At 37.5% G+C, this 72,089-nt stretch overlaps 1 protein-coding gene across 1 annotated transcript; it reads right to left on the bottom strand.

The window, feature by feature from the left end:
* Nucleotides 1–22,197: 22,197 nt before the first annotated feature.
* LOC149263910 (pentatricopeptide repeat-containing protein At1g71210, mitochondrial-like) lies at nt 22,198–44,931 on the bottom strand. The gene is made up of 2 exons (XM_089426834.1): nt 41,582–44,931; nt 22,198–22,274 (listed from the first exon to the last, which is right to left on the bottom strand). The coding sequence occupies exon 1, from the start codon at nt 44,701–44,703 to the stop codon at nt 42,004–42,006; it is 2,700 nt and encodes an 899-aa protein (XP_089282960.1). The 5' UTR covers nt 44,704–44,931; the 3' UTR covers nt 22,198–22,274; nt 41,582–42,003.
* Between the last annotated feature and the right edge of the window lie 27,158 nt (nt 44,932–72,089).

Here is a 72,089-nt window from a genome sequence, read left to right as displayed (position 1 = left end):
TGTGACAAGTTCCACATGTTATTGTTCAAGGGCATTTTAGGTGGACCAATGGGAGGTTGACACATGGCAAGCCAGAGGCCACCACGTGCAAAGGTTGGGTTAAATGTTATTTCGGAGGCCAGCAGAGTTGAACCCACGCCCTGGCCCGCACAAGCCCCACACCTTACCACTATGCTGCCACCATTGGACCTAACAACTATGGGCTTGAGTTTTTATTTAAACACATGTACCGACGAGTTTCGAGGTAAGGGGCCAGCCCCTGTTCCATGAGTGCCATACGAACCAGTGCTAAATAGGAGAGTGCTAGCAGTATTTGGCAGAGGTTTTAGCAAGTCTGACAAATCCGGCACTGCTCCAAATTTGGCGGGGTTAACTGGAGTTTCTTCAGATTTGGTGGAGTTTTCCTAGGGAAAACTGAAGAGGCCATAAATTTTGCAATTTTGGCTCAAAAAGAGTCATTCCTAGATGATTTGGATGCTCTGAACATAATGGAACAGGTTTCATAGGCAAAAAGGAACTTTTTGTATGTGATTTTGCTACGTTTAAGTTTAAGGAAGCCTAGGGCCACAGAGAGGAGGTCAAGCCTAGATTCGTTGAAGTCCAATTGCAGAGCTTGGATAGTCATTTTTGGAGTTTTTGGGTCTTCTGAATCCAATGGAGTAGGTTGAAAATCCATTGGAGCACTGCAGGTGCATGTAATTAGATAATTGGTCATTAAGCCAAAGAGGTCCTAACCATTGAAGCAGGTCCAAGGAGATGTAGCCGAGGAGGGGTGAACTCCTTTATCAGCTTTATGTTATGAGTTGTTGTGTTTTAATTCTCTATTTTTACTTGTTGTATATGTGTTTTAAATAGCTAATTAACCTCATAAAATACACTCAACACTTGACACATAATTCCTCACATTTTGGTTAATTTGAGACAATCCTAAACACATTTCCTTTTATTTGATGAGGGATATTGCATAGCATTAACAAGTTTTCCCAACATTTATATCAAGTTGGTATCAGAGAAAGTTAGCTCATTTTAACCCTAAGATGGTTTGCCAAGTTTAGCTAGAAAATTAGCTATTGGTTTTGTATTTGTGCAAGGAGAATTTAACTGTGTGCAAGTTTATGTGTGTAAGTTGAAGAAGGGAGATGGTCTGAGATGCTTCTTTGTTGAAAAACTTTTTGAAGCTTTGTGAATTTTTTTTATGCATTACAAGTGTGATGGCATCTTCAACAAGTGATGTTTCGAATCCATCTTCATTAGCAAGACTCTTTAATTTAGAGATGTTGCAAGAGCTTATCATCATGAGAGATATGGTGCAAGAGATGAATGAAGATAGGGAGGAGAAAACTATACTTCAAGAGGATTTGATGGCCATGAAGGAGGAGAAGCAAGATCTTCTTGAAAATATGCATGAGATGGAGATTCAAATCCATGATGCTAAGGAAACCCTAGCCAAGTGTGTGCATGAAAATGAGCTATGAAATTCAAGTTTATCTTCAATTTCCTCTAAAAATGAATGTTTTAGTGCTTTTGAAATACGCACTAGAGGAATAGGGTCCAAATTATTGATGAAGATGGGTTATGAAGATAAAGGGTTAGGAAAACATGCACAAGGCATAGTTGAGCCAATTTTTGTTGAGGAAAGGCCTAGGTATTTGGGTCTTGGTTATGGACAACATGATGGAGAATTCTCCAAAGCCAAGGAGGCATATGAAGGTGTTCCAAGAAGGACTTTCATTACATGTTCATTACCTCAAGCTTGTTAAGTTTGTGTTCATGAGGAATGCAAAAGTTTTATACCCACTTTGCAAGAAGATGCTCATAAGCATGCAACTAGTGGAAATGGAAAACATGAGAATGTTGAAAGCTCTAAGGTCATTGAAACCATTGTTGGTATTCTGAAGAGAGCCACTACCTCATCAAATTAACCTCTTCAATAAGGAGACAAAGGTGAATGTGCAAGGTATAAATCTTCCTTTAATCAAGTTTCTTTTGATTATGATAAACATGGTAAATATTCACATAAGATTTGGAGAAAATTTACATGTTCCTTTTGTGGTTTAAATAACCATACTATTTCGAGGTGTTGGAATAGGATAGCCAAACACAGGAAACTTTCAAAACAAAAGAGACTGGAAGCAAAAGGTCCATTAGATAATGGAAACCATGTTGAAAAGAAGATGCAATTATTTTGCACTCATTGCCATAAGCAAGGTCATATTGTAGGCAAGTGTTGGACTTTGCATCCAACACGTCATCCAAGACATTTGAAGAAGGTGGAGAGAGATTTTGGAAAGAATGGAAAAGAGGATTCCATAATTGATGTGGGTCAGGATGATACACATGATGAAGTGCCGCTGAAAGAAGTGTCATTGAAATGGTTTGGAAAGAGATGGTTATATTTCTTAACCAATTAAGGCCTTGCATTTCTTTTGGTAATTGATGCAAATCTTGCCTTATTGATGCATTTCCTTGTTATTTGGATGCATTTCTTTTCTTTTGAAAGTATGTTTCATATTGCATGAAGAAATATGTTGGAAAAGTAGAGTTATGTTGACTCACTTAGATGCAGCAAAGATGGCAATTTGCAACTACAAATTTGCATGCATGTTGCATTCTCGAACTTGCATGTTTAATGTTGACTCACTTTATTGCAGCAAATTTGGTCATTTCAGCTCTTTAAGTACTCATACATACCAATGGGATTCTTGTACTTGTGATTGTACTTGTGAGAGAGTTGAGAATTTCTATCAATGCATGAGAGTTTGTGTGTGTGAACAGTGGAATTTTTAATAGTTTCATTGTGCTTGAACATGCATGAGTGATTGACTTGTGTTGGTTGATTTCTTTCTTAACATGTATGTTGTCAACTTGAGAATGTTGATCATTTGCACATGAATGAGTGTCGCGCTTGTGTGGTCAATTGATTGTTACATGTATTTATATCGATTTGGAAGAGTTGATTTTGTCTCCAAAGATGAAAGGGAGTTGTGATGAATTGTTTCATAAGAATGTGGAATTCTTGTTGTAAATCGTCAAGTTGTTGAACATGCTTTTGCTTGACTTGAAAGTCAGTTGTTTGAAGAAGCATGTTTTTTCAACTTGTGTTTAGTCGATGTTTTATACACCAATATGTAAAAGTACATGGCGATGTTCACATGATGTGACATTTGTTGCTCTGAAGAAGCAAAAGGAAGAGGTCATCAAGTTATATTCTTGCATGAGTGTTTTTCAAGGTTAATGATGTTTCTTGTGATAAGGTGTCACCGGATTTTGGAAGGTCCACGCGAGCAAGAGGCTCATGATTAGCCTTCATTCTCAAATCATGAAATGAGCAGCATGTTAATATTGGAGGATGATGGAATCAAAAAGCGAAAGTGGACAAAAATGACAAAAAAAAATTGCAGCCATTGTAGACCATTTAATGTGTTGACACCAAGAAGCGAAAGAGATGGCGAATGCATTCTTCCAGATGTGGAATTTGGAACTGTGGAGGTAAAAGAATGGTCATTTATTTTCTTGTTATTACTGATATTGGAACTCATTGTTGTAGTTCACTTAGATGGGCTTAACTTGGAAAAGTGGTTTCCAAGGAGAATCTTGCATCGAATGCATGTCTTGCAAAGGAGGAACATGATTCTCAGTGGGAAGGCCATCAATCAACTTTCCAAGCACCGAGGGATTGATTTGGTACAGCAGGTTTTTTAATCAACAAACAGCCAACAAGTTTTGTATTGGGTCAGCAGCAAAAGGAGAACATTGGTTGAAGTGCCAAGCCATTTGCAAGGCAAGGCATGTCAATGAACCCAAGTGGTTTTCATGGAGATTTCTCCAAGTAGAATCAATTGATAGAACTTGGGAATGAGAAGAGTATTCAGCTCTCATTAGATAACCAGCTTTTGTGGGTACAAAAGCCTAAGTGATCAGAATCTGGATTAGGGGCAAAACATTTCTAAAAAATAAAAGTGCTCAGAATTGCTCAAAAACTGAATGATGGTGTCTGTCTCGGTGATACGATCCCAATGCAACTTGTTTCAATTAAAATGGAGCTCGTATGAGAAAGATAGAGAATTTTATCCACTTTGTCAAATATGCAAAATTTTGGGTACATGGCTGACTAGGTATCCATACATCCCAATCAGAAAAGAGAATATTCCAATGAATATTTCTTGGAATATTCCCAAAATATTTTGATAGGTGGCTCAATCGGATTGTGACAAGTGTTGGCATGTTATTGATCAAGGGCATTTTAGGTGGACCAATGAGAGGTTGACACGCGGCAAGCCCAGAGGCCGCCACGTGCCCTCTCAAAGGTTGGGTAAAATGTTATTTGGGAGACCAATGGGGTTGAACCCATGACCTCAACCACACAAGCCCCACGTCTTACCACTATGTCGCCACCATTTGACTTAACAACTATGGGCTCGAGTTTTTATTTAAACACATGCGCCGACGGGTTTGGAGGTAAGGGGTCAGCCCCAGTTCCATGAGCACCATACGACCCAGCGTTGAACAGGAGGGTGTTATCAGTAGTTGGCGGCGGTTTTAGCAGGTCCAACAAATCCGGCAGTGCTCCAAATATGGCGGGGTTAACTAGAGTTTCTCCAGATTTGGTGGAGTTTTCTTAGGGAAAACTAAAGAGGCCATAACTTTTGCAATTTTCGACCAATTTTGGCTCAAAAAGAGTCATTTCTAGATGATTTGGATGCTCTAAACACAATGGAACATTTTGAAAAGGTAGAAAAGCACTTTTGTATGTGATTTTTCTACGTTTAATTTTAAGGAAGCATAGGGCCACCAGGAGAGGAGGTCAAGCCTAGATTAGCTTAAGTCCAATTGCAGAGCTTGGATAGTCATTTTTGGGGTTTTTGGGCCTTCTGAATCTAATGGAGTAGGTTGCAAAGCCATTGGATCACTTCAAATGCATGTAATCAGAGAATTGACCATTAATCCAAAGAGGGCCTGGTCATTGAAGCAGGTCCAAGGATATGTAGCCCAAGAGGGGTGAACTCCTTTATCAGCTTTGTGTTATGAGTTGATATGTTTTACTTATTTGTATTTTACTTGTTATATAAGTGTTTTAAATAGCTAATTAACCTCATAAATTTCTCCTAAAAGGCACTCAACACTTGACACATAATTCCTCACATTTTGGTTAATTTGAGATGATCTTAAACACATTTGTTTTTATTTTATGAGGGAGCTTGCATAGCATTAACAATTTTTCCCAACATTCAGATCACCAATCCAATATTGTTAAATTTTGTTCTTTTCTTAGGACAATCACTTAAATTTTCATGTTAGCTCATTTGTAATTCCAATTTAGTTCCATTAGAAATCACATGATCCATTATCACATTGATAATAACTGAAGAAAGAACGTAGGCAATAAATGCAGAAGACAAGCCAAGACAAGAGAACACAAGATTGGCTCAAGCTAGGGAAAAACCCCAAGAAGGGGAAAACCCTTGATCAATATTCTTATTAAATATATCAAATTTCCAACAGAGCGATATATGAGAACAATAATCTAAATTCAAGGAAAACTAGCCAATTGATCTAACAACATAGCCTTTAAACAAATCGATGGTGCACACAAGACTGCAATCCTAATAGAGGGTTAGGGTTGTTGGTGAATAATTGATGACCCTTCTAACTAAATCAGAATACCTCCTCTTAACTGCAAATTTTCTTGACAAGAAGGATGTTACCCTTTTCTAGTCATTAGGGTCAAATATGTGGCTCATCTTGTAGCATCTGACTTTCAAAATGTTGCGGCCTTTCTTTGAATCAACATGCAGCAAAATACTAGATTAAGATATTTTGAATACCGTCTTGGGCCATACAACAATTCACTGAGATGCTCCACAAAGAATTCTCATCACTTATGTAAAGGTTACACTCTCATTCTAGATAGTGGTGTACTCCTTGTGCCTGTGGTTTAGAGAGGAGATCCAACACCAAACCTCGCGTCCCTTCAACAAGATACTCCAACCTTGTTGTAGCTACAACAACCTCCATGGCCCAGAAAAAAAGGTAAATAATAGTAAAAGTAACACCAAATGTCCCACACTTTCCTTAGATGTCTCGGCCCTATTCCTTCAAGAGATCTGCATCAAAACGTCAAGACAATCCTTCCCCAAACGCTTCTTTTTGCCTCAGTCGAGCGACATTCCAGAGGTAGATATGATTTTCTCTTGTTATATTCAAATGAGGATGGAGGGTGACTATATATATACAAATATATATGACTATTTTCCCTTATGGAGGTGAAGTCGAACTTGACACTTTGGAAGCAAATTCAAATTTCAATTTTTCAAAATTTTCTCGCCTTGATAAGGTTATGCCTTATATAATTTCTTTTGAATGAATAAGTACTTTTTCTTATCCAAATTTGGTGATCCTTAGGTTGATTTTGATCCTCTCGAGAAGAGGAATTTAATGCAAGGATTATCTTCATTGGATAAAATTTCCAAAGTGGAATTTGGCCCTATGTTCCAATTTTAACAAATATCTAATCAAATATGAGAATGTCAAATATTGTCAAAGCACCAGTCTATAATTTTTGGCCCTACTCAAATTCAAAGTCAGTGAAACCCTAACCAATCCAAATTAAATGGTCAAGCCAAGCCCAAATAGTTCATTCAACCAGTCAAATAATGTGGCCTCTTTTTCTCAGTCAAACAATCCAAGAAATTTTCCCACGAATTCTAGTCAAAGTCAAAGTCAACCAGAAAAAACCCTAGCCTCATACCTGTGTATCTAGTCAAAGTGTTCAGAAAAATTTGGTCTTCCTCTCCTGAATTCGACCTTCCAAAATAGATCCAAAAACCAAGTCAAAGAAAGTCAATTCTCCCAAAGTCAACACTAATCAAAGGTGTCAAAAATATAAAGTCAACGTAGTCAACATAAATGTCTTCTCTATCCTTCGCACATATGAACTCAGACCCTGCAATTTCAGACCAAATGAAGAAGGATAAATGTATGTGATGATGCCTCCAAGTGATGCCAAGTGAGGTGTATTTAGATGTGATCTAAGTGGACAAACGTTTCCTTTAGGGTGACTTGTACCTCTTGGGGTGAGATGGACCAACATTAAAAATAATATTTCCCCGTGTTCAAATTTAATTTTTCCAAGGGAAAGTTAGGTCTCCTTAGGGTTTGTTGGGCTTTCCAAATGGGGAAATTTCCCCCTCGGCTGCCAATTTTCAACATTCCCCCTCAACTAGGGGGGAATTTCTGACCGCATCATATGTCTCATCTCATCATGCTCATATTTGCTCATCTTGATCCAAAGAAGAAGAATCATCATAGGAAAGATCAATTTACTCTAGGTTAAATATCTTCCAACCCTATATCGAGGAAAATATAGGAGATATGATTTTCCATAAATGACAAGATCTTCCAACCCTATGCCACCTAACTTGATCTTAGTGATCAAGTGGTTTGAACCCCATGAATCCCAGGCTTAGGGAGATCAATTTACCATACGTGTCCACCATATGTAAAGATATTACAACCTAAGTATCCTCACTCATTGACCAAATGAGTGGAAATCCAAACAATCTCGGCTTGTGGGTAGGATGCATACTTGGTTATGTACTCTGTCAAGTCTCGGACCTGACTAGGGGAGACGAAAATCATCAAAATGATCAGGATTTTCCAATCCTATAGCTCCAAAGGAGTACCCCACACCCCCAAGATCTCCTAGAGCTCAGTGTTCATGATCAATTATGACCCCTTCTTGGAAGGGTCACCTCCACCAGTGCAAGCCACTCTCTAAAGACCAAGAACTTCTCTTTCGAAAAATGCTTAGTAAGAATGTCGACCATCTGTTCATCAATTGAAATATGATGGAGTCTTATAACTTGTCTTTACACCATATCTAGGATATAGTGATATATGATCTCAATGTGCTTGGACCTGTCGTGGAACACAAGATTCTCTGAAAGCCAAATCCCACTCTTGTTGTCGCAATACATCATAGTCGTATCCAGTACCTGCTCAAACAACTCTCTAAAGAGCTTCCTCAACCATATTGCCTCACAGTTATACATGCTAGCTACAATGTACTCAAATTCATTCGTACTAATGGAAATAGACTTTTAATTACTTCTCACCCAATATATCATGGAAGACCCCAGGCTAAAACAACACCCATATGTGTTCTTCCTATTAACAAAAATTTTGGCCCAATCAACATCATTATATCCATGAAGTCTCATGTCTCCAACAGTATATCTCAATCCAAGATTGATAATCCAATCCAGGTATCTCAACACATGCTTAGCAGCAACCCAGTGTGCATGCAGTAGCTCCACCATAAATTGACTCAAAGTGTTGACAACAAAACATATGTCTAGTTTAGTGTTCACTAATAATATTAGTGCCCCAATCAACTATCAATATTCAAAGGGATTTGCCAATTTAGGTCTAGTAGCTTGACCATATAGCTTCTTAAAATTGATCTCCATTGGTGTGGCCATGGAATTGCATTCCACCATACGAAATCTCTCTAACAGCTTGACAACATATTTTCCTTGAGAAAGGAAAATTTCACCAGGTCTCTACCACACCTCTAATCCCAGGAAGTAGCACGTCAAACCAATATATTTCATCTCAAACTCAAAGGCCAACTACCTCTTACACTGGAGAATAAGATGCTCTCCACCTGTCAAGAATAAATCATCAACATATAATACCAAAATTAGGGGCATACCTTGGACGAATTTGAAGTAGAGATTCGAATCAACATTGGTTCTTGTAAATCTAAGCTTCATCAGATATCAATGCGGGCATACCAAGCCCTGGGGGCTTGCTTCAATCCATAAAGCACAGTCTGTAGCCTACACACGTGTCTTGCTATCATGTACTTCAAATCCCTGTGGTTTCTCCAAGTATACTTCTTCCTTTAGTATGCCATGCATAAATGTGGTCTTCACATCCATTTGGTGAAGTGTCCATCCCTGGCTAGCAGCAAGAGAAATGATAGATCAGATATCGTACAATAGGCGCAAAGATCACATCATAGGCATATCCCTCTTTCTGGGAGAATCCTCTAGCCACGAACCTCGCCTTGTACTTTTCAACACTTCCATCGTAACGAAACTTAATTTTTTATATCCATTTTGAAGTCACGACAGATTTCCCTTCGAGTCTCAGAACCACTTCTCACACATTGTTCTTCATGATAGACTCGTATTCTTCGGCCATAACATCCTTCCATACCTACTCTTTCATTGCTTCTTCAAAAGTGTATGGTTCAACATGTATAATGTTGCTCATAGCTATAATGTATCCCTAGTATCGACATGCCTTCTTTCTTTCCCTAAAAGTTCCTCTTGCGGCAGCGTGTCTCTCAGCATCCTGTAAAGTCTCATGAAGCCATAGTTGTCTCTTCCTAGCAGGAGGATCACACGGAGGTGGATCCAAGGGTCCATGGGTTCCATGGGATCATTAGCAAGATCAGGCTTTAGCTCAGGCATAAGAGACTCTTCTTGTTCATCCATGGTATCATCCCTTCTTCCAACATTGGCGGGGGATGAGTGTCCCTTTCTTTCCTAAGGGAAACATCTTCATCAAATGTTACATCCATGATGAACTCAATATTCCTTTGACCATGTACATATATTCTATAAGCTTTAGAATTTTCACAATAACCTACAAAAGTACATTTCTTTCCTGAAGCTTTCAACTTGGTCTTTTTCTCCTTCAGCACATGAAAGTAGACGGGGCAACCAAAGATCCTCAAATTTCAAACTTCGGGTTGTACACCTATGAAAGTTTCTTCAAGAGTCTTATCATCTAAGGCTTTATGAGAGGTCTTGTTTTGAACATAGAGTGACATTGTTAGCAGCTTCTCCCCATATAAAGTTTAGTAAATTTTGATCATGCAACATAGCTCGAGTTGCTTCCATGATAGTCTTATTCTTCCTTTCAAATACACCATTTTGCTTGGGATTGTAAGGTGCAATGGTCTCCTTCTTGATTCCAACTTTCTTGCAAGAGAATGAATTCAATTGAAGTAAATTCTCCTCCAATATCAGACCTGAAGATTTTTATCCTCTTCCCTATTTGATTTTCCACTAGTGCCTTGAAGTCCCCGAACATGTCAAATGCCTAATATTTGTGCTTTAAGAAGAAAATCCATGTCTTTCGGGAGAAGTCATCCACAAAGAATATATAGTACAAGTAGTCACCAAGAGAAGTCATTGTCTAGGTCCACATAGATCAAAATGTATGAGTTGAAGTATCCCATTGGTCCTGCTTCTACTTGAATCGGAATGGTCATTCACCTTCTTTCCACTTACACATCCCTGAAAAACTCCATCATGATTTACCCAGACCTCATGCATTCCAAATACCATATTTCTCACCTTAGGCAAGGCATAATAGTGAAGGTGAGTGAATCTGCAGTGCCACAACTCACATTGATGAGAAGCATCATGAACCAGGGCTCGCATAGGACTCCCACAAACTTTATATAGGCCTTCATTTTTAGTCCCAAGTGTGAAGGAATCTCTCATGCTAGTTCTCCTTGGCCAAGCAAGGGTGTTCCCATTAATGAATGCAACCTTGAAACCCTTGTCTTCCATGGAAAAAATTGAGACAAGGTTCTTCTTCAATCCCGACACATATAAGACATCATTTAGATGTATGATTTGACCATAGTTCAAATGAAAAGAAACAGATACAAACCCCTTCATAGAATAGGTAGAATTGTCCCCAAGTATTATCTTGAAATCAGACTCCCTCTCAACCAAGTTTGAGAAGACTTCCCTATAGTCAGTGAAATCTAGAAGCCCCACTATCTACCAACCAGCTATCAAAAAAGAATATGGAGGAGAGGGACTAGAAAGATCAAAAATACGAAAGTATTCAGATTGAATTTCAGTTGCATTATTATCATACCTTGAATTCCTTGGTATCTTAGGAGGTCAATGAGTCTCTTCTTGGGCAAGGGCTCCTCCTCTCTTTTTTCTTTGATTATTCCTTTGAGCATTTTTTTCTTCTAGACACTCTCAGGCATAGTAACCATGTTTGTGACAATTGTAGCATTGGATGTTGGACAAGTCCTTCTTGAATCCTTTGTTGTTGTTCTTGAATCCTTGATTGTTGTTCTTGGAGCCTTGACCTTGGTTTCCTAAGTTCCAATATGAGGGCTTTCCTTTCTCTTTCTTATTCTTGGCTTGAGCAGCAAATGCAGTGGGTTCTCCTTCTTCATGCTTTTGAATTATTCCTCTAGAGATCATCATGGTCTCCACTTGAGTACACTTGCCCAATAGCTCATCAAATGAGGGAAACTTGTCATTGTTGCTAATGAATGTAATCAATGTTTCCCAAATAATAGGAAGACCTCCAAGGGCGATCAACACCAGCTATTTATCAATTATAATCTCTCCGACAGTCAAAATTTGATCCTTGAGTTGGAATATCCTCATGAAGTATGCTTGAATGATCTCTCCCTTGTTCATTTTGATGTCCTTGAGTTGATTATTCAAAGAAATAATTTGGCTCAAGTTGTTGAATTCATACATCCCAACCAGCTTATCATACATTTCCTTGGACTTCTTTAACTTCGAAGCATAAGTGATCAAATGATCTCTCAAAGAATAAACAATAATTTTCTTAGCTTTGATCCCACCTTTCTTGTACTTGGACTTGACAACAGCATAATCACTCTCTAGAGGCTTAGGTACCTTGCCTTCAACATATTCCATGACATCATTCTCGTCCAAAGTCAAATCCAACCTAGCCGTCCATAGAGAAAATTTTGATGATTCGTTCATGTTCTCCTCAATCTTGATGTATGAGGTAGACATCTTGACCAAGTCAAATAGACTTCAACAGTGGCTAAGATCTATTCAAAGGGGTGATTTCTCTTGTCTCCTTGGGCTTGTCTTCACCTTAGCTTTGATTCCATGTTTATTTTTCAATGTTTTACGTTGTAACAATCACTAAGACAATTTCTCCTTTCAGTAGCAATCACTTTTTCCAGTTAGTTTCAATCACCCAATAACAATAAGCAATTGTAGATAGAACAGTAAACAATATGCACAATAAAAGACAACCAAGATCAAATGAGACACAGAGATTTAGGTCAAAGACCAGGGGAAAAACCCCACAAGGGGGAAAAACCAACCAGATTCTTATTCTATTAGATGTTCATCAAATGTTAAACATAGATACATAGTCCAAGTACATCAACAACCAGTCAAAGGTCAAAGATTTGAATTTAAAGTCAACCATCCAATATCCAATCAAATATGAGAGAGAAATTCAATTCTGGTCAAAGCACCAGTTTGTAATTTTCGGCCCTATTCAAAGTCAAAGTCAATAGCATCAACACAACCCTAACCAATCCAAAGTCAATGGTCAAATTTGCTTCAAATATTTTGGTCAACTAGTCAAAGAATGTGATGCCTTTTGCTTAGTCAAACTCGGTCAAAACAGTGCAAGAAATCTACCCACATATTCTAGTCAAAGTAAAAGCCAACCTGCAGAAACCCTAGCCTCATTCTTGTGGTTAACACTGGTCAAAGTGTCCAGAAAAAATTGATCTTCCTCTCCTTGAATTTGGCCTTCCAAAATAGATCCAAAAATCAAGTCAAACCAAGTCAATTCTCCCAAAGTCAACATTGGTCAAAGGTGCCAAAAACTGAAAGTCAACGTCGTCAACAGAATTGTCTTCTCTCTCCTTCATATATGTGAAATCAGACCTTGCAATTTCAAACCAAATTGAACCAAATGAAGAAGGATGAATGTGTGTGATGATGCCTCCAAGTGATGCCAAGTGAGGTGTATTTATATGTGGTCTAGGTGGACGAATTTCTCCTTTAGGTCGACTTGTACTTTTTGAGGTGACATGGACCAACATTAAAAATAATATTTTCCCATGTGCAAATTTAATTTTTCCAAGGGCAAGTGGGGTCTCCTTAGGGTTTATTGGGCTTCCCAAATGGGGAAATTACTCCCTGAGCTGCCAATTTTCAACATTTCGAGCAAGGCACATAATATCTCCAATGCATTGAGTTGTCTTCTTTCCAAAAAAAAATCTCGTGTTTTGTATCTTTCTCCACCAAAGTGTCAAACGTGAGTGACTTCATTTGGTCACAAGCTTGCAGAGATTCAAAGTAGTGATAATATGTAGCGAGAGGGCTTTGATGAAGGTTATGAGAGGAATGTCTATTTTCACTCCAATGGCGTGGATGTCATGTCGACGGTTTTGATCTTAGAAGCTAACACCATGGGATCATCATCCTTCAACTCTCGGTTGAATGGCTTCACTAGCAATTGTATGAGTTCCAATTATGAACATGAGTCATACAAATCCTTCAATTTCTTTAAAGAAGCATGAGAGTCTTTAATAGAAATAATATGGCAACTCACCTCTTCACTTATCGTCACAACAATCAAGGCATATGCTTTATTATTTATGCTATTCTATATGGAAACTCTTGATTTGTTGTAAGTATGGTAAGTCCACTGTCATCCACTCCTCCACAAATGTCACCCCTTAAATCATCAAAAAATAGTGTTTGAATTTTCTAAACCATTATGAGTAATTTTCTTTTGCCAATTACCACCACGGTAACAATGGAGATGAGAGAATGTTTTTTCCAGTGGAGCTCAAATTCATTGGATAACTTGGAATCTACAAGAGAATCGTTGGGAGTTATACCTGAGTTGCCATTACCATTATCAAAGATGAGAGGAGATATTTCAATTTAGGTAGGTGCTATCATTCTTGAAGATGAGGAGAGATATTTTGATTATGATACCTGGTGTTGGGTTATCTCCCACTATCAAACCAATAGGTCTTAGATATACAATAGCCAAGGGTTAGTTCATCTCCATATGATGAATTGTTTCTCTTACTAAATAGAGATTGATGGCTATGTTGCTTCGGAGGTCAATCCATATACCTCACATTTGCTCCCAGAAATAGTAGAAAACCCTAGCAATTTCAAATTCAACCCTTAGGAAGCTTGAAGATTGGTTGCATGTCATCTTTATAGGCACTTCCAATATCTAAGGGTGAAATTTTGAGTCCAAAATTTAAAAAACGGCCAAATTATAGGCCTGTAGATAACTTCTAAGAAAATGGGAGTTTGACCTTTGGGAGGAAAAAGAAATTGAGAAACAAGCCACAGATGAAGACTTGAATGAAGAAAACAAAATAAGCAATGAAAAATTGTATGGAAATAATTGTATGGGAGACTGAACACCTAAGACAAAAACTCAAATATGTTGGAAGACATGGATTAAATATTTCAGAAAATTATAAAAACGGGCCAGATCTACTTGTAGCAAGAGAAGTAACAAAGAGGCAAATATGACACCGAAGTATAAAGGGGTGTTTCTACACATAAGAGAGGGAATGAAATGCTCAACGGTCAGTGTCAAGGAGAAAATCATGGGGTTAAAAGATAGCCTACTCTAATACCACTAATAGGCATAGGGAATAACTCCATGGTTGAATGATTTTCATTAACTCCTATCATGCATATATACAAGAGGAAGTGAAATTTTCTTTATCTTCCAATAGATCTGATTTTATTCACATATGACTCGTTATATTTCTCCTGACTTAATATTTAGAAAAACATTTATGTTATACCTCAAACCCTCAAGATTAGATATCTAACACCTTAAGTCTCCATTGATAAGTGCCTGATTAGGGTATTGATTCTAACAATGTCTTCCTAGCTCTAGCAAATATTTTCCTATGTCACATTGTCCACCATGTTTATCATTCAACTACAATTGTTTCTCATCTTACAAACAATGCTCTCTCATGTCTACTTCCATATAAAAAGCCATTATACAACATTCATGTTTTGCAACCTACTCGCTTGGCAATGAGCGCAGAGGACATTCCACAAACACAAGATAAAAATAAACAAACAATTTATGCAAAGGGCATTCCACAAACTCCTTGATTTTCCTTTTTATAAAATGCGGAAGCATTTATTTCCCAAGGAAAATGAAAATACATAAAACATGTATGCAGCCCAAAACCTTTCTTGAAATGCAAACACTTCAGAGCATTATATATCTTGTATGCCTCGAAGCAGTTGGGTAAATCAAGTCATTTTGAAATCCAAGTGACTTGTTATGCACACTTAGAACAAATGTTAAACCTGTCTCTGAGACCACTCAAAAACTTACCCCAAAAAAAAGATAAAATGGAAGCAAGCCCCTTTAGCAACATTTCTTTATTTTGAGAATAAAATTATGGTATTTTCTATTGTCAAACTCCCCTTAGGTAAAAACAACTATTATCAATGTCTTATATATGTTGAATGTTATTTCCTATTAACTCAAGGAGGCCCTTGCAAATTAAACAATGTTCCATGGGGACGCGTCCCTAGGGTGGGGAGCACGCCCCCTCACTCGCCCACGCTCCTAGTACGAGGAAACGTATCCCCACTTCCCCCTTTTGGGGAAATGTTGGGAGGAATGTTTCTACAATGAGGGAACATGTTTCCCTTGTAAGGGGGGTGGGGGAATGCAAGAGGGATATAGAGGGGCACCGGTTTTGTACATTGTTGCCAAGGACCCTTTGAACACAATTTTTTTTCAAAAAGACAATGATTTATGATAGGGGAAACCTAGTATTTGACTATAGTGCCCTGCTAATGTTATGAAATCCATGGTAATGTTAAATTTTTTAAGTAAAAGCATCATTTTACTTAAATTTTTAACATTACCATGAAATGACCCTGGTTTGAGAGTGGTTCTGACCTCATTGGATTTCATATGGAGAAAGTAGAATTTTAGATCTCACTTAAAATTCAGCAAATTTAATAGTTTTCTAGGATTTCAGGATTGGGGGGAATGCAATGCTCCAATGGATTTTGTCATGTACGAGGGTATGGAGCTAGTATTTGATCAAGAGCACCAAGCCCTCTATGTACCTTGATTTTAGTAGCATTGGTTGTTGAACTTGTTTATCATGAGCCAACTAAAAAAAGTACCCATCACTCAAACAAAATCTTGACTTGGCATGCTATGTTTTTTCTATCTTGTTTTAATGTTTGATATTGATGACAAGGATCTCAATATAGGCAATGATTTTGATGATATGCAAGTATTTGTTGTAGCATGATTTTTTTTTATGCTAGAGGCCATGTGGAGCTTCTTTGTTGATGTATTTCTAGGTTAGAGATGGATTGCACTCAATGCTATTTTCTTTATGTGCACCCTTACATACTATATAAATGAGAATTTTTGCTTATCTGTGTATAAATAGTTTGGATTCATATGGATGCACATGAATATATATGTTTTTCTTTAAAATTTGAATATTTTATGTGTTTTTGGTCGACCAGTTTTTTGGTTTGTTTTTTTTACCAGTTTCGGTCTAAATCTGACCAATTCCCAGTCTAGGGGGTCTACCAGTTCGATGACTGGTCTGGTTCTAATAACATTGTTTTAGACTTCAACATAATGTCGGGAGTCTACCATGACTGGTCTGGTTATAATAACATTGTTTTAAACTTCAACATAATATCAGTCATATGATGAATTTACTTTTAGATGTATATTACATAATTTCAATTGTCAAATAATGAATTTAATTTAGATGTACAATGCATAATGTCAAATGACAATTTAGATGGAACATTGCATAATGTCAAATGGTCGATTGAATTTATTTTTAGATGTACATTGCAGAAATGATAATTCATAACAGTCTAATTCGAAATGATGAATTTCAGTTTAGAAGTACATTTCATAATTATTGATGAATTTCAATTTAGAAGTACATTTCATAATTATAATTGTTGAGACTTATTGTTGGGATTTAATTTTTTATTTTTATATGTTAAATTTTTTAGAATTTTATATTTTTTTATGGCTCCGATGTCCCTCATTTCCCTGAAATTTCCTTAAAATTTGAGTTTGATTACATACGTCTCCTTCCTTGGGCATATCCCGCTCCCGTGCTTCCCCGTGTCGGAAACTCAGTGAAACATTGAAATTAAATCGGAGTTGTCTTTAGTGCGACTTTTTGGAGATTCCGGTGACGAATCCAGTAGAAAAAATTGAGGTTAAATCTTGATTTGCATTATTTAAAATGGTTTTTTAACTGCATATTTGGATTCAGCACCCTGAAATACCCCTAGGACACTTTGATTGTGCAGAAATTAGCTATCAAACTTGCGATTTCAATAAATTGCTGCCGGATTTTAGAGAAATTTGACCGGAAAAACCCACCGGAAAAGCTTCCAAAAAGTCTCACTAAAGACAACTCCAATTAAATCACTTCAATTGACTGTGCACTAATATATATCAGTATATTTTACAGTGATGGATAAAGCTTATTTTGTGGAATGGTTAGCTCAAAACTTATAAAGGTATGCAAATTCTATTTACAGTTGTCACAGTTAAGACCAAAAATTTAATTTTTACTGAAAAATGCCATGCCACTTTAGTTTGAAAGAGGTGATCACAATCTCTATAAAAATTCTACACATATGAACAGAATAAACAAACAAAAAGAATAGCAATAGTGAACTGATGACTTAAGCATCCATTTAAAGCGAAGAGAACTTTCATGGAGTATCGAAAGGTAATTCACTGCAGCGGTATTTTACAGCAAATTAAGCCAACACGAACAGCATCCTAACTATTTTTATATTCAATCAATACACAACACCCAGCTTCAGTGAACAGACAAAAAGGGAATTATTTGATAGATTATGTACAACTAAATACAGCAATTAATCAAAGTTACATGTATTACAGTATATGACTTTATGGATATCTATTCTCTGAGGTGAAAAGGATGAAGGAAACAGATGGGCATCGGGACTGGCAACTCAGAACTAAAACAGTTCTAATGCAGAAATTCCATATCGCCCCAACTCTACTTCCAACCAGAGTATCTTTCCTTCAGCCAATTACTTGGAGATTTGGTCTTACAGTCGAGAATTATATCCAAGAAACTTGTCCTCCCCATAGGCCCATTAGTTGTAGCCAGATGCTCTTGTTTATTCCTGTATCATAGATGCACTCAATTGTGTGTTTTAGTCAATTTTCAATGACCCTAACTCTGTATAACGGCATAGCAAGCTAGGGACAGGGGATTTCCAACAAAAAAATCAATATTCATGTATCGGAAGTTAAAACACAGACAACACAGAAAATAGATGTAGTTACTGAAGTATGATCCATAATAAATCACATGGAAAAGAGTCCCATATTTTATACTTGCTTTTTATCTCGAAGCCTATAGAGAAGTAATATTGTCATAGAAATGATTTCAAGATGAACAGATGTTAGACATTTCAGACTTGTTTAAATGGGCATTTTAGGAAAGCATTTTTAATTTTCAGCTTGAAGATTATAGAGTGGAAAAGGAAACATATGTAAAATCATCACGAGTCAAAACACGAAGTCCAAACATAATTTAACTCTTCAGCTGAAAGCAAGAAGAATGAGTGAAAATCATATGAAAAGATTTTGAACGCCTCTTACTCAATTATTCACCCTTGGATCAAAACAAATGTATTTGAAGATGTATATTTTAATAAAATGAGCAAATGTTAAAGCCATACAGAAAATTCTCCCAATACTACCACATTCAGTAATATGCCTTCAGATCATACCAAAAGCATAGGAAATGGATGTGAGAAATGAAATAGAACAAGTCAAATCATGTGGAGGAACATACATGATTATTTCGTAATAGTGCGTGTGTATTGCAATAGAATGTGTTCAAAAAATATAAAAATGAACAAAACATTCACTTGTATGAAGAGCCACCAGTAATGAGTTGAGCTGTGAAAAATTGGAAGTTGAAAGGAAATCTATTCATAATTATGGACTTTATTGAAAATTTGAAATTTTTAGACCGCTTGCATGAGCAAACTTAACTTTTCCAATAGCTAGCAAGAGCTCACTGTTTATTGTCCATATTAATTTTATTGATCCAATTACTTGCGTTCTCTTAACCCGGAACTTAAAATTTGATCATCCAATATACAAAAATTAAGGAATAGAAAGGTATGCTACTATTTAATTTGCAGCAGATATTTGCAAAGATACTTTATTGCATAATCATCTTTCATAAACAGGGATATAATAGCATTCTCGTAAGAGGCAGAAACGTACCGTTCCTGACCAAGTTACAAGTCTAACTACAGCAGTGGTAAACAGATAGAAACACTTAACAAAATAGGATAATGATTACCTTCTGTAATGCACACCAACAAAACTCTTGAATATACTTCCAATATTGTAATGATAATAACAGATAATTGTTATTGACAGGGGAGTTATTGCAAGCAGTGTTGCAAACATCCCAATTTTATCACAAAATCACAATTTTTTGGCCTAGCAGATGTTTGCTGAGTTTTACCAATATTTTGGTGGTATCTTAATTTTGCCAATGTTTGCCAACTTTTAGTGATATTTTCTCAATTTTACAATTTTTTGGTTTTCCAAACCCTTACCGATTTTATCCCGATGCCAATGTTTGCAACATTGATTGCAAGAAAGGCTTCAAGAGAAAGAATTGAAGGGATTGTCTAATTCTCTGTTTCAGTTTGTGAGCTCTTACAAATAGGCTCCCATGTTCCCTTGTGTTGCACTGCAGTCGGTAGGAAAACCACGGCCAACTAGGGGAAATGGCCCCAAGACTGACCAAGGGACTCAGGGAAGAAGTTTGAGCAATTGAAGAGCAACTTTGATAATGCAAATTCCAATCCAGGCAATAGTTCCTCGAGTTCAAAGTCAAAGGCTGACAAAATCATGAATGAGAACAATTACAATCCTTGTTATGTTTGTGTAAGGTTAGAAGTAAAATGAACTGCATGCCCACCAGAGGTCTGAGTTTGAGAAGATTATCATCCTGTCGTTGGAAACCATGTTCAATCACTGACGGTGCAAGGATGGAGAAGCAGATGCTAGAGGACGATGACTTTAAGAAGAGAATGTTGTAGTACATGGAGATTATTATTAATGAAGTATTGCATAGACAGCTCACGGTCCTCAATGGAAAAGAAATTCCATGCCTGCGGAAGTGAGCCCATCCAGAAGCCCCAAAACCCCAAATCAGCAGGCTCGGCAGAGCCAGCCATTTAAAAGATCTGATATTTTTCTTTCTGTTTTGAAAAATTCTATTTGATAAGAAACATGTTATTATGATCTGGTTTTGTTAGCAATTGTGTAGGGATAGTCACGGACCCAATTTTGAAATGGACTGGAAATGATGCATGTACAAGGTGCTCTCTCAGTTTTATATAAATAATTATGAATATTTCATCTGATCCAAAAAAAGGGTCACTTAAAAGTTTTTACAACCTTCTGGCCTAGTCCTCGGAACAAATGAAAGATTAGCATAGTCCTCTCATCCCAGGATCAATTAAGATGAACATATTTATCAACTAAAACAGTGAGATATAACAAAACCGTCAAGCAAAAGCTCTTGTCAAACAACCACAGACCAGCAAGTTTCCCACAACATGCAAGAATAAAAGTATTTTTTCTTTGCTCATTCTCCCCTTCTCTCCAAGAACATTTTTGGTTAGTAGCAAGAAAACCGTAACTGATAATTAGAGAGGTGATGAAGACACTCCATTCTCCTCTCATTTGTCCCCCCTACAATGGATCAGAGGGTCAGGACTCCACTTTACCCTCCGACATAACCCTATTATCTAAGACACTAACATCCATTAAGATAACTGATGATTAAGATACTGTAGAGAGAGAGAATTAATTTCTGCCTTAGTTTGAGGGTTCTATATTTGTAGGTAATTGGCCATTAGCATCCATATCCTAAAAAGTCTGTAAGGCCATTATAATTGGAAGTCGATACGTTCAAATTCCTCAGGCAAGTTCATTCTTTCACTACATTCAGTACCACAAAGCAATGGACTCTTACTTCCATTTTGACATCGACCAACTTCTGAAGAAATATAAGGCAGTCAAGGCAGTCACTTCAAAATTCCTATCCACATGTTAAAGCTGTGAACCCCTCAGCCCTATGCCCTTCTTTCATGTTATGGAAAAATCTTGTGTGGAAAAGAAGACGATGAATTCTGCACATTTGTAAAGTCAATATTAACAAAGACAATAAGATAACCTAAGAAATTTGTGGAAAAAAAATCACATGTTATTGTGGGTTGTTGGATATACTCTTGGGTTATAGTGGCAGCCAGTAGGTTTGATCCCAGCCATAGCCTAGATCATTCCAATGAGTTACTGATTCCCATGGTTTAAACAAAAAAAGGATAAACGATGTCCATGCAAATGAAAATGAAATGTTGATCAAACTTTTAAGATTTCTTCCATTCAATACTCTAAATTATTGCCTTCATAAGCCAAATTATGACTAAAAGGGAATTTCGAATTCATTCACTGAACACGCAGTTAACTCTGCACTAAGCCAAGTCACAATTCTAAAGCAGGGATGGAATAGTCATCATTCAGTCTGGAGTCTAAGCCAAGCCACAACTTTTCTCTAGCAAGGATGTAATAGTCATCATTCAGTCTGGAAACAAAAAATTTTAACCACTATGTGATCCCAAGCAAGATATCACCAAAGTGTGAACATGATCTAATGACACTACCAAGACACTCTCCTCTATAGAAACAACAATACTAAAAGCAAGACAACAGCTAAAAGCAACACACCACGATAAATGTGGAGTTTTAAATTATAGTAGCAAATTTTAATGAATCTTCTTATTTTCTTTGAAGACAAAATGGCCCACAATAAACATACGAAGACAATCCTGACGACTATACATGTGCGGAGTTTTAACAGTCATATAAGTTTCCACCATAACAGACATCACCAGCAAGCATTTTTACCAAATTTGCCTCATCATTGTCATTTCTTGCACCATTTCAATATTGCTATTGGAGCTGTATTGCAATGACAGAATTTGAGGAAAAACAGTTTCCAGTAATAATTATTAATTACTCCAAAGAAACCTCCTGTTTCTGCAATTCAGTCAACTTCATTATACAAGTTGACTAACCAAGGTAAAGAAAGAAAATATAAGGGTTCGCTTACACCTGAAGGGCTCATTCTGGGCATGGACCATGCCACCTGCATGGATGAGTTAAACTACGATGCATGGATGAGTGAAACTACAATGATGAATTATAAGCTGCAGCCATCTGATTAACTTCTCTCATTGAGATGAAGTATACATAATTGTGTGCCTTCTCATTTGAGATAAAAAATGTTGAAAACTGAATTTCCGTGGGTTGAATGTTATTTCTCTCAGTCAGAGGATGAAACGGCAGTTATCTTCAATATCCTGTGAACATTGGAAAAGCAAATAAGAACAATCTCTTTGGAAGGCTATGTTCATATTTTGCATTAAGCAATAAACATTATTATCACAAAATCTAGCCCATTAATCCATAATCTCTTCTAAAAGCATAGAACAGAAAATCCAAACCAGCACCAATACAGGACTAGACTCTACAGCCAAATAATAGCAGCCTCAATTTTTTGTTAAGTAAAGTTCGGGCAGCTTGAAACCAAAGGTGCAAAAACAGAAAATAGAGATCACTATACAATGTCGACAACATGGCATCTACCTCGTTAAACTAGAGATATTAGAGATATCAACAATACTAGTCACCAGCATGGAAACTTAAGTCACCAATGATAACAACTATACACACTACCAGATGCCATTGCCATAGCAGACACTTTTTGGCATTTGCAGCTCAAAGACACCCTCAAAACCAATAATACCAACTGATAACCCATGCCAAAGACCATGAAGGCAACATTGACAATTGTGTAAAGTTGTAACCTCACATTAACTACAAGCTCATGCCTAAGCAACCAACTTGCCAATTTAGTCACCAAATTAAAACTCACAACAGAAATGTTTCAGACACCTAGTACAGAGAACCATTCTCACAAGTGAGATTCATGCGACCAACTTAATGGAGACAGTCCAGTGATTCCACAAAAAGACTCGACTTAGTCGATCCAGCTATAGTTTTGTAAATTAATAGATAACTGAATATGATTATGCTCATGAAAAGTGATCTCCACTCCTACCTTCTTAGACTTCTACTTAAGTAGAGGTATCAATCAATCTTTCTAAACCATCATTACTGGCAGATTCATGCAGCAAGCACTTTGGAGCGTTAACTCCCTAATGAGCTTTTGCATGTCCCCTACAAACCTAGAGCATATGGCTAATAATCAATATCTGTAGACAATCTCCAAGAAGATACAGAACAGGTCTTCCAGGTAACAAGGGTGACAAAAATCTTAGAAGAGGAATTTTGTGGGATGGCCAAATGATATGGTAGAAACCCAATATTTTAGAGAAAGAAGAAGGAACTCTGATTTTAAACATTTAGCAACCAAATGCTAGGAGCATAAAATGACCGTTCGAGTTAGGACCCAACAGCAAGTCATCATATCGCAGAACGACATGGCAATTCCTCACTAATAAGAACATGCACACAAATTTTCATGATTCCTCCTCAAAAATGGCACCTACAAATGTGAATCTAGGGATGCCAAAATTAGTCTTGCCAACAACTTTCCATCATTTCTCCTTCTTCAGGAAATGTTCCAAGGACAAACAAGTTATCCATGGCCAGAACCTTTCTTGAGGATGGGAATTGACTGCACTGTCAATTTGGACATTCTCGACATACAGAGGGTAACTTGAGTTAATAATTTAATACCTCCGTTTGCAAGAACAAGGTTGAATAAGAATGGCTTTGAAATACGAGGAGATGTGTGTGACAATGACATGGGTAAGTGATTTTCTATGAGAATTCTTAATCAATCTCAAAGACTTCAGGCAATGGACCAACCTCCTTTTCCTGCAATTTGTCAAAAGATTCCAAATAATTGTTTGTTTAAGCTACGACCTACTTGGATGGAATAGAAATGTGTTAAAATTGGCAACTAGGGCCGAACTCCATGCGGGTCACCTTATTTATGGCTGCTGATATTTTTATTAGATTCCTCTCGTCGAGAGGTGTACGATTGATCTAAAGATCATCCGATTCCGATAAGTATTTATGAAGATATGAATTTATTTTGATTATGGACTAATTGTCAAGTCGGCCAGCAACTTATGAAGGCTCAGAAGCCCAACAGTCATGTCTATTCAACCTCAACGTTTTGCATATAAATACAAGGAGCTTTTTCCTCATTTGGACACCACACTCTCACACACATCTCTCTCTCTCTCCTACGCAGAAAGAGTCTCTCTCGCTTTCTCACACGTGTGGATGAAAAGAAAGTCATCCTAGGGCAAAAGGGACGCAGTAACAGGACAGCAAGCATCGTTGACCAGCGTTGACCCTCAAGGAGTGTGGATTGGGTGTGGTTGCCTCTCCTAGGCAGGCTGCAATTTTTGGCACAAAAATCAAGGTGCTCTGACCTCTGGCTTGACCGGTATTGACTGCCTTAGTTTAGAGCTGTAGTTGACTTAGGAAATCTGCACTTTGACTGAACTTTTGGGGCTGTTCTAGAGCTGTTTCTTCAGGCTGTTCGAAAACAAGTTGACCAGAAATTGACCAAGTATTTTAGAGATCAATTTCAGCTAGTTTGACCAAGTTTGACTTTGCTGATCTAGGGTTTGCTGTTGCTGATATAAAATGCTGAACTATTGAAGATAAAAGAAGATTTGATCAAAGGGTTTTCCCAAATTGGGGTTTGTCCCTGGCTAGCCGCCACATCTTGTGTCTCTTGTCTTGGCTTGTTTTCGGTTGATCATTTAATGTTCTATCTGCACTTTACTTAATGTATATGTGATTGCTAATATGTGGCTAATAAAAGAAAAATAAGTAAATTGCACTAAGCATAGAACATACCATAATTTAACATGGTATCAGAGCTAAGGTGAAGACAAAGCCCAAGCAAGAGCAAGAGCAATCACCGAAGAGAAGGTTGGCAAGGCTATCTGAAAGAAATCATGGGGTCCTCAACACACTTCCCTGCTGAAGACAAACTCCGTGAGAAGTTTGACTATCACAGATGGAAGATGTCTCTCAATCTAACATTAGAAGAACAGGAAGTGTTAGACCATGTGAGAGGCGGAATTGTTGAACCTCCATCAAATGCATTTGCTGCTGCTAGGAACAAATAGACCAAGGGAGAATTCAAAGAAAAGAAGATCATCCGGGACTCCATCGACAAATGCTTGGTGGCCTATGTTTCTGAGCTGAACACCTCCAAGGAAATCTACGATAGACTGGTAAGTTTATTTAAAGTTAATGATGCAAATCAAGTCTTGTTTCTTAGAAATAAGTTGAAGGAAATTAAGAAGGGCAAAGATGAAAGTATGCAAGCATATTTCTTAAGGATCACCGAGATCAAAAACGATCTCCTATCTATTGGGGAAGTAATTCCTAACAGGGAAATGGCCCTCACAACTCTTGGAGGACTACCATCTGAATGGTATATATTCAGGACTACTCTCCTCAACAATAATGTAATTTTTTGAATTTTTGACCGGAGAATCCACAGTAATCGAGTTTTTACACCAACGTTTCAAATCCCAAATGGGATCCATCATCAGGGTAAAGAGAAAGATGATAAAAGAAGAGCCAGATGGAGGAAATAAATACTCATGAGGGATGAATATTAAAGGCAAAGCACAGGTCGGCCAGAAAGATTTATAATGAAACCTAATTTTAATTTTAATTTTTATAAATTAATATTATTTATTTAATATTTTTAAAACAAAATCTTTAAACTAAAATCTAAATTAATATTAATATCTAAAAAACTAATATGTATGTTAATATTAATATCAAAAAACTTTATATAATCTAAAATCTATATTGATATTAATATCTAAAAACTAATATATATATTAATATTAATATCATAAACCTAATAAATAACACTAATATTTATATAACTTAATGACTATATAACTTAATATTGATGATTACTATATAACTTAATAATTATATAACCTAAAGTCTATACAACTTAATATATATATTAGAATTAATATTAATAAAGCCTAATACCTATATTAATATCTAAAAACTAATATATATATTAATATCATAAATAATTTTTATATAACCTAAAATCTATATAAATTTAATATCTAAAAACTAATATATATATTAATATTAATATATATGACTATATAACTTAATGACTATATAACTTAATGACTATATATGACTATATAACTTAATATTAATATATATGACTATATAACTTAATATTAATATATATGACTATATTACTTAATGACTATATAACTTAATATTTTATAAAACTTGATCACTATAAAACTTAATATTTATATAACCTAAAATCTATATAACTTAATATATGTAATAGTAATAATATCAATAAAAACTAAATATCTATATCAATATCTAAATAAATTAATATTAATATAACCTAAATTCTATATTAATTCAATATTAAAATCTAGACTGTATTAGAACATACATTAATGCCTAAATTATATTAAAATCCAACCTTGTAGTTGTATTAATAATTAGAGCTTTTAATAGAATATAAATAACCTAATGACAAAATTAATATTAAAATCAAAACAATGCTAATATCTATAATACTATTTATATTTAAAATGTAAACTTATATTAGTGTCTATATTAATAACTATCTTACCTGTTTGACAACTTACCTAGGGCCGGGCTGACGTTTTCTTGATTTTACTGATCAGGGGAAGCCAGCTTCCGCTAATCTCCAAACCGCTGTTTCTGTTCAGATTACAAGGATGCTTCAAGATTTCGAGGGTGCACTCCTCGAAGACTAAACACCACATCTGCTTAGAAAACGCATCAATTATCGCGAGAGAAGAGCAGCATCAGAGACGGAAAATCAGAGAAGCCCTCGAAATCTTGAAGCATCCTTGTAATCTGAACAGAGACAGCGGTTTGGAGATTAGCGGAAGCTGGCTTCCCCTGATCAGTAAAATCAAGAAAACGTCAGCCCGGCCCCAGGTAAGTTGTCAAACAGGTAAGATAGTTATTAATATAGACACTAATATAAGTTTACATTTTAAATATAAATAGTATTATAGATATTAGCATTGTTTTGATTTTAATATTAATTTTGTCATTAGGTTATTTATATTCTATTAAAAGCTCTAATTATTAATACAACTACAAGGTTGGATTTTAATATAATTTAGGCATTAATGTATGTTCTAATACAGTCTAGATTTTAATATTGAATTAATATAGAATTTAGGTTATATTAATATTAATTTATTTAGATATTGATATAGATATTTAGTTTTTATTGATATTATTACTATTACATATATTAAGTTATATAGATTTTAGGTTATATAAATATTAAGTTTTATAGTGATCAAGTTTTATAAAATATTAAGTTATATAGTCATTAAGTAATATAGTCATATATATTAATATTAAGTTATATAGTCATATATATTAATATTAAGTTATATAGTCATATATAGTCATTAAGTTATATAGTCATATATATTAATATTAATATATATATTAGTTTTTAGATATTAATATAGGTATTAGGCTTTATTAATATTAATTCTAATATATATATTAAGTTGTATAGACTTTAGGTTATATAATTATTAAGTTATATAGTAATCATCAATATTAAGTTATATAGTCATTAAGTTATATAAATATTAGTGTTATTTATTAGGTTTATGATATTAATATTAATATATATATTAGTTTTTAGATATTAATATCAATATAGATTTTAGATTATATAAAGTTTTTTGATATTAATATTAACATACATATTAGTTTTTTAGATATTAATATTAATTTAGATTTTAGTTTAAAAATATTAAATAAATAATATTAATTTATAAAAATTAAAATTAAAATTAGGTTTCATTATAAATCTTTCTGGCCGACCTGTGCTTTGCCTTTAATATTCATCCCTCATGAGTATTTATTTCCTCCATCTGGCTCTTCTTTTATCATCTTTCTCTTTACCCTGATGATGGATCCCATTTGGGATTTGAAACGTTGGTGTAAAAACTCGATTACTGTGGATTCTCCGGTCAAAAATTCAAAAAGCACAAACCACAGATCTCTGAAATCCAATAATGTAATTCCTGGATTTGAGGAATTTTGGCAAGATGCATTCAAGAAGAAGCAAGGATGGAAGAACAGGAAATGCCCACACTTAAAGGTCATCTCGCTGCCTTTTCTTCTCATGCTAAAAGAAGAAACAATTCCGGGGCTAAATTCAAAGGAAAGGCTGGACCAAAGGGTGGAAGAAAAGGACGATGTTACAATTGCAATAAAACAGGTCACTATGCGAGGGAGTGCCCCGATAAAAGGGACTCACACCGGGATGATGATCAAAATCCCTCTCAAGGCAATCAAAGGAATGGCAGGTCATATGGCCGAGGCAAAAGAGGTGCTGGAAATCAAGGAAGAGGACAACCATTCAAGAAGGCAAGAAATTCCAGGTATGAATCTAACACTGTTAACAATAAGCAAGATGAATATTATCTACCAGCAGCTCTATCTACTTCCGCTCCCCCGAACTCGCTGGAAAATTGGCTCATTGATAGTGGTGCCTCAAGGCACTTCACTGGCTACAAAGAAGCTCTCTATAATCTGAAAGAGAAAGAAACCAACCTGGAAATTGTCCTTGGAGATAATTCAAAATATCCCGTGAAAGGCGTAGGAAATGTTACTCTTAAATTGAATCAGGGTAATACAATCCACCTACAAGATGTATTATATGTACCTGATCTCAAAAAGAACCTGGTGTCCATTTCGGCTATGGAAGACAAAGGCTACAAGGTGGCCTTCAGCGATGGCAAGGTACGTGTATGGAAAAAGAATATTAAAGATGCCTTCACTCTTGGGTTTCGAGTTGATTCATTATATCAGGTCGGAGGAAGTCCGTTAGGTGTCATGTCTTGTGACACATCTCTTCAGTCCGAACTATGGCATCGGAGGTTTGCTCACCTTCATTATAAAGCTCTACCTGATGTAAGAAAAATGGTGACTGGGATGCCCGAGTTCAGATTAGAGCAAGAAGGTGTATGTCCAAGATGTGCAGAAGGAAAGCTCAAAAGGGGACCATTCCCCTCAAGCCAAAGCAAGACCTCCAATATATTGCAGTTGATTCACTCAGACATATCCAGTATGATTCCTGTGAACTCCTTGGGATGATAATTATATTACCTCACTTTTACAGATGATTATTCTTGCAAGACTTGGATATACTTCTTGAAAAGGAAGGATGAAGTGTTCTCCTGGTTTCGACACTTCAAAGCCTTGATTGAGAATCAAACCGAAAAGAAGATCAAGACCTTAAGGACTAATAACGGGACTGAATATGAATCCAATGAATTTCATGACTTTTGCAATGAGGCTGGCATTAAGAGGGAGACCACTACACCATATACTCCTGAGCAGAATGGTGTGGCGGAAAGGAAGAACCGTACGATTGTGGAAGCTGTCCGTGCTATGCTCCATGATCAAAGACTTCCAAAGTTTTTGTGGGACGAAGCTGCAAACACCGCCGTATATGTACAAAACTGATGCCCTCATCAAGCATTGGGTTCCAAGACTCCCGAAGAGATGTTCACTGGTAAGAAACCTGATGTATCTCATTTTAGAATTTTTGGAAGCCATGTATATTTTCATGTGCCGAAGGAGAAAAGGAATAAATTGGGTGCATCTGGAAAGAAAGGAATCTTCGTGGGCTATAGCGAAAACAATAAAGGCTATAGAATCTATGTGGCTGGTAAAAGACAAGTCGAGATTAGCCATGATGTCACTTTTGACGAAGATATGGCTCTTAGCAAAGTAGACAATCTTCCTACTCTAAGAGGATCTAAAGAAGCTGACACCAGGGAACCGAAGGAAAAAGAAGATGAGACAATACCTGATGTGGAAGAACCTATGGATCCTATTGATCCTCCTCTGCAAGAGACTTCCTCTTCCAGGAAGAGGCCTTCATGGCTTAGGGGGACACTTGATGATGCTGAAGGACACATTGCACCCCAAGGAACCTTCCGTGAAAGTAAGAAGCCGAACAGCAGGGATACCTGACCATCATGAGCACAATCATCCAAAATGAGCCTTCATCATTCACAGATGTCATCAAGCATCAAGTATGGAAGGATGCTATGACCGAAGAATATGAGTCCATTATGAAAAACGATGACTAGGATGTGGTCCCCAGACCCCAGGACAAAGCCGTTGTCACTTCAAAATGGCTTTACAAGATAAAGTATGCATTTGATGGAAGTGCGAAAAAGTATAAGGCTCATTTTGTCGCTCGTGGCTTCTCCCAGAAGGAGGGTATAGGCTATGACGAAATATTTGCACCTGTTGCCCGATATACCACCATCCGCTCCATCATAACCCTTGCTGCTTCGCAAGGATGGAATCTACATCAGATGGATGTCAAGACTGCATTCTTACATGGTTCGATCAAAGAGGAGGTCTATGTGGAGCAACCCGAAGGATTTGAGATTCATGATCGAGAATCTCATGTGTGCAGGTTGAAGAAGGCCCTCTATGGGCTGAAGCAAGCACCCCGAGCGTGGTATGAGAGGATCGATAGCTACTTGATGAAGTTGGGATTCACTAGGAGTGAAGCCGACCCTAACCTTTACTTTAAGGTTGAAGATGACAAGCCTCTCATACTGGTGCTTTATGTTGACGACCTCTTTCTAACAGGTGCAGACCCTCTCATTCACAAATGTAAAAGGGAGTTGGCTTCTAAGTTCGAGATGAAAGACCTAGGCATGGTGGACTGCAAGCCGCTTGACTTCAAGAAGTTAAGCGGTAGTGCTGTCGAACCCATTTTACGAAATGCTTCCGAGTATCGACAACTCGTCGGAGCATTAATGTTCTTGGTGAACTCCCATCCAGATATATGTTTTGCGGTCAACGCATTGAGTCAACATATGGTTGAGACTCACCACTTACATTGGATTGGTGCCAAGAACCTGCTGAGATATCTTCGTGGCACAATCACTCATGGGTTGAAATACACCGCTAGAGATGTGAGACTACTTGGGTATACTGATGTCGATTGGGCAGGCAATGTGGTGGACCGAAAGAGCACTTCCGAGTGTTGTTTCTCTTTGGGTTCTGCCTCAATATCCTGGATGAGCAGGAAGCTAAAATCAGTGGCTTTGAGCACCGCCAAGGTAGAATACATTGCTGCTAACATGGCCTCCTGTGAGGCAGTCTGGTTGCAAAATCTCTTCAGTGAGCTGTTTGGATTTACATTGGATACCACCGTGATTCTATGTGACAACCAGAGCGGGATTCGTTTATCAGAAAATCCCGTATTTCATGATCGCTCCAAGCATATCGATATCAGGTACCACTATATTCGAGATATGGTGTAGCGAGGAGCAATAAGGCTCCAACATATCGGTACAAATGAACAGGTCACCGACATTCTGACAAAGCCCCTAGGAAAGGTCAAATTCCTGACTTTCCGAGAACGACTTGGTGTCGTTCAGAGACCCTTTGATGAGGGTCGAGTATGATGTATTGAGCTTTGGGAGCTCCAGGGGGGTGCGGGGTACTTCTTGGAGCAACATGTGACCACAAGGTGACTCACCATCCCCTGGTGGTACACTATGTACAGGGTAAAGGTTCAACCTTCCCCTGTGACACCCCGTGGCGACTGTGGCACAGGATGATTAGTTCTCCTATGGGTCAGGATGATTCGTTCTTCGTGGCAACTGTGGAACAGGATGATTAGTTCTCCTGTAGGCCAGGATGATTAGTTCTCTGTGGCATCCACTGGACAGGATGATTCGTTCTCCTATGGACAAGATGATTAGTTCTCCTGTCGAGGCATCCTACCCATGCAGTCTGGGACTCATGGGAAGTACCTCTCATCTGATCAATGAGAAGGGAAATGAGGATAGGGACCATAGTAGTTCTATCGATGGACGCATCGTTGTATCTACCGTACTCCCTATGCTAGGATGACCTCCATTGATCTGGGATCAATGATACTGATCTGGAATCAGTGAGAGTGATACACACTCTGAGACTGACTTCGGGTCAGTGGAGGATGGTATGATACATCCTCAATCATTTCTTCTTCTTCATAGTTCGAGCAAAGTAACACAGAGCAAAGCAGCACAAAGCAGAGCGGAGCAGAACAGGGTCAAGCCGTATAGGACAATGCATTTGATGGATGAACAGTGACGGTCCAACAGATTGCAGATGAAGATCTCCCTAGTTGAGAGAGAGTGTTAAAATTGGCAACTAGGGTCGAACTCCATGTGGGTCACCTTATTTATGGCTGCTGATATTTTTATTAGATTCCTCTCGTTGAGAGGTGTAGGATTGATCTAAAGATCATCCGATTCCGATAAGTATTTATGAAGATATGAATTTATTTTGATTATGGACAAATTGTCAAGTCGGCTAGCAACTTATGTAGGCTCAAAAGCCCAACAGTGATGTCTATTCAACCTCAACGTTTTGCATATAAATACAAGGAGCTTTTTCTTCATTTGGACACTACACTCTCACACACATCTCTCTCTCTCCTATGCAGAAAGAGTCTCTCTCTCTTTCTCACACGTGTGGATGAAAAGGAAGTCATCCTAGGGCAAAAAGGACGCAGAAACAGGACAGCAAGCATCTTTGACCAGCGTTGACCCTCCAAGGAGTGCAGATTGGGTGTGGTTGCCTCTCCTAGGCAGGCCGCAATTTTTGGCACAAAAATCGAGGTGATCTGACCTCTAGTTTGACCGGTATTGACTGTCGTAGCTTAGGGCTATAGTTGACTTCAGAAATCTGCACTTTGACTGAACTTTTGGGGCTGTTCTAAGGTTGTTTCTTCAGGCTGTTCGAAGACAAGTTGACCAGAAATTGACCAAGTATTTTAGAGATCAATTTCAGCTAGTTTGACTTTGTTCATCTAGGGTTTGTTGTTGCTGATATAAAATTACAGAATTCAGATTTTGTACTATTTCTCTCTGTTGAACTATTGAAGATAAAAGAAGATTTGATCAAAGGGTTTCCCCAAATTGGGATTTGTCCCTGGCTAGCCGCCACATCTTGTGTCTCTTGTCTTGGCTTGTTTTCAGTTGATCATTTAATGTTCTATCTACACTTTACTTAATGTATATGTGATTGCTAATCTGTGGCTAATAAAAGAAAAATAAGTAAATTGCACTAAGCATAGAACATACCATAATTTAACAAAATGGTTTGAAGGGAAGCTATTTATGAACTGCTAAGACAATGAATTAAATGCTAATATTTTGGCCAACTTGTTCAATGTTAGATCATCTTAATCGTAGAAATTTTGGCTGCAAAAACACATACAAAAAATAAAAAAGCTGGAAATAAAATGAAATACAATTCTTCATTAACTATGCTATATCACATGATCCACTTCAAACAGACACAAATATGAGCGAAATTTTGATTGAGCGGCGGAGAACCTAGGGTTTACTCGGCTCTGGTTGCTGCCTGAGCCTGCGGCGGCAGGGCTTACCGCTGGTGGGGGTACTGGTCGCCCTTCCGGCTGCCATCGTCTGGTGTATCGTGCAGCCAGATTCTTCTTTGATATCAGTACCGGGGCTCGCTGCATCTGGTGGTTCTGCGGATCCCTCGCGCAGTGCCCTTCTTCATCTTCCTCAGCGAGACTCGGACCCATCTTATCGGCCTCGACTGGTGTCCCGGGTTGGCAGCCTGCACTGCATCCTCTGCGCATCATCGGCTGTGGTCCGGAGTTTTACATAGTGCTTTGAGCTGCGCGGCGGCGGCGTTTTTTCCTCGGCGGTTCTCTGCGCACCGTCCGACCCTCCGACTTGGCGGTTTAAGCAAGGGGTTTTGGCCTTTGATTTTTGTGCTGCGCCGCAGAGCGGGGTCAAGGGATTTGGGCTTCCTGACTTTCTTCATGGGGGCGAGGTGGCTGCCCTAGCCGCCTCTGCCCCCGGAACCGACCCGCCTCAGCTCGTTTCGGGACCTGTTGGGCTCCCTTGCTGATGCTGGGTACTTTTTTGGTCCTTTGCTAGTTACCAATGCAGCTATGGAGAGTGTTGAGGGATCTGAGGTGTGGAGTCTGTCTCTGCATCGATTCGTGCCGCTTTTCTATGGCTGTTGCTGGTTAGTTTCTTTTCTGGCTTCTCTGGATATATGGGTGGTTTTCTTCCACTGGCTTCTGAGGTTTTTGGTGGAGAGTTGAGGGGATGGGGGAGGTGTGGCTACCTCTACCATTTCGTGCCTCTCCCCTCTGTTTTTTGGCAGCCATTTTGAATTATTTCTGCACATTCCACAGGAGCTATCGTTTATTTACTGTTTTTATTAGCTTGTAAGGGTAGGAGTATACTCCTGTTGGGGTTTACATACCCTGTTTCTGGATGCCCTGTCTGAGGGCTTTATCTGCATACTTCCCTGAAGTATTGGTTTTTGTAAGTGGTTTACCCACACTACAGCATATGCGTTTCAGCATCTACAACATGTAATTTTCTGAAATTAATGGAAATTACGAGTTCTTTTCTTCGGAAAAAAAAACTATGCTATATCACATGCAACTCATTCACACCTTGCCTCATATTTCATTACAATTTATAACTCCCCTAAGTGGCCATGCTGGTTTAATCACTTACAATCTAACCTTAACATTTAAATACTACATTGGTCACATGTCATTGACAATTTAAGCAACCACATGATTCCTAACTTAAACACCATTCGAGTGTTAATACACCAACACCCCCACAAAAATAATATTTCTAAAATATTTATCCCCCTAAGTTAAATACACATCTCAACAACAAAATGTTGACTTAAAAATTTTCAGATGTAAAGATTGCATATGGATCCTCCTCCAACCATCAAGGCATTTTCGTTAACTAATTAAGAAACTAGGTTCTCTGGACAGGCAACATATATATGTGTCTTAAACAAAGCAACAAATGCTACATATCAAGGGCTCTTCATCAGTGCTCCATCATACCATCATTACCCTCATGTTTAAGGTAGAATTACACTAAACCCCCCAGACATTCTTCCAATTCTGTTAGGTAGATGACCACCACCCTCACACATCCTCATGGTGCAATAATTCCTTTGGATTCCCTTAGAAAATCAATCAAACTAAGCATTCCTTCTTCAGAACCCCTCTATCTGGACATTTTTAGCAACTAATCAAAACAAGTAACGTTTAGCAATTTCATCATGACCCTCTACTTTGCTTTGCAAACTATGGGCGTAAACCAATAATTGCATACTAGTCCATGAAATTACACTTTTCCAAATTGAATCATCAAAACAAAATGTACACTTAAATATACCTTCAAGTCCTGCAATGGCACAAACGTACCAGCTATATCATGCTTTCACGTACCTTGAAATTCTCTGCCAGAATCTGCAAGTCAACTATTGAGAATCGATGATGGACATTTATTTGGAAACATCCATCAAATAAGTGTTAGCAATTGTGTCACATTCCTAGAGAATTTTCATCAGATTTCAGCAACATTCCACATCTGACATCTCTAATCTCTGGCTAAAAATATGTAATAACTGCTTGTTGATTGAATCATTTGGTATTATTCTAGTTTGGTTGTGAATCCCCAACCTCATTGTACCCTAACTACTATTTGGATAGACCTTTGCTGTAAAAAAGTTGTTTCTCAGTCTACAAGTTTCCTAAAGTCTCTGTCCTACCTCCATTGATATTATTCACATATTCTGCATTTTATCTTCACATTGTCCATTTACATTAGTCACTCTACCATCTACATTACATGAGATTCTACACTTTACTGAACCACTTCATATATGTCATCGTGGTGGGTGACATCTATACAGGTTGTTTGTACAATGTAGACTTTATTGATGTGATACAAGTTGTGCCTGATCCTATATAGCATTTTTGTTGCCATTCTACAGAAGTTGCCAATGTTGTATTCATGCTTTCTAGTTAACGGGTCCACTCTCCTTCATATGAATATGCCCTAGAAGAACTCTCTTTTCTCCTTGAATGACTTCCATGAATGTCTACTAGTCCTTTATCCTTTTCATAATCAAGAATATGATCTTTGAGGGCTTCAATGCCTCTTGTTGGTTCACAACTTCTAAAACCATGGACCCCAAGAGGGCAGCTCAATTGGTGATCGCCATGATATGAAGTCTTTGTGAAGTATATGGTTCAAGGTTCAAATTCCCCTTGATTAGCCTTGCGGGCCATGCGTGCATTCACCTAGAGGTTTAGTGGTAGTGACAGGAATCGACCCCATGTCACACGAGTACAAGCCTGGCCCAGTTGCCAATTCCTCTAGATACAACAAAACCAAAAAAATAACTTCTAAAAACATGAAAAAAATTCTACATCTTCAAACATTTTAAAATAAAACTTACAATTATGCACCTGATTCTTTGAAATAGATGTAATCTCTCCTCAAGACTACAAATATTTTTAGACAGGCCAGGGGCATCACACGCTGCTACTTCCTCTAATACCAAGTAGAAATTTAGGGTGCAAACACATACAAAAAGGAATATAAAAGATGGAGAGAAAATAAAAGAGAGATTCTTATTAATAATGTATATCATATACAATTCTCCACACCCCTTTGCCTCATATCTCATTATAATTTATGAAGCACCTAAGTGGTTATGGTGCTTTAACCACCTAACCCCTAAATTCAACATTTAAATATTGCATTGATCATATGCCACTAACATATAAAGTGACTACAACATTGCTAAATTAAATACTTGAGAGCACTATTACCCCAACATTAATAAGAAATGGAAGGCTCAAGATAACGGACAAGTTAAATCACGAGACCTTAAGGCCTTTAAAAGTCTCACTCTTTTAAAAGCACAACGTCTTAAGGGTAAATGCCCAACCACATTGGACCAGTCTTACAACTAGATGTTGTGTGCACCAATCTTACAACTAGATGTTGTGTGGCCTAACAAAAATATAATGTGGAAGTGAGAAGTTGCCATTTTGGGCCCAGATTGTTGTCGAGTACAATGCTTTTCCTCTTTAGTGAAAAAGGCTTGTTTGGGGACAAACAAATGATCAAAAAAGCAATAAGGAATATGTGGGATGTGATCAAATTAACCAGCATCCCTTTTTTGTGGAATCAATAATGTTGAGCAACCTTTTCATATGGCAAATGCTCATTTTCAACCTGGGGGAAGTTCCTTCATTTAGATCAGACCTGGCCATCCATATTTCAGCGAAGAAAGACATTTTTAGGAAAGATTGTTGATACTCCTCAAGTGGAGGCAAAGCAAGCAAGCCAGCTCTCAAAGCTTATACAGGAATGGGGCTCATATGAACTCCCTCTGGCTCCTACATGTGAGAATCTTGATGGACATGTACATTGATTTATAACGAAACATATGATGCATTTAAAAGAAAAAGAAAAAATCCAAAGAAACTTATATAGGTTTGCTTAGAATTCTGTTAAGGCTAAAGAAAAATAAATTAGATCTATGTCCATCAATGACCAAATAATAGGTCAATGGTGCTAGAATATGCAGTAAGGCATAATGAGAATGTGGGAGTGCAAAGGCAACTCAAGGCGCAAATAAAGCCAAAAGATTATAGAGGGGTGAACGCACGAGGTAATCCCTAGAAAAGAAAAGAAGAAAAATGGAACCATCAAAGCCATGGCAATGTTCAAATCAAATTAGCTTAGTGGTAAGACATTGATATTTCATAATGTACTTTACATACCAATAATAAGTAAAAGATTTCTTTAAATCGGTGAAATGGCTAGGCAATGTCCACAATTGGATGTGTTATTTAGGGTCGATGCATATATACTTCCTCTGCCAAACCTCCATTAAGGAAGTTATATATTAACTTCAACAATTTCGAGTCAAAAAGAACAGTTGTGCCCAGAACCAACTTTGTTATAACTAGCTTTGTTGAAAGGGTAAAGGTCCCCTAACAGTCCACCCCTTCTTGCTATGCAAGCCCCTTTCTCTTTGCAACTGAAAACTTGGGCTTATCCAGCAAACCATCTAGGCTTACACTGCTCCATAACCTTGACTTGAAATCTACTAGCAACCTTGCAAATTTGGTTTGCAACCTCTATCAACGCTAAAACATTACCTTGCAATACTTGCTTGCACCACAACTTAAAGGTGTGATATTTCTTAGCACTACATCTAGACCTTGAGAGCTTCATTGGTAGTGCTACTTTTACTTTAGAAAAAATTCATTCCCTGTGAACTTTTTCAACCTTACTGTAAAACTGAACTATCTAAATTCGATCAATCTAAAACCATGCGTGAATTAATTGAACAAAGAAGTCATCCAATACATTGAGTTAGTTGATCTACCCTAAGTTGCATCCTCTTATTATTATTGTAAAACAAGGTTACACATTAAAAAAAGGTAATGCCTATTCATGTCAATCTCAAATACCAGGCACTGCGATCTTCAATTCAACGGCACTGCGATCTTCAATTCAACGTATACAACTGAAATTGGTTTTACTTGCTCAAAATTTTAATAAACTCATCCTTGGAGAGAATGTTGAGATGTTGGTCCTAGCCAATAGTGGCTTGCTGGGTCAATGAAAGCAAAGGTATTGTTAATGCCCCCACCAAGGTTCAAGTTGTCCAATGACACATCCATGCTTGTGCTCATGTTAGTTGTACACCAGTACTTGCATAGCAGTTGGGGCCATGTTGCACGATACTTCTAGGAACCCGGCGTTTTGGGAGGTTCGAACCCGAAACTCCGAAACTTGGTTGAAACTCGGCCGAAATTCAACCATCATGTAATCATCTATAAGAGTTAATAAAGACTTCGTTTTCCTTCTAAGTTGTCATCTATGTGTCTTATTTCTGTTTTTCTTGCAAAATAATTTGTTATTCACTTATTTATAAATTTCTTTTTTTATATATAAACATATATGACGTTTTGGCCGACGTTTCCATTCTAAACGTACCCGTTTCAGAAACTCTGAAACGTTTCGGCGCTTTGTGCAACTTAGAGTTGTGGCCAGATGTAAGACTTGGGTGTCATTGGTAGAATAGATGCTTCTCACACTCTCAAACGTTTCGGCGCTTCGTGCAACTTAGAGTTGGGGCCAGATGTAAGACTTGGGTGTCATTGGTAGAATAGATGCTCCTCACACATGCCCTCCTGGCCAAATGATTCCAGTTGGAATGTTGTTGGTTGCACTCACTCCTAGGCGGAGTTAGGAATGCTAGCTCCATCATGATAAGTGGAAGGCATTCCAAAACGATGGTCATTAATAAACCTTATTTTACTTTCGTCAGTCATCTTGACATTTCTGACTGAAGTTCTAAATGTGCCTTTCCACACATAATCATATTTGTTTCTGTAAATCTCCTTAATTCCATATTCCAGAGTTTTTCTTTTTATCAAACGATTAAACCATGTCTTCAATTTGACCATTTAGTCCTTTAATAGTGATTGACAAACCTTCATTTTCTTCGAATGATTATATAGATTAGATTGCTACTGACAAAATTTCAGTTACCCTAAAGTCCATGGTACCATCCCATCACCTAGTTTATATTCTGAAAAGCTTAGTCAAGACTCAACAACATAATATTTTCCAATAGATGTGATAAAAATAAACTATGCCGCCCAAGAGAGGACAATTCAAAAGTGATTTTAGCCTAAAATTCTTAAAAAGGCCAATATGATGCATATGTTACAAACTTACAGCAGTCAAATAATTCCCTTGTCACAAATCTTCCAAAACCTGCAGTCTTATTTTCATGATAAGGTACCGTTAAAAGCTTCTTCAAAGCTCCAAAATGTATGGGGTAGATGATAAGACAGAATTATTAACTACTGTTAACCCAAAACATGGAATTATTTAACTCTGGACCTATCTAGTGCTAAGAAGGATCAAATCCCTTGGGTTGTAAGTTTTTTGATCATTTATGATAGATCTAGGCTGCTTGTAGGTCTCACTCAACTCATTAGAACTCACAACTCATGGAGATATGGATATTTAAAAATACAGTTTTAAATATTGTTAGAATATTTATATTTGCATTGTAACAATTCTTATTTGTAATTATCATATATATAGATCCTACCTGTGTGTAAATATTATATATATCTTTTGATCTATTTATATGGTAGTTTTTATATCATGTGTACATATCAAATCTTCCTCTTTCATATATAGAGATATTTTTATTTATGTTTGTAAATAATATTATTTGTTCTTATGAGTATTATATTTTTTTTAAGCCAACATATGCTGACATAAGCATTATGCATGTGACATAAGCTGTGGAAGTGCCTTTTGGCACAATCATTCATTTCTGCAATTTCGAAAACATTTAGACTGACCATTCCATGCCAATTAAAGAGGTCCAACCTGCCTATTGTTTAAAGGTCATCCCTACAATCCGCACCAAACATGAAATGCCCATTATTGGATTAAACATATTAACTTTAAAACCATCAGGGTATTGGACCAAAGTCACCAAACTGTATTGTGCCCTAACTTCATGGTTCTACCATGCTTATCAAGATAACTTTTTACACAAGGTACCAAAAATGCCCCTAAAATAAAAAATAATTTAAGCAATCAGTGAGTGGCAATATACTTTTTCCCAGTGTTTCCATAAAAGTCCACTTAAGCAGAATTGAAAGATCCTATGGTTTCCTGTCTCCACTTGAGAAGTAATTGTATAATTAAAAAATTGCCCTCTTGGTTGAGAAGGCACTGTACCAGATGATTATGAGTAGATTTACAGGCTTCACATTCTATGGTAAATACCACAGAGAAGGTACTTGTTGCACGTTTGAATTCATCTACAATGGCCCACAAAAGCTAGTTAACACATTGATATTACCATCACTAGCACAGAACCAAATAACACATTGATATTACCATCACTTGCACGGAACCAAATCCCAATCTATGCTGGCCAGTTACCGGTCTAATTAATCACTGTGCTTCCAGCCAGTGGATTTCTTGAAGTTACACAGGATTCTCTCTGCATTTTTGAAGAAAATATGTATACACGAGACAAAAATTGTGAACCGGTTCTGAATCAAATTTCTATACTCACTGTACTTCTAGTCATAGTGGATTTCTTTAGTTACTCGATTCTCACTCACTCAAAGAAAATATGTAAACTATAGAAAAAAAACGTGCACCAGTTCTGAGTCAAATATGTAAATTATATGATGAGTGATTGCAAGAAAAATTCACTACAAAAAAGGTAGTGCAATTCAGGAGGACTTAACAAGAGATTGGATAATAGAATCGAAGGACCATCATCTATAACAAAGCTTATTACATCCCAGACTATAACAATTTCCAGCACTAATATCTCATATTAATTAATATACCGTGTGTGAGAATGATCAAGAAATAGCAGTACTTTTGTAGAACAAAATTGGCAGTGGACGGGACCAAGTAAAAAGAGTGTTTATTTCAGGTTCCAATTTTTGCAATCTTGCTTCGAAGATATGACGCTGTGTGCATCCTATTTGAATAAACTCTTACTTCTGAATTGTCTGAAAGATCATGTCTTACAAGTACATTACAATATATTAGAAAAAATTCTCAAAAAATACTTAACCTGTTCAGTAAAATAGCATATTTTATTTTTAATTTACACTAGCACATAAGAGGGCAGATGGTACCTTCAAACATTAAGTTGATTTCTTGTGAATGCAGCAAAAGTTCCAGTCACAATCTTGTGATTCTCGAATGTATGGCTCAAGTCCCCAGTCTAAATCTGATACTGATGTATATTCAAACTAGATATATAAGCTGCTAAGGAACAGAATAGAAAATATAGCAATATCATCAATAAAGTGAATATATTGTGGATGCTAAATTTCCTGAATGTACAATATTTTCTCAACTCGAAATCCCCTATGTATTACAATGTGGATGCTAATTTCCTGAATGTACATAATTTTCTCAACTCTGCTTCCCCTATGTATTAGAAGGTGATTCATACTCCACCTCTCTAGTTGACTTTTCATAATCATCATAATAGAACAGTAACACACGTGTTCTCACCGAGATTGAATATGGCCAGAAACAAAAGAATGCATGCTCATACAAATTTTAGGCCTCGGTTAGACACCATCTTCAACAAATGGCTTATATACCTATTAGGATGCAATTTATTTTCTAACATTTCACCCATGAGTTTCTGAGCATCATTTATTCTGCCTGCTCTACATAAACCATATATTAGGGAGTCATAAGTTGATGCATTTGGTGCACAGCCTTTTTTGGGCATTCTGTTGAATAGATCACAAGCAAGTTCCATTTTACCTTCCTTGCAAAGGCCTCGGAGTAGCATGTTATAAATAAGAATGTCAGCAGCAAAGCATTGCTCCATCATTTCTTCGAGCACTCCTATGGTGGATTCTAGCCTCCGGGCATCAGATAATCCAGCAATTAAAATACTAAAAGTTCCAACATTAGGAGCACAATTTTGCCTTCGCATGTCTTCAAAGAGAAACCACGCCTGGTTAACCTCACGTAACTTAAAGCTGTGGCCCAGGAGCACATTGTAAACGAAAGTACAAGAGTGATATCCTTTCTTCTTCATACCACTAAAAATTCTTAGTGCCATATTAAATTTGCCTTCCTTGCATAGGGCATAAATAAGTTTCTCATAACATCCAAGGCTGGGAAGTAGCCTTTTGCTAATCATTTCTTCAAAGAACATAAGGGCAAGCTGCAGTTTCTCTGCCATGCAAAGGCCAGTAATCATAACATTGTAAAGCTTCACGGGAAAGATATTTTCTGCCAGCAATTCTCTAAACAAGTTCAGGGCATTAACCACACTTTTACTTCTCAAGTAGCCATGTAACAAGTTAATATAGGATGTGGCATCAGGTGTGCAGTTATCCTCGAGCATCTTTTCGAGAATTCTTATCCCTATATTAGGCCTGCCTGCCTGACAGATGATCTTTATAAATTTATTGTACAAACCAGTATCTGGAGGGGAGCCACACACATGTACGTCTAATAATTGAAGAGCCTGATCAATCTGGCCTGTTTCACAAAGAACAGAAAATACCATTTTCACAATTAAGCGACTAGGTACATGCCCACTCTCTTGCATTTCGAGAAGCAACTTGGAAGCCATATCTCCCCGTTTTACATCACAAAAGCTATCTATTAATGCATAGTAAGTTCTTTTGTTAAGCACCACATTCATTTTCCTCAACTTGCCAAGCAACAAATATCCATCATCTACTCTTCCAGACTCGCAGAGGCTAGAAATGATTTTACCAGATGTTGAGTAATCAGGGACATAATGCCATTCAATTCCGGCATCAAGAAGCTTGTGAACTATATCAAATTTCCCTGCCTTGCTCAGAGCATTGACAAGAATAACAAATGTATGTTTGCCTGGGAAGAAACCTGCTGCCATCGCATCCTCCACAACTTTATAGGCTTCATCCATTTTTCCCATCCTACAAAGCTCATTTGTAAGTTTATTATAAGTAAGCCTATCCAGAGAAAACCCTATTTTTGATCTTTCATTGAAGAGATCCATTGCAATGTCAACAAACTTACCTCTGCAAAAAAAACGAATGGCCGCATTGATAGTGATCGTGTCTGGACAAATATGCTTGCCTTTCATCTCATTCAGTAAACAATAGACCTCCTTGTGTCTCTCCCATCTCAAAAGGCCAGCAACCAATGCACCGTAGCAACGAGGCCCGGGATGGAACCCCTGAGAAACCCTCTCTTTAAAGTAATCCAGCGCTTCATTCACTCTATTCTCTTCAATGAGATGCTTGATCACTATCTCATATGCTTTAGAAGTCCGAATAGCCTGTTCTTCTCTCAATTCGTCAATCAACAACGCAACTTCATCAATCCTACCGTCTCTGCAGAAAGCACTAACAAGAGAAACAACAGCGACCTCATCCACGGTAAGACCATTTCTCCTCAGTTCATCAAGCACGCCTTTCGCTTCATCTAATCTGCCCATGTTGCACAAACCCTGAATCTTCACAGAGCCCCCAATCCTACCTTGGCCCCACTGTGGCATTCGCTTCTCAATAGCATCTATGACATCAAAGGAGTTTTCTTTTGCCAATATTCTAACGAACACACTGTACGAAAACTTATCCAGGCTCAAATTCTGAAACCGCATTCGCCCAAACAACTCCAGAGCCAATTCAGACTTCCCGGCAAGCGAATATCCCATTATCAGAATGGAATAAACCCTTGGACCAGAACGAGGGTTTTGTTTCTGGAACGAATCCAGCCACTCCTCTATAACCCTAGATAAACCAGCCCTAGACAGCATATTGAAGAATGCGTAATAGGCTGTCACACTATGATTGTAGCCACTCTGCTGCCCGGCCCACTCAAAGAACTTGATGCCTAATGCCACATCCTTCTGAATTTTCAAAACCCTAATTACACATTGTTCAGTTAGGGTTAGGTTAAGACTTTTAAGTGCATGTTCAGTTTCTGAACCCCAGTTTCCTCTTGAAATAATTGAATTGATATCTTCTACTTGGGTTTGCATCTCTGTATTTAGGTCTGGCTTGCATTGCATAAACCATTGTTTGAAGGAAGATGATATTTTTCTAATACTCTGATCATGAGATTCTTGCAGACGATCTACATCAAGTCCCAATGTTGAGTACCAACATATTCTCTGACGCCCCAACAAGTAAGTTGAAGCCAATGATAAGAAGTATTGCTTACCCTTGCTCTGAATGAGCGAGTTGATGCCGAAATACAAGAGAAGGGATGATTTTGTGTATCGTCCCAGCATCCCACGACGTTGGAATGCTGATCAGAGACTGAGTCCAATGTTGTATTCTTGGTATCACGGTTGCATTGTTGGTATCACTGTTCCGAACATCTCGATATCCCATTTTATCTCATGAATTTTTTGCCTAACCAATGTTCTCGGATTTTTAAAAATAAACTAGTATGCTATTCAGCTCCCTAAATTGATCATACATCGTCGAATGAAAGTGATCTCAACCCTCAAATCACATCTACCAGGATTTTACATGTTAACTTCCGTGTTGTTTCTGACACGATGGAAATACGGTTCATTGATTAGGATCATTTATAATCGTAAAATGTATTATGTTAATTTTTTTTTTTGTAAACAAATGGATCATGTGGTTTCTTGCTCGAAGCTCAGTACAGTCTTTAACGTAAAACTTGGGATGGGATGAGATTATATTAAACCCTTGTTTAAAACGAAATTTGTGGGTGACCTTAATTTACTTTACTTAATCTTTTCAATATCCTAGGAAGTACATTATATTTCTATCGGAATGAAGTGAGTTTTATTTTAATTTTGCACATGGATATTTTACCGATATTTTTTGAGTTTTATAATTAAACCAGTTCATGGAGGCAGAGTTTTATAATTAAACCAGTTCATGGAGGCAAGAGCGAGAGGGGTTATTTATTGTCCCAATGAAGAGATTGAGATTCAGTGTTCTTGGGACTTAGGGAGCACTACAAATAACCAAGCATAATTTTTGGCTTTATGGCAGGGGCAAGAACTGGGTATGTCAAGGAAAATTCAGCAATTGATGGTATTTGGGGACTCCGTGATAGTCATCCAACAAGTGGTTAAACTCGGAGAATTCCAGTCTTGATCAACCTCCAATTCTATAGAGGATAAAATTGCAAATTGAGAAATTTGAGATAGTTGAGTTTCATCATGTCAAAAGGCATTTGAATTCCAAGGCAGATGCCTTAGCTAATAAAAGAATCTTCATGGAACAAGGGATTTGGCCCAGGATAATAGTAATGGTATTTTTAAACTTCTACCATGAGATACAAAATTAGATGTCAAGTATATGGTGCAATGACCCGACCAAGGGAAAATAGTGGAAGGATGAGTTATTGGGAGGCTTTACGGTCTCATGTCAGACCTTGTCCTCATCCTGCATACTCTAGAATCATCTCACATAAGATTGGTGGCTCTTCTTTAATGTCAAGACTTGGGCACTCTCAAACACTTGGACGAGGATTATGGATGATCACGCAACTTGGGACAACCGGAGGCCAAAAATTAACCTTAGTAAATCCAAGAGGGAGTTGTAGCATGTCATCTTCATTTGCAAGATGAAGTAAGCACGCTTGACTACTAGAGTCTTAATGGTGTTGGTAAAGAGTTTATAGTGGTGATGAATTAGGTAAGGAATGTCTAGACAATGGAATTAATAAGGCAGGATAGTACATGAAAGGTCAAGAGTGGGAGCATGGGTTGATGGGAACAAGCAGGCAAGGAGAATGACATTATAAGACACACAGGGCCATTATCCTAAATGCAAAAGTTCGTGTATGGAAACGAATTTCCATAAGTGACAACGTAGGTTGAAGTGCAAGTGAAAGTATGGAAGGTGAATCATAAACCCCGACTATCGAGGAGAAAGAGGATATCACTTGTCAGCTTAGTTACAACATTGCAACAATGGACCATGTATTATCTCTGCTTTATTTTCAAGGGGAAATGGTGGTCGTAGAAAATTAGGCTCGGTTGTTGCTCCTCAATCAAAAGATTGGTTTGCTTCATAGCAAGATTGAGAAGTTGCATGTTAAACTTGATAAACTGGACCTTCATCTAGGAAAACTTGAAACAACGAGCAAAAGGGGTGCAAAGGGAATCAATGTGAGCAAGGAAACAAGGAAGGAGGTAGAAATGAACCAGGTCCCTGTTCCAAAACAATTGAAGCAAGATGTTGAGGCAACTGTCGAAGTTAAAATTGAAGTTGGGTCGTCAAATGTAGGCTAGTTTATTTTCCTTTCTTTAATTATGTATTACAAGTATGTTTTAGTCTTAGGAGTATTTTGAAAGGTCCTTAGATGTTATCAATTTAGCTATATAGTAAGTATTAAGTGCAGCAAGAACAAACACCTTTCTTGGGCATGTTTAAATCCAGAAGCAAATTAATCAATTGAATATGTAAAAGGATATGGCCTTGTAACCGGTTAGATATTAATATAAAATCCTAACCGTTTCGTTAAAAAAACCAACAACAAAACAAAACAAAACCAGCCTAGATCCATATTAACTCTGGATCTACCAAACATCAAGAGGGATCAAATCTCTTGAGGTGCAAACGTCCTTTAGAGTGAATAGAGATATGATCCCTCTATGTTCTTGGTGGATCCAGAGTTAAGATGGAGCTGAGCTAGTTATATTGTAAATCGTAATGTATGAGAAGTAATTATTGTTAATCAAATTTCAAAGAGTTATTAATGTCTATCATTATAAGTTATATGCATAAAAAGAGCATATCTAATATATAATATCCATCATAATGTGAATATTGGTGCATAAAAAGAGCTTATCTAATATATAATATACATCATAATGTGGATATTGATGTTGTAGTAAAGTCAAGGTATAATTAGGATGATGTTATGCACATAGCTAATTTGTACAATTATGATGACATTATGGTGCTACTATGTGGATGGAATACCAATCCTATGAGGACCAGTTATATTAGTGTGCATAAAATTGACATTACTCAAAACTTAAAAGAACTTTAGCCTTGTCCTCCTAATGTATATTGCATTTATTGATGCATTATTACATGAATACCTAACATATATTATATTTAATGTTGTATTGTTTAATGCATAATGTTTGTTTATATTAAATGGCATTTTACTTTAATAATTATAATTCATTTAGCATAGTTAGACTAGTGAAATATTTCACTGCAATAATTATAATTCTTTGAGGATAGATATCATTTACTTCAAGGATGATGATTTTCCCAACCCATTACCTCACCCTAGCATCCACACTATTATGTGGTGATCTCCCATGTGTGATGTTCTTCAAACTCTTTTGGCGCATTGTGCAACCCCTCTATGGCACACTGTGCACACCCTCTATATGGTTAATGCCACATAAAAGTATCAACACAATGTAACAACTCTAGATATAATCCATATCAACATGAGGATAAGCATCATAAAAGTTCAATGAAATTCAACCTCTTCCATTATAATTGATCAAGAGTAATCTAGCCGCAAGGTTTAGCTCAATCGGTCAAGCCGGGGCCTCGCCAATGGGAGGTCACAGGGTCGAAACCCAAAAGCTCTTGGGGTCAGGTCAGTCAATAGGCCGAGGGGTGTGACCCCCTTCGGGTGGGGTCCACCCTAGCGTTGTTCAATCCTGGACGTAGCGGACCCACTAACCATGGGTATCCGTGAACTAGTAGTGAAAAAAAAAATTGATCAAGAGTAAGGTGGAGAGATGTCTTTGCAAAAAGTTTACCATGAGACAGGTGCATACATAAGCTAATTATAAAAGGTTCCAAAGAATAACTAGCTTAGTTAGGACATAGTTCATTATTGTTTTAGTTTTGTTAAGGGGAGAGTCATGGAGCAAAATGCGATTTGTGTGCATAATAATTAGCATGGACCCATATGAACATGCCTTTGAAAATTTGTCTACATCAATCTTAATATTTGTCTACTTAACTCGAAAATTCGAGATCATATCCCCATGGATACAAGTCCCTAATCAAAACATCAAATCTAAGCATTGTTATGATTGTTATTATTTATGACAATGCTTAAGGATTGGGACTCATAACCTTTTACCTATGGATATGAGTCCTTAACAAAAGCACTTATATTTATTTTGTAGATCAGCATTTTGGGTGTCTATTACATGGAAAGAAGACAATGAGTGGGATTTACAACTTTATGTGGTGGTTCATTTCTATCTTTGTAATATAACATCTGATCGTTGAATGTAACAATGAGGTCATTAAGCAACTAGCCAACTTTGTAATATCCTTCCTAAATGACCAACAACATGATTTTGTAATGGCTTGTTACCCATAATTTTATTTTACAATTCAATATTATTTATAGCATGCAAAATCCCCCTTAATAAGTGCATAATTGTTCTTTTTAATATAGTAAGTAAAATCCAAGAAGGGATTGGAGATTATCCCATGGTTAGTGACTAAAGCCTTTCTCAATGCATAATGCATAAGAGAGGTGCAATGTTTAAATATCTCTCCCCAAATTGTAAAGTGTGTATTATACCTGGTTAATGTAATTTTGAGATTCATAGTTCCCAACATATAAAACAAGAGTCCAATGTTTTCCACAAGATATTTCATATCCAATGGGAGTTTTACAAGGCATTGTTTATTCAGATAGGATTCTTTAAAGGATCTTTATATATTTTTAAGTTGTGAATGATTAAAATAAAGCTAAAAGAAATAACATAGAGTACGACCAACATATTAAACCATTAAAAAATTTCATTGTAGTGGGAGTATTTTTTGCTTGAAGAAAAAAGGGTTATAACAAGTAAGTTATTGTAGAGGAGAATAACAATTTGAGAAAAGTGGTGATGTCTAGAGACATTATCGCACTAAAGCAAAAATAATCTTCATGATTGAATAGTAATAAACTGATTCGAGGACCATGTGAAAATTGGTTTGGATATGGACCAAACCAAACAACCATGGGACCATTACTTGTGGTTGTTAATAAAAAGTATATAATGGTTTGTAGATTTATGTGGTGTGGTTTTTGTGATTTTGGATTTGGATATTCCACAGTCTTCATTTTCGTGTTGTCTACATTTCGAGTCTAGAACAAGAATCATCCTCAGGACTGATTTACAAAGAAGAGAAACAGGAGCTATAAATATGATCTCAAGTGATGTCAAGTTGGGGAGCCGACCAACTCAAGATGAAAAAAAAACAGATTTTTTATTATTACAATTCATTATTATTTTGTTATTTAATAAATTGTTTTTAATTCTTTTTATGTTATTCTATTTTAGTTTAATAATGATTTATGGAATTTTAATTATTGTTAATAAATTTTAATGTGAGTTATATTATATTTAATAATATAAATTATGATGTTATTAATTTTATTACTATCTTTATGTTTTTAACTTATTCTAATGATTCTTAAATAATTACAATTTATTTTAATTTTAATTTAATTTAATTTTGATCCAAATGGAAAATGGCATCAACCCATGGTATTCATCCACCCATGGAATTTATCCATGGTATTGTAAGTGGCACCCACCCATGGTATTTATCCACCCATGGTATTGTAAGTGACATCCACCCATGGTATTCATTCACCCATGGAATTGAGTCGTGGTATTGTAACTGAAAAATACTATAAGTAACAAGTTGCATTTTGTAAAAGGACAGATTGTCCACCACAGTGTAGTCCTTACAATTATTATATGTTTTAATAAAAAGTTTCTTTGTAGTTTTGTTTATTGGGCATTCTCCTCTTTTTCTTCTGGAAATTTCAATTTTTCAGATCTTGGGGGCTTCCCCCCCAAGATCCATTTTAATTTTTTAGATCTTGGGGGCCTCCCCCCCAAGACCCGGATCAGTGATATCAGAGCAGGTTATGATTCCATGGGAATGGGGGTTTGATGCATATTTCAGTTTCAAATTTTGCATCAATATTCAACAAACTTCAGGCACACGTTGCGACCTGATCCGAATTGGATCCATAGAAGACTGTCAAAGAACCATGACTGTATCAGGTCGAAACAAATCCCTAAAGAATCCAAAATAGCGATCGAAAACACCCTGAACCAGTGGCAATCGCAGCCAGCGTGGAACGATGAGGACCTCAGTCAAAGCATGCTCACCGAGGCCCATGGAGACTGCACGGGAGGCCGAATTAGCCCCTGGGAGCCCCGGATCGGGAAACGGAGGTGGATTTTGATGCGCGATTAGCTAATCGCGCATCACTAGGCGAACCGGGCCGAAATGGAGGAAGCCCGAGCACTCGGTCGCGTTGGGAGCCGGAGAACCACGAGCGGAAAAAGGTAAAGGCGCTAAAGGTACAAAGGCGGGACCCTCGCTCTAGAAAACCAGCGGTATTAATCGGGGCGCCCTTAAACGGTAAGAGGTTTTGGACGAGAGCGAAGCGATTCCATACATCGATCGATGCGTGGCAAGCAGAGGTGAAAGAAAACCGCCGTTGATCGCGCGCTAATGGTCGAGCAAATCAACCGCGTGAAACGTGCATATGGCATCGAATCTGGAGGGCCCAGATCGGACGGTTGAGATTGCACCCCAATGAAGGAAGCAGAATCGACGAAGGAATACGTCGCATTTTAGAAGGGATTTGGAATCCGTTTGACCGCCACGGTGGAGGAAGAACGCATCCACGATGTAACTAAAGAAACGAATCAACAAAGCATGTTGGCGCCGTTTAGAGGAGGACACATGGCCACCTCCCTAAGCACTGATGATGATGCCGAACAAGGAAATCCAAGCATAGTTGCAGAAGGTGAATCGAAAGAGGTGGAAGAGGAACCGAACAGGCATTGGTTCGAAAGGCTAAAGCCATGAACAGAGGAAGAAGATAGTCAGTGGAGTCATCGAGAGGGACAGAAAACCCCAGAGAGACAGAGAAGAGACCAGAATCCCGAGAGGAGGACAGAACACAGAGAGAGAAGGCAGTAAAGCAAAGCAGAAGAGGACAAAGGGCCGAGCTGACCAAAGGCAGCATCGAGCACCAGAGAGCTTGAAGATTCGAGCCATCCCAGAGAGGATCTGTCCGAGCTGAGCACCACATTGGGCTCTCCCCTATAGACCAGAAGGTCACAGAGCTGGTAGGAAGAAGAAGTATGTGTACTCAAGTGGCTTGGGGAATCTAGGAACCACCCTGCCAAGCAAACCTGCTTCAGGAGAACTCACATTGAGTCCCTGCATTGTAATTCTCTGCTTAAAGACACAATAAAACAAGGCCACCACTGAAAGCTGGACCGGAGATGTAGCCCTGGAGAATAGGGTGAACTCCTTATTAAAATTTCTTGTGTCTTTGTGTTTGCTTACTATATTTCTCTGTTGTCTTTCCATTTAAATGTCTGTGTATTGGCAATCTGATCGATCCGTTGCTTAAATAACACAGAACACACACCAGCACATGAGTCTGTAATACCTTTGTTTAATAAATCTTTAACTGATGTCACTCATAGGGTGAATATCAGATCAAGTGGTATCAGAGCTCTAGGCTATAAGGTTAGACAAGCTTGTGTTGGTTTAGCTGTGAATGCTCACAAGATCAAAGCTCAAATTAGGAGAAGGAGAGTTGGTGGAAACTAATCCTGAAATTGGGAGAGTCTATTCTCGGAAGACAATGTCAGAGGAAGGTTTTGTTGGGCCAGACCCTCAATTCATAGAGAGTTTCCTAGCTATAAAGTCTATGGTAGAAGAAATGTACAGAGACTTTAGAAAGCAAAAGGTTGAAGATTCATCAGGTTCTAAACAAGATAAAGAAGAAGATGAGTCTCACTGCCATGACCACTCCAAAGGAAAGGGGAAAGAGGAAAGCTTTCTCACACCTCCTAATAGCCCTGTGCATAATAAGAAATCATCTTTTATTAAACTAGATGTTAAATTTGATTTGCCTATATATGATGGAGAGCTAAACGCTGAAAAGTTGGACAATTGGATTAGACAAATTGATGTGTATTGCAGGGTACATAACATAAACGCAGACAAGAGTAAGATTCAGTTGGCAAGCCTACCCCTAGGAGGCACTGCCTTGGTTTGGTTGGAATGCAGAACCCAAGCTGATATGAAAAGACATGGTAAGACCATCTCTGTCTGGAGTGACTTTGTTTCTGCAATCAAAAAGCAGTTCTATCCATTGGCCTACATGCAACAAGCCATGATGAGTTGTCAAACTCTTCAACAGTTGAAAGGGCAAAGTGTGCAAGGGTATACTCAAGAATTCAGAAAGAGAGCATTGATGTTGGGTATCTCATTAGACTCACCAGAGACTCTTTTGAAGTACATTGGTGGTCTACACAGCTACATGAGGCATACCATCCTCATGTTTAATCCCACTAGCATAGATGAGGTATTTGTACAAGCTACTCATCTAGAAGCTAGAGGAAAGAATGGAAATCCAGCAGTTGGGGGACCATCCCAACCCATTGTAAGCAAGAGCAAGGAGAAAAGAAAGCAGAAGTGGAAAGCAAGGAAGGCTAACACTGCACAGAAAGCCAAAGCTTCATGCACTCATTGTAAAAAGGAGGGGCATGATGATGAGCATTGTTGGATTCTACATCCAGAGCTGAGACCTAAGAAGTCTGAGGGCAAGAAGAAGAAGACAACTGCAGCTATTCAGAAAGATTTGGGGTCAGACTAGGGAGATGAAACAACTATAGCAACCACAGATATAAAAGGTAAGCATTCTGAAGCATCTACTAGCAATTCTGCTCAATCTGTTATTGATGAAGAAAATGAGAGAAAAAGACATGAGCTTTTCCATATTTGAGTTATTTTCAAAAATCAAAAGATTGATATTTTGTTTGATAGTGGCTCACAAGTAAATTTGATTTCTGAAGCAATTGTAAATAAATTGGGATTAGCAACTACACCTCACGAGAAACCATACCCATTAGGATGGTTGAATGATAAAGCACAACTACAAGTGACTAGACAGTGCAAACTCAAGTTTTTTTTTGGGTCAGCATTTGTAGATGAGGTTGAGTTAGACATAATTCCCTTGGATGTATGTGGAATTGTTTTAGGAAACCCTTACTTGTATGATAGAAAGGCTATTTTCTATAGAGCTGAGAACAAGTATCTACTGGTTAAAGATGGAATCGAATACTTTGTAAGAGCTCATAAGCTCAAAAATAATTATACTCTCATAAACTCAGGAGAGATGAAAAGAATGATTAATTCATGCAAACAATTCTTACTGATGGTTGTAAGGGAAAATAAACCTGATAAAACCAATGTATTTAAGGGTTGTAATGCTGAACAGCAAGCTGATATGGAAAAGGTTGTTTCATAGTATGATGTCTTATTTCAAGAACCTAAAGGTTTGCCACCCAAAAAAGGGAATAGTACATGATATTATTTTGCAGCAAGATGTTCCTTTGCCTAACATTGGGATGTACAGGTTGTTTGCTTTAGAGAATGCTGAAATCAAGAAGCAGGTGCAGGAATTGCTTGAGAAAGGGTTCATCAGGCCTGGCACATCACCTGTGGATCACCCATCGTTTTGGTGAGAAAGAAAGATGGCTCGTGGAGAATGTGCATTGATTACCGAGCACTGAATAAGATAAAAATCAAGAATCGTTATCCCCTTCCTCACATAGATGATCTTTTAGATCAATTGAAGGAAGTTGTTTATTTCACCAAGCTGGATTTTCACAGTGGATACCATCAGGTCAGAGTTGTAGAGCAAGATGCATGGAAGACTGCTTTCAAAACAAAGTAGGGATTGTATGAACGGCTGGTTATGCCTTTTGGCTTGACCAATGCTCCTACTACTTTCATGAGATTAATGAATGATGTACTCAGACCTTTTCTTGATGATTTTGTTATTATGTGTTTGGATGACATTTTGATTTTTAGTAAAACGTGGGAAGAGCATTTAAAGCATGTTAAGCAGACATTAGATGTTTTGAAAAGAGAAAAACTTTATGTTAAACTCTCAAAATGTGAATTTGGCAAAACATCTCTAAACTACTTGGGTCATATAGTAGGGGGAGGTGAATTGAAAATAGATCCCTCTAAAGTGGCAGTGATTGTGAACTGGCCTAAAACCAAGTCTGCTACAGAAGTGAGAAGCTTCTTAGGAGCAGCACAATATTGGAGGAAGTTCATTTCTAACTTCTCCTCGATTGCAGCTCCTTTACATGCTTTAATAGGATTGAATAAGGTGTTTCAGTGGGGAGGCAAACATCAGAAAGCCTTTGAAACCTTGAAAGAGAAAATTAGTACAGCACATGTACTAGCACTACCAGATTTACAAAGACCATTTGAGATCCAAATTGATGCCAGTGACTATGCCATGGGAGTAGTGTTGACACAGCACGGTAAACCCATATGTTATCATTCTCAGACTTTTAATCCTACAGTGGTTAACTATCCTACATATGATAAAGAATTGTATGCATTAGTTCAGAGTGTGAAAAAGTGGAAACATTATTTAATGGGCAGGGAGACAGTAATACATACTGATCATCAACCATGTCAATATCTACACTCCCAAACTAAGTTGCAGCAATCAAGACATTATAGATGGATGGGGTTTCTACAACAGTTTCATTTAGTCATCAGATATAAAAAGGGCATACAGAACAAGGTTGCAGACATGTTACCTAGACCCATTATAAATGCATCTACCATACTTAAGCATAATTCTGTGCTACATGAGAGCTACATAGAACAATATGCTCAGGATATGGACTTTAAGAATGTATATGCAGCTTTGAGTCAAGGCAAAAGAGTAGGAGCATTGGACTATCATGTGAAGGACTAACTCTTATATCATTGTGGGAAACTCTGCATTCCACAAATTGAGAGGATAAAGATAATTAGGGAAGCACACACTTCTCTGATATCAGGTCACTATGGGGTAAGTAAAACAGTTGCACAGCTGCAAAGATTCTGCTATTGGCCAAAAATGAATGAGACAGTTTCTAGATATGTAAGAGGGTGTGCCATGTGCGCTAAAAACAAGCCCAACAATAGAAAACTAGGCTTGTACACTCCATTACCAGTTCCTTCTCACCCTTGGGAAAGTGTTTCCATGGATTTTGTTGGAGGACTGCCTAAATCTAGGAAGGGTCATGATTATCTATATGTTGTTGTGGATAGGTTCAGCAAAATGTGTATTTTTATACCTTGTAGTAAACAGATTACAGTTGAACAGACTGCAAAATTGTTCTTTGAACATGTATGGGTTCATTTTGGATTACCCACTTCCATTGTATCTGATCGAGACACTCGATTTGTGGGGAAGCTTTGGTCGAGTCTGTGGGAACTGATGGACACCAAGTTGAAGAAAAGCACAACTTTTCATCCACAAATAGATGGCCAGACAGAAGTAGTAAATAGAACAGTGATCCAGTTACTGAGAAGTCAATGCAGCAAACATCCTAAGCTTTGGGATGAACACTTGTGTTATGTGCAGCATGCTTACAACAGAGCCAAACACTCTTCTACATAGAGATCTCCTTTTGAGACCTGTTTTGGTTTCACACCAAGGTCTCCTTTGGATTTTGTCTTTGGTAAAAATACCATGGTTGATGGACGCAGTGATGTGGACAAGGCAACTAGGTTCATTGAACAAATCCAGGAGATCCATCAGGTAGTACAGGAACAGCTGGAAAGGAGCCAAGCCAAGTATAAGGCTAGGCATGATAAGCATCGGATGGAGCATAGTTTTCAAGTTGGAGACTAAGTCTGGCTGTATATCAGCAAGGACAGGATGCAAGGTGAAGGTAAAAAGCTAAAGCCTATCAGGTATGGACCCTTTAGGATACTTGAGAAGATTGGTGAAAATGCTTTTCGCCTTGATCTACCAGCTTACATGCACATCTACTCAGTCGTAAATGCAAATTGCTTGAGATTGTTTGAACCTTCAATGGTTGAGGACCCTGAAGAGCAGAGTCAATTTCCTTCTATTGATGACCTGCTACCTAAATATCTTAATGAGTTGCAGGAAGACACAGTGTTGGACAGGAAGGTGAGGACAACGCACAAGGGAAATGTTGAGTACCTCAAGATTGGACTCAAGGGTTCAAAGCCGAGCAACGCAAAGTGGATTGGGATTGGACAAGTGAAGAAGCAATGCCCTCACTTAGTCGATGCTTAAAAACCAACTTTTGGTGGTCCAAAAGCTTTTTCAGTGGGAAGGTCGTGATCCGAATTGGATCCATAGAAGACTGTCAAAGAACCATGACTGTATCAGGTCGAAACAAATCTCTAAAGAATCCAAAATAGCGATAAAAACACCCTAAACCAGTGGCAATGGTAGCCAGTCTAGAACGACAAGGACCTCGGTCAAAGCGCATTGATCGAGGCCCATGGAGACTGTGCGGGAGGCAGAATTAGCCCCTGGGAGCCCTGGATCGGGAAATGGAGGTGGATTTCGATGCGCGATTAGCTAATCGCCCATCGCTGGGCAAATCAGGCCGAAATAGAGGAAGCATGAACACTTGGTCGCGTTGGGAGTCGAAGAACCGCGAGCGGAAAAGGTAAAGGCGCTAAAGGTACAAAGGCGGGACCCGTGCTCTAGAAAACCAACGGTATTGATCGGGGCGCCCTTAAACGGTAAGAGGTTTTGGATGAGAGCAGAGCGATTCCATACATCGATCGATGCGTGGCAAGCGGAGGTGAGAGAAAACTGCCTTTGATCGAGCAAGTCAACTGCGCGAAACGTGTTTATGGCATCAGATCTGGAGGGCCCAGATTGGACGGCTGAGATCGCGCCCAATGAAGGAAGTGGAATCGACGAAGGAATACACCGCGTTTTAGAAGGGATCTGGAATCTGTTTGACTGCCACAGTGGAGGAAGAACGCATCCACAACGTAACTGAAGAAATGAACTGACGAAGAATGTTGGCGCCATTTAGAGGAGGACACATGGCCACCTCCTTGAGTGCTGATGATGACGACGAACAGGGAACTCCAAGCGCAGCTGTAGAATGTGAATCGATAGAGGCGGAAGAGGAACCGAACAGGCATTGGTTCGAAAGGCTAAAGCCATGAACAGAGGAAGAAGATAGTCAGTGGAGTCATCGAGAGGGATAGAGAACCCCAGAGAGACAAAGAAAGAGACCAGAATCCCGAGAGGAGGACGGAACACAGAGAGAGAAGGTAGTAAAGCAAAGCAAAAGAGGACAGAGGGCCGAGCTAACCAAAGGCAGCATTGAGCACCAGAGAGCTTGAAGATCCGAGCCATCCCAGAGAGGATATGTCCGGGCTGAGCACCACATTGGGCTCTCCCCTATAGACCAGAAGGTCACAGAGCTGGTAGGAAGAAGAATTATGTGTACTCAAGTGGCTTGGGGAATCCAAGAACCACCCTGCCAAGCAAACCTGCTTTAGGAGAACTCACATTGAGTCCCTACATTGTAATTCTCTGCTTAAAGACACAATTAAAACAAGGCCAACATTGAAAGCTGGACTAGAGATGTAGCCCTGGAGAATAGGGTGAACTCCTTATTAAAATTTCTTGTGTCTTTGTGTTTGCTTGTTGTATTTCTCTGTTGTCTTTCCATTTAAATGTCTGTGTATTGGAAATCTGATCAATCCGTTTCTTAAATAACACAGAACACACACCAGCACATGAGTCTGTAATACCTTAATAAATCTTTAACTGATGTCACTCTTAGGGTGAATATCAGATCACGACCTCCATAGAGCACTTTCTTAGGCCAGGGAGGAAGAATTTTTCTTTTTTCATTTTTTTGCAGGATTTTTTTTTGGGTAGTGAATTTGCAGATCAGATCTAAAGCATTTGGTGCAATATTTACAAAAAAAAAATAACAGATCTAGATTCCTTGCAAAAAATACCAAAAAAAAAAAAAAAAATCGGTTGAATCGGAGTCTCGATGAGGGAGATATCGCTCATCTAAAATCAATTATGTTGTAGAATTGTTTTCTGACGACAACTGGTGGATGGTAAATATCCTATCATTTTTTGAAGTTTTTGTCCAAGATTTCATAAAATGGATTGTAGATCTGAGCTCTTCTTGAAAAATCACCCAATTTAAAAAAAAAATGGGTCGAATCGAAGTTCGGATGTGGGAGTTATCGTTGATTTAAAATCAACTATTTTTTTCAGAACTTTTGTGATAGCGGAAAAATTGCAGCACAAATATGAGATTCTAGAGTGTCCATATAAGGATTTCCAACACATGGGAAGATGCAAAATGATCCTTCTGCTTCCAAAAATAGGTTATAATAAATATTCTGAGTTATATTGACCGATTTATGTCCATTTTAATTCTGGAGCAGCATTCGAAGCAGGTTCCCGTTGGAAATGTGTCATCCCACCCCACTTTAGTGAGCACCTGCTTCACATTCATCAATTTCAACATAGTAGCATTCGGCCTGGGTTATTTGGAGACGTGCCCTCCCACCCTAGGTTATGTAGGCACCTGCTACTTCATCAACAACCAACATCGCGGTTATGGGTCAACCACACAAAATCCTTGTCATTGAGGTCCATTTGTTAGGCTGCACATTGTTAGTATCCCAGTTGGTCACAAGAATTACAGGGTATCTCTATCCTCGGATCTTCGTTTGTCAAAGTTATGGGTCATCCACAAACCCACACTTCATCGAAGTCCATTTGCTAGGCCGCACACTGTAAGTATCACAGTTGGTTACAAGCATTAAAGGGTATCTATGTCCTCAAATCTTTTTTCATCATGGTTATGGGTCATCCACAAACCCACACTTCATCAAAGTCCATTTGCTAGGCTGCACACTATCAGTATCACAATTGGTCACAAGCATTACAGGGTATCTATGTCCTCGAATCTTCGGTCATCATGGTTATGGGTTAACCACATAAAACCCTTCTCTTCAGTGGCTCTTCATATTCAACAAAGGCTTTGCAGGAGGGAACTTCACACAATGGGGACCATTACTTCTTAAGGAGGGAGGAATGATCCGAACAGAAAATGGCATCAAACCATGGTATTCATCCACCCATGGAATTTACCCATGGTATTGTAAGTGGCACCCACCCATGGTATTGTAAATGACATCCACCCATAGTATTCATTCACCCATGGTATTTGCCCATGGTATTGTGACATCCACCCATGGTACTCATTCACCCATGGAATTGACCTGTGGTATTGTAATTGAAAAATACTATAAGTAACAAGTTGCATTTTGTAAAAGGACAGATTGTCCACCACAATATAGTCCTTACAATTATTATTTGTTTTAATAAAAAGTTTCTTTGTGGTTTTGTTTATTGGGCATTCTCCTCTTTTTCTTCTGGCAATTTCAATTTTTCAGATCTTGGGGGCCTCCCCCCAAGATCCATTTCAATTTTTTAGATGTTGGGGGCCTCCCTCCCAAGATCCGAATCAAATTTATTTATTTAATTTTTATAGGAGTTAATATATTACTTCACTATTGCTTACACTTGAGATTTATTTAAGCCTATGTTATTAGTTTATTGCTAATATCATGTTATTTAAAGAGCTAATATAATATTATTTATTTATTGCTAATAAATTATTTATTTTAAATCTCCCTATGATACTCTATTTTATTTTACTAATGATTTATGGCATAATGTTTTTTAATTATTGTTACTATATTCCAATATGAGTTTTTTTATTCTTTTATAAATTATATTTTTAATTTTATGTTTATTTTAGTTAAATTATAATTTCTTTTGTTTTATGTATTATTTTACTAATGCTTAGATTTCTGATTTATTTAAGCCTATGTTATTAGTTTATTGCTAATATATTCACATATGAAACTTAATTATACTTAATGTTAATTCATGCTATTAGCTTATATAAGTAGTATTGCTTAATATTATTTTTAGGGTTAGGAGAGGGGTGGAGCTGGTAACCAAGGATTGGGTCCAAAGAAGGGAGGGGTTCAAAAGGGGGGTTAAAATTCACAAGGGGGGATCATGAGAGGGTGATAGGAAAATTTTAAGAGGAGAGGGGGAATGTGATATAGGAGATAATTGTGAGGGGTAGGGGCAGAGAGTGGGCATGATGAAGAATGGTAAGGGTGATGAGAAGGGGCAAGCATTTTATTCAATGTGGGGGAGAAGGGAAATCCAATTTCTGCTAACTTCCAAGCCTCCATCTCTATTGAGGTTGTGCGGGTGCTTGATGATTTCAAGTGCCTCCCACACTTTACGTTTGAAATGATGTTTTTCATTGGCAATGACCTTTGTGTCTTCAAGGCAGATATGGTGGTTTGTCTTGCCTACATGCTCAGCTAAAGCTGAAGAACGAGTTCTTTCATTATGGATATCTGCACCATGCTCTTTGAGCCTGATCTTGACAGACCTACCTGTTTCCCCAATATAGTGTTCCCCACAAGAACAATTGATCATATAAACACCTTTCTGCTGGAGGTGCTCTGGGTTGTCCTTGACAGATTTCATTCTTTGTTTAATAGTCGTCAAGGGTTTGAATGAAGTTTTGATATCTTTCCTCATGAGAACTTTAGCTAGCTTGTCAGTGACTCCACGAATGTATGGAAGGTAAGCATTAGCAGATGGTTGGTTTTCAAATTTATCTTTCTTGCTTCCAGATCTAGCTTTCTGAATGGCTTTAATGATGTTTTTATTATTGTATCCTAAGCTAGTAAATACTTTCCTTAAGTAAGTAATCTCTTCTTCGGTGTGGATCTCATCTGATATTCTACAGGCTCTAGTAAATAGGGTTTGAAGAACACCCATTTTTTGAGCTGGGTGGTGGTGTGAATCTGCATGAAGGTAATTATCAGTATGTGCCTTCTTTCTAAATACTTTGTGTCCTAGGGAACCATCCTTGTTTCTAATGAGGAGGATGTCAAGGAATGGTATGCAATTATTCTCCTCAACCTCCATTGTAAACTTGATGTCATCAGACATGCTATTGAGATGGTTTAAAAAGTTTTTAAGTTCATCATCCCCATGAGGTCAATCAACACTAATGTCGTCCACGAACCTGATCCAAAACTTAGGTTTTAAAAGATAGGTGAAAATTTTTCCATGAAAATATTGGCTACAATAGGTGAAAGAGGTGATCCCATAGCCACTCTCGATGTTTGCTCAAAGATTTCCCCTTGGAAGGTGAAGAAAGTGGAACGAAGACATATTTCAGCCAGCTTCGCAGTTTGGGGGTCTGCCACTTCTTTTACTACTTGGATTGCTTCATCCAAGAGAATCTTGGTGAAGATAATAAATTGTAATAATAAAAATTTGTTTTCTTTCATCTTGGGTTGGTCGGCTCCCCAACTTGACATCACTCCAAATCATATTTATAGCTCTTGTTTCTCTTCTTTGTAAATCAGTCCCGAGGATGAGTTTTGTTCTAGACTCGAAACTTAGACAACATGAAAATGAAGATTGTGGAATATCTGAATCTAGAATCACAAAAAAAGTATATATAATAATATTTATGTGAACATGATCAAATTAAAGTTATGATAAGATAAGGGCACAAAAACCCAGAGTTTCGAACACACCCTCATAAACTTACCTTGGAGGAAAAAAAATGACATAATAATCCCTAACTGAAACACCCATATGAGTGTCCCATAGGATTCCTTACTTCACATACTAGATTGATCCAATTAATGCATGTCTTGAAATCTTCAAACCTAGGTTACTACATAATTCATAAACCTTGTACAAATCCTTAATAACCAATCTCAAATCTTAAAATTATCTTCAATTGATTGTTTTGAGACTCAAATATGCCTAACCATGATTATCTTTAAAACAATTTAGCCAAAAGTGGATCCAAGCTTTGTGATTTAGGGGATCCTTCCCCAAATATTGGCTTCCTAAATGCCTAAGTCATCCTAAATATGCATTTGTGTGGTTAAAGCCGTGATACAATGTCATTATTCTACAATCCCATGGTGGACATGTGCTCTAAAATGCTAACATTGGTGATCAAATGTGTTCCATGCACCAATACATGATACATTAGCATGTTTGTGCATTCTACATACATGTGTATGTGTTATGTCATTTAAGTCTTTTCTAGGGTGATGGACTAGAATGAAGATAAGAAGGATGAAAATTTGTCAAGCTTGTGTGAATCTAGACTAAAGTAAACCACGTTATAGACATCATGCACATTTAGAAAGTAGGAAGATTGATATGAATGTCTTTTCCGTAGGCATGATTAAAAGGATTCCTTTTGTGAAGATAATCCCTTCACTTGGAATGTTATTGTACATTTTCTAGGTATATCCATCAGCTTCTTTGTTGTAATTTAGCTTCCGAAGTCATTTGTTTTTAGTTATCTCTTCACACTCTAGATACAAAAGGAGAGTATTTACCACTTGGGGTTTATTTTGATAGTGGATTGAATTATTGGATTTGAGCTTGGAGGTTCACAACATCATTTTATCTAGGAATATGCCATTAAGAAAGCATTTCAAAAAATTACATTTCTTTTAATCTATAAATTGTGGTGGATACTCTACTAGAACATATCATAACAATATATGTTATAATAATATGAAAATGTTTACTATGCTTAGATCTATAGCTTATTATTGCTAATGTCATGCTCAAAAGTATGGAAATAATTGAAACCGAAAAGAAATAAATTAGCAAATGAAACACACCATCCACACAAATAGATGTGACCTGATAAACCTAATATAGGAGCGAAAATAGCTAGAAGGTGAGGCCTATACTCCACTCTTTTTTTCTCAATCATGAAATGCAAGTACAAAGAAAGGGGCACTCACTATGGAGTTGTCATAAACATTGTGGTTTGAGTGCCCGCTACAAAATCTTCTACATCCTTTGATATGTTTCAACATCTTACTCCTAGATTCTCTCCTTAATTGTGGAACAATAACAATTCCAAGAGAATGGAACCCCTTCCTTTCCTAATGACCAATATTTAACATAGCTTGATAGTTATCAAAGGTTAGGGCTAGGGTTTTTGCATGCCTCAATCTTCTATCATTGTTAGGGTTTTGTACCCTCTAAAATATTCTTGAAAGTCTACACATGATTATCCCCACATGTGTGAGTAATGGGGGTTGGTATGGCATCCACTTGATACCATTTTGGTTAATAGGGTGGATCAACTTATGGGAAGCATAACTTTTTCATGCAAACTTTGATTAAGGTGATTTTGTACCATTAAAAAGCTTATAGTGTGTATAATAGCCATGAGAGGTCAAAGATGTGCTCATAAAATTTGACCCCAAAAGTGCCATTTGATACCATGAATATGTTTTGGATGTTTTTGGGCCCAAAATCACCAAACAATGACATACCTTGAAAATGATCCCTCTAAACCGATTCTTTTGATTTTTCCTCCAAAAACACCAAGATAGATTACAAATTATATATTGATCCATTCTAGGTCATAAATTCCCTTGAACTACCTTTTGTAGTTACTTAGTGATTGTTTTAACATTTCATTTCAATGTTTTCATTATGTTATTGTTTATTGTGAAAGTTAATTTTAATTTCATTTTAATTTTCTCATTTTAATTTATGTTTATGTCAATATAATAAAACTCTAAAATAGGTATAAATTTGAATAAATTTATATATTTTTAGATCCAAGTTAGCACTTGCGAGAGGATTCACAAATTAGGGTTTACCTTAGACAATAAAATTTTATACATTTACAAACATAATCCCATCACACACTTGTTTTTTCAAATTGAATTTCTCTTATTAGTCCCATTAGACACTTTGCAACTTGGAAACAAAATCATTTGAAAAATAACATTTGAAGTGAAAAGATTGTGTAAAAGCAAGTTATGGAAGGAGAAAAATGAAAGGATGGGAATGTGAATATAGCTTGAGTAGGCATAAGGGCTAAGAATATGTGTTTCTTTGTAAGAGGTCATAGGTTCAAATCCGAATTGGGGTATAGTATGTAAACCTTTGTATACTTTAGCATTCAAATTGTTGCATAAAAGTGGGTCCCTTGTCCCACAAACAAGGGAATATCATACATATACCAATTTGGTGTCTAGCTTGATCATGGCCTTAAAATTAGAATATTATTATTATTATATATTTTATTTACTCATAATTACTCTTAGAATAATTGTTGGTCTTCTCCCAATAATTCATTTAATTCTTATTTATCATAGATGGAGAATCATTGTTTCTAAGGTGTAGCTTAATTGATGATTGTCATGAAAATGAGGTCTTGAGAGCAAGAGATCAAAGGTTCAATTCCCTCGGTGTAACCCGATCTACGAAGAGGAGGACGGTTTGTAGGCCCCATATGTTATAGTGGTAGTGGCTAGAATCGACCTCATGTCACGTTGCAAGTACAAGACTGACCCAGTTGTCGATTCCTTTGGATACAAAAGAAAAAAAGATGGATAATCACTAATTATTCCACATAGCCACAATTCCATAAAATTGGATTCTACGAACTACTTCCCCAAAATAATGGTGCTTATCAATAGTCATTTCTTCAATAAGCTTTAGTAAGGATGATTCAGTTAACGCACTTTTTCTCTTAATAATCTTGAGCTGTATTTCTTGTGTAGAGAAATTGGACATAAGGAAGTATGCAATGTTGGAATCATAACATTAAATGCACTTGTATTGGTACACAACATTTGGAAGGCACGGGAGGTAGTTGATCCTCATGTTTTTTTTGGAAAGGACACTTTCTTAGATATGGTTTATATTTTAGGAACCACCTCATATCTTTGTCTTTTGTTTTGGTTCAAAATCGCAAGTTACTTGTTGAGAATTCATGTCATTTCAACTCTTCGATTTTTCAAAAGAGGCATCGACAAATTCACTTATATATTTGACCATTATAGTATTATTTTGTTATCACTAACTTCTAATGCCATTTTGACTATAATACCTTAAAGGGTTTGCCTTTGCTCCACGTGAAATATATGATCATTTTCATATTTCCTTTATACCCTTGCCCTTTTTTCAAGCTACACGTGAGTACCCACACTTTTCCTTAAGGAAATATATGGATACATCCTAAAAAGGGAAAAAATAATAATAAATGTGCATTAAGTATGTGCTCTTGAATAAGGTTTATAAGATTTTTCCATATATGCAACTCTAAATCCCATTACCATTAAATTGAACCAACCCTTAATGATATAAATTAAGTTCAAATGTTGGAGAAAGGACGTTGCACTTAACTTTTTAGTACCTTATATTGGAGCTTTTCCCTTAAATATTTTTCCCTAAAATTTATAACCAACCTCTTCTATATAAACCCCTATTTCTGAGAGTTACTATCTTGTTGAGAATTTGGACATAAATCCTTGTTGATTTTCCCACTCATGTATGATGAGGAGTTATGAACTGGAGTAGAAGTCAATAAGTGGTTTGTGCTAGAGGAATCCAAATTCTAGTAACAATGGTGTCAGTAGTAGATTAGGTATATCATTGTAACTACTATTTCACCTTGGAACTAAATGTGAAGATATCTCTTCTTCTACCCACCCCCCACCCTATGATGTAACAACCTCGGGTTAAAAATTCATGTAATAAAATTAATAAAGGAAAAAATAAGACCAAGGTCATGGGACACGTATTCCAAGTTGAATGTTGGGCAAAGCATCCTAGTGGGTGTTCATTTGGTTTATTATGGTTAAGGGGAAATTGGCAAAGGCTTTGAGAAAGAAAAGAGGCATTAATTGGCATTTTATTTATGAAAATAAAGGAAAATAGGAGAAAAGGAAGGTGAAAGGTCACAGGTTGCATGTGAGGAAGAAATTGAAGGAAAATAATGGAAATTGAAGAAAATAGAAGCCTCAATAATAAAAGGGATTTTGAGGATCAGTTCACAACTTTTGATTATTCTATGGTGGAGCTCTCTCTCTATTCTCTCATACTCTTGCACACTTAGAGAATTCTTGGAGCACTCTAGCATTGGAAAAAGGAAGGTAAAGGAAGCACAACAAAGGAAAGGAAAGCAAAGATCAAGCAAGGAAGAGTTGGATCAAGCGGCTATAATGGGATTACTTGCATGTATCGATTTGCATGTATGATTTCCTTGCTAGTATTGGCATGCATGGTACGTGCATGTATGTATTTGGTTCTATTGTTGTCATTAGCATGGGTTTTTCCAAGTGTGACAGTGGTTTCAGCCTTTCCTTGTCATTCCAGATAGTCATGGTGTGATGGGGTTCTTTCATTTGGTTGAGCTAGATTGCTAAATGGTTTTGGAACCGGGTGAGGTGGTCTCAGGATAATTCCCAAGGGCTTAGGAATCATTTGACTGGTAATAGCGGGATACACGGTAAATCCTGAGGATGGAGACAAGAAAATTACTCAAGGTATTGGTGAAGAAATCTGGAGGCATCCATGCTTGTTTAGGACGTAGTGACCCCTTGACCAGTTTTGGTGGGATTGTGGTAAAGCCTGGTAGTGTATGTTTATTGTTTGGCCTAGGAATCCCTTGATCGGTAATGGAGGGATACATGGTAAAGGCTGAGGAAGCCCTGGTTGGTTTTGTTGTGAGTCCCACATTCATGCTTGGAATATGGCATGAGGGTGATTGGCTGAAAGAAAGATTTGGTTCAACCCAATCTATGGTCGGGTGGTACGTGGAAGTCCCTGACTTGGTTGGCTTTTGAATATGTTAATAAGAGTTATTTTTCCCTTGTATTTTATGAGTGTTTATACTTGTTATTATGTGCCTTTGATGGTTGTTCTATCGTTGTTATTATTCTGGTTATAATCATGGTTTTATGACAAAATTTGGTTATGGCTCTCAACATGTTTTGATTAGTAAATGAATGGTTATTGAATGCATGTCCTAATATATGATAATGCGGCTATTTTTGGAGGGCACCAAACCTTCTTGATGATTCTCAGATAAGTATGAGACCCCTATGTTCATATATGTAATTATGACCTATAGATTACATGTTCATGATGTGTTTTACGAAATTTTTGTCATGGTTAGGATGGGTCAGGCTAAGTATTTGAGCAAGGTTTGAATTAAAGGCTTTGTCTTTGTGTCATTTATCATTTCTGAGAGTTTCATTAAGTTTTGGGCCGAGGGTTGGGTCCTAGCCCTGGAAAAGTGGCTCATATCTTGGGGTCGCTAGCATAGAACTGAGTAAATTAGTCTACAGTCACTAGGAAGAAGGCTTATGGGAGTGATTGGAGGGTTATAGTCATTGGATTTCCTTGTCATGGGAGTGACTGGGAGTCCAAATCATTAAAAAGTCAAGTTAACTCAGGGGTTGGGCACCTAGAGTGGTTGGTTAGCTCCTAGGGGTCCTATAGCACCTGAGGAAGGTCAGTAAAGTTTTGGTTTTCCGGTTCCACTTCCTTAAATGTACTTAGGGATTTAAGTCATATCATAGTAACTCTTCATCACATATTTACCTCGATGGACCAGTAAGCTTGGGTAAGTGTGGGAGGAGGGTGGTTACAGATTTGTATCAGATCATGGTTCAACACTTAGGTTGGATGGGTGGAAGGTGTTTTTCATGCATGCATGTAGGTTGTGTATGTGCTTGATGTGTATGCATGGTGGTGGTCATTGTTATAGTCGTGTTGACATGTAGATTTGTTGATGTTGTTGTTGGGAAGTATTTATCATTAATGCATGTCAGTTGTATATGTGTATTTGTTATGCATGTTAGTGTCTATACGTTGGTATGCATGCATTGTCATGGCCATGGTTGTCATGTGTGAGGTCATGGTATGCAGTTGATATTTTCATGCACGATGTCGATAACTATTATGATTATGATTATACATGTAATATGCTAATCTGGTTAATCTTACAGACGATATATCCTCCCCTGAACTATAATAAGGTATGTTGATTATGTTTATATTTTGGTTTAGTTGACACAGTATATTTGCAGGAAGAAGAGGATCAAAGATGACTAGAAAATGGTGGATTCTAGTTCACAAGACTCTCCTTACAGATCATATGAGTAGCATGGTGATGAGTACTCCCCTCACATAGAAGATACTTTGAGAAGTTTGAGGAAGAAATAAGAAGTTTCAAAGTAGATAATGACAGAATCATTCAGTCACAAGAGAAGCTTGCCAAGGAATAAGAGAAACAAGTAGAGGTAAATGCATTTATCCTTCGGAGTTTGTTAAACCTGCAGAGACAGGGACCGCTTTGGATCAGTCATGGATAGGAGGACATGACTAATGGAGCCTATGGTAGAAAATCTCATGGTTGGAACAGGTTGGATAGGGATGAGGCAGTTAGAGATGGAATATTCTTGGATACACCTTATAGGAAAGGTAGTGGACATGGGATTTATTCTAGTTCTAGTTTGGACAAGTACCATGGTCGTCATCGCTATCATCCTTACAAGAGGAGTGACAAGGGATATTTTTTGATTGAGTTCATCAAAGCCAAGCCACCTACATTTGATGGATAGTTGAAGAAATCGTAAGATGGAGAGGCATGGTTGCTTGGAATGAAGAAGTTATTAAAGTTGCATGATTACACAGAGAACATGAAGGCCAGGATAGTTATTTTCAGCATCAAAGGGAAAGCAGACATCTGGTGGGAAGATGTGAAGTGGGTCATAGACATTAGGACATAGGAGTTGAGTTGGCATTAGTTCAAGAGGCTTTTCTGAAAGAAGCACTTGTCAGAGAGGTACTATGACAATAAAGCTAAGGAGTTCTATGACTTGAATATGGGATCGATGACATATGTGGAGTATATGACTAAGTTCCTGGATTTGTTGAGGTATGAACTGTATCTTAAGGATGAGAATACCAAAGTTCAGATATTTTTCAATGGATTACCATTAGAATCTAAACATCGCATTGAGTATGATGAGCCTTGGTCTCTGGAAGAAGTCATTGGAAAGTTGAAACACTGTTATGAGCAATCAAAACGTAAGATAGAGTCTCAATAGGTTTGGAAAGGGAAAGACAAGACTAAAGGTAAATGGCCACCGAAGTAAACAAGGCCTCAAGATGCAGGTGAGAAAGAGAATGTTTTTCCTTACAAGAAGTTTAATGCAATTGAGAAGGGACATGGGTCCCAACCTAGAGAGCAGTAGAATATAGGCGGTGATAGGGGACAGTTGCAGTGTTGGATATGTGGAAAGGAGAATCTCAAGAAGGATTTTCCACTGTATCAGGGTGGTAGGTCTGATATCTACAGTGCATAGGAAGTGTAGATAATTGGGGATGTTGGACAGAGCATTCCTCAGATCTTTGCAGCATTGGTTAACAGGTCGGCGGATCACCAAGCATCTATTATTGAGATGGAAAATAAGCTTTGTGATCATTTTGTTTCTATTTTGATTGACCTTGGATCTAATTATAGTTATGTTAGCCCTAACCTAGTGGATAAGTGTGGTTTTAGAAAAGAAGTGCATGTAGATTCTTGGTTAGTGCAATTGGCTACAGGTGCAAAGAAGAGAGTTCATCATTGGGTAAGAGCTTGTGCATTTGAGTTGAATGGTATGCCTACATTAGCGCATTTGAATGTACTTCCATTGGGATCATATAATATGATTATGGGTATGGATTAGTTTTACCTTCATAGGACCAAAGTAGACTGTTATGACAAGGCCATTGAGTGCCTGGATGACAATGGAGAATAGAGAATCTTACAGAGCAAGAAGAAGGAAACATCGGTTAGAATGGTTACAGTTATGCATGCGAAGTGTAGTAGCAGGAAAGGCTGTGTGTTATTTGTAATGCATATTTCCAGTGATAAAGGTAAGTTGTTGAGGATTTAGAGGTCTTGAACAGGTACCTAGTTTTACAATAGTTTCAGGATGTATTTGAAGTAAATATTTCAGAGTTGCCTCCTCATAGGGAAGTGGAATTTTTTATTGAGTTGGTACCAGGAGCAACACGGAAATCAATGGAACCATACAGGATGAGCACTCCATAGTTAGTGGAATTGAAGTTGGAGTTGAAGGAAATGCTTGACAAGGGATACATTAGGCCAAGTGTATCGATGTGGGGTGCACTGGTATTGTTTATGAAGAAGAAGGATGGTACTCTTAGATTGTGCATTGATTACAAGCAGCTGGACAAGGTAACCATCAAGAACATGTATATGTTGTCGATGATCGATAATTTGTTTGACTAGTTGAAGGGAGCAACGATGTTCTCGAAGATTGATTTGATATCAGGATACCATCACGTACACATTAAAGAAGAGGACATATACAAGATTGATTTCCAGACTAGATATGGGCACTACAAATTTGTTGTAGTTCCTTTTCATTTGACTAATTCTCTAACTACTTTCATGTGTTTGATGAATAGTGTGTTGCATCCTTATCTGGACAAGTTTGTGATTGTAATCATTGATGATATATTTATATATTCTAAGTATAAGGAAGAGCATGTCGAACACATAACAGTAGTATTGATATTTCTAAGAGAGCGTTAGTTGTATGCCAAACTTAACAAATGTAGTTTCTTTTAGACAAAGGTATGTTACTTGGGAGTTGTGGTTTCTAAGGAAGGCATAACAGTGGATATAGAAGATAAGAGCTATCATGGAATGGGCAACTCCTACGAATGTGGATGAGGTCAGATCATTCATGGGATTAGACAATTACTACAAAATGTTCATTAGGAACTTCTCATAGATTTCCTAACCTATTACATCATTGCAGAGGAAAGGAAAGAAATTTGAATGGATAGAGGAATGTGCAACAAGTTTTGAGCAGTTGAATCAATTGCTTACAAATGCTCTAGTTCTCAATATTTCAAATTTGAATAAAGAGTTTGTGGTGTGTACAAATGCTTGTAAGAGAGGACTTGGTGGAGTCCTGATGTAGGAGAGACAGGTGGTATGTTACAAATCAAGGAAACTAAATGAGCACGAGTAGAACTATGTGATGCATGATATTGAGTTGGAAGTGATCATTCATGCATTGAAGATGTGGAAGCACTATCTTCTTGGTAGGAGGTCCATTCTGATGAGTGATCACAATGGGTTGAGGTACTTGTTTGACCAACCTAATATGAATGCTAGGTAATCTAGGTGGTTGGCCATGACTAGTGAGTTTGATTTCGAGATCAAGTACATTAAGGGTAAAGAGAACAAGGTTACAGATGCTCTTAGCAGGAGAGTACAGATGAATCACATAGCAGTTATTATTTCATGTGGGACGAATTTATAGGATTAGATCTTACATGAAGGACAACATGATGAAAGGTACATGGAGCTTAAGCACAGGTTACAACAACAAGGTACAGGTTAACAAGATGTGGATTATCATCTTACAACAGATAGTTTGGTTAGATTTAGGGATAGGATATATGTGTCGGACAATAATGAACTCAAGAAGCTTATTTTGCATGAATTTCATGTTAAGCCATATTTAGGTCATCTGAGATATTAGAATACATTGACAATAGTGAAGAAGTTTTACTATTGGCCATATCTGAAGAAGGAATGGCAGAGATTGTGGCTATATGTTTGGATTGTCAACAAGTAAAAGCAGAATGTAAACATCTAGGTGGTTTACTATAGCTGATTCTGATTCCAGAGTGGAAATGGGAGGCCATTTCCATGGATTTCATTATAAGTTTTCTGAGGACATCTAGACAACATGATTCTATTATGGTCTGGTTGATAGGTTGACAAAGTAGCACACATCATTTCAGTGAAATATAATTATTCAACTAGTGATGTAGCATAGGTCTACATCAGAGATATAGTGAGGTTGCATGGTGTTTCGAAGAAGAACGTGTCAAATAGAGATG

The sequence above is a fragment of the Pinus tabuliformis genome, chromosome 6, assembly GCF_031772625.1.
Source record: "Pinus tabuliformis cultivar Carrire ecotype Pingquan chromosome 6, CPIR1, whole genome shotgun sequence".
NCBI lineage: Eukaryota > Viridiplantae > Streptophyta > Pinopsida > Pinales > Pinaceae > Pinus > Pinus tabuliformis.
This window is presented reverse-complemented; position numbering and strand designations above follow the sequence as displayed.

What these genes read in the sequence shown, in the direction of transcription:
- LOC149263910 (XM_089426834.1), bottom strand. Translation starts at nt 44,703, where the DNA reads ATGCTGGGACGATACACAAAATCATCCCTTCTCTTGTATTTCGGCATC.